At 38.7% G+C, this 72,089-nt stretch overlaps 2 long non-coding RNA genes across 2 annotated transcripts; both read left to right on the forward strand.

Annotated features, from left to right (window-relative positions):
- Positions 1–803: 803 nt before the first annotated feature.
- On the forward strand, positions 804–5,976 carry LOC107512683. Its single transcript, XR_001597367.2, has 3 exons — positions 804–896; positions 1,233–1,411; positions 5,845–5,976. It is a non-coding gene; the product is annotated as an uncharacterized LOC107512683 (long non-coding RNA).
- Positions 5,977–8,300: 2,324 nt separating this feature from the next.
- Positions 8,301–21,726, forward strand: LOC118613700. The gene is made up of 3 exons (XR_004955720.1): positions 8,301–8,387; positions 19,768–19,866; positions 20,471–21,726. It is a non-coding gene; the product is annotated as an uncharacterized LOC118613700 (long non-coding RNA).
- The last annotated feature ends 50,363 nt before the right edge of the window (positions 21,727–72,089 follow it).

A 72,089-nucleotide genomic window follows, 5' to 3' on the forward strand; every position in this document is an offset into this window, starting at 1 on the left:
CACCTAATAATGGAAGCTGAGAAGACTCACAACCTGCTATTTGCAAGCTGACTGTCCAGAAAGGCCAGTCCAAGTATAATTCCATTCTGAACCTGCATGCTTGAGGACCAGGGGAGCCGATGGTATAAATCCCTGTCCAAGGGCAGGAGAACATCAATATCCCAGCTCAAGCAGACAGGCAGGAAGCCAAATGGGGTGAATTTCTCCTTCCTCTGCCTTTTTGTTCTATTCACATCCTCAAGGAATGAATGATACCCTCTCATACTAGGGAGATGATCTGCTTTACTGAGTCCACTGATTCAATTGTTAATCTCATTTGAAATACCCTCACAGACACATTCAGAAATAGTGTTTAATATGGGCATCTATTGACCCAGTCAAGCTTGCACATAAAATCAACTATCACATATCATTAGGATGAGACTGGTTGATAAGAGAACTTTGAATAGGAGCGCTTTCTTGGACCAGAGTCTGAAGATAGAGGCACCAACTCGTTAAAAATAGCTGTTGGTTCCAATATCTGCCACGAGGTGTCACTAAGTAATCTAATTAAATTCCCAATTTATGACTCCCCTAAATGAATAGACATTGAACCGAGTGAGGCAGAAATAAAAATTGTCATGTGGCCTGAATGAAATCCTATAGATTATCTGTAACAGTTTTTTCAAAGCAGCAGGATCAATTCTGGAACATAAATTGAAAAGTTCATGAACTAACAAGAGCACATGAAGGGGCTTAGTCTTTATTGGGGGAAAATAAATAAATCCTTTATAGTTTGTGTGTCCTTCATTTTTTCTCTCTTACTACTTAGGGCATCCTCCTGCCTGCATTTTCATGAGCATAACTGGATTTTATGTGGTCTAAACGTATCGACTGGGCTGTTAGCATCTCCTGAGGTAACTCTACTCCCTCTGATCCTTCGTCAGTTCGTATATTTTCTTGTTAAACTTTTTAAAAGACTATTTTTGAGGGTGATGACCTGAAATACCTAAAACGTAAACTTGGTAAACACAATACCTGTCTTTCGGATTATCTTTGGGCGAAGTTCTATTCATCCTTCAAGACTCAGATCAAATATTTTCATCTAGCAAGATCTCCAAACTTAAAAAAAAAAAAAATTCCCCAGGCAGCTCTTCCTTTCCCTTCATTCTCATAGAACAGCTGTATATTCTTTCATGAGGCATTTTTCACCTACCACCAATTGATTGTTCAAATATCTGTCTTCTCCATAGATAGTGAATTCCTTAAGGACAGGGACAAGTTTATGGAAGCCACTGCTCCACAGAACTCAGTGCTGCTGCTGGCACCTTGCTTTTGGCTCTTCTACTAATATGTGTAGCAAGTCAGTAGGCAATTCCTGATTGCCCTAAGCACGTCACTGGAATCTTCTTCTGTGTCTTTTCAGCAAGAGGTAAGCTGGCTGTGTGTGTTCTGTGTTTTACAATATTGTGTACTTAGAATACTTAGGGGCTCACTAAATTGACATGGAAAGTGTTTTGGTTTGTTTTGGTTTGGTTTTTGTTTTGGATGGTATCTTTAAATATTTGTAAAAGGAGTTGCTTATTATTCATCCATTGCCAATCCATTTAAAGAGTTACACAGCAGAGGACAGGGAATTGTATTTATAAGAGATGCTAAATCAATATTTAACTTGGGGGGGAAGTTTTTAACCAAATTGCTTCACATTTCCTTCCTAAGAGAAATAACTTGAGATTAAGAAACATATCCTCTTGAAAAAGTTAGTGGATTTCAAATAACAAATATTTCAAAATGTTACCCATAGTTAGTTATGTCTAAATTTTCTATATATTCCTAATTTTATAAAATAAGTATAAATTACTTTAAGAAACATATAGTGAAATGCAGCATACATTTATTTATTTTTGCTTACTGTGTTCCTGGTACTATGTCAAAGCAGGGAGGAAATCTCAGCCTGCAAAGTGTCTCCCCCTCCAGAAGCTCACAGTTGGTGGGGCCACACATACAATGAATGCAAATACAATTTGCTAAGAGCCAGGAGCCAAAAGAATTGATTAATTCCACAAGGGAGGATGAGGTTGTCAGGGAGGTTTCACAAGGAGACGTGACATTTGAACTAGAATTTTACCATCTGTGAAGTCAGGAAGCTTTGCAGTTTCCACTCCATGGCTTAGCTAAATTGAAGCATTAAAGGATTTAGGCAATATTTACATAGAGTTTTTTTAAAGCTAGATTTGTAAAATTTTATTAACTGATCAGATGTATCTTTTAATCTACTTAAAAGATAAAGAACTTAGAGTAGAGCAACATGACTGTTTTCTGTCATTGTATTGACATTGCCCTAACCTATTGGGTTTCAAGATTTGGCTTACTTTGAAATCATCAGCAAGATCATTAAAATACAGACTTCTCCCCAAAGTTACTGAATTCAAACCTCTTCATATGGAGAGGCAATGTGCGTTTAACAAGGTTTCCAGGTGATTCTAGTTTAAGTACCGTTACATAAGCAATTTGATAAGAGGTAAAATTTGGACTTGTGGAGCTCTTGAGGAAAAAGAAGGAAACTTACCAGTTATTAGGCACTCTGTGCTTTGTCCTACGGCTGCATATAGATTTTTTTTTCCCCAAAAATTGCAATACCACCAAGATTACCATTTTACAGATGAGAACACTTTAAGGTTTAGAGAGCTTAGGAAAGTTAATCAGGGTCACACATCCAGTAAGTTGTGAAACCACTGATAAATTTGTTGACCCTTACCCCTTGCCCCCTGAGTGTATCAGTTTATCAAATTTTAAAACACATTCCTGCAAGATAACTATTTAAGTCACTTCCACTAAAAAGAAAAGATGATGGTGATTTTCTCACTTACATGCACTGACTCAGCTGCTTACAATTCAATTTCTGAGAAGAGGGACAACTTCTGTAACTGACAAACTCTTTCACCTCCATCCAACCCCCAATATCAGAAAGCAAATATGGACACAGCTAAATCAGTTTCAGAAAATCTAAACCTTAGCACTCACAATGTGGTGTTGTTGAGTTCCCTTGAGCATGCATTTTAGAGGAGGGACAGCTCTTAAAAGTAGTCAATTTACTGATATAATGCATCCATTACATTTGCACAAAGTACTCCTTTTGCAAATGGACAATTGGGATTTAGCCAAATGCAAAGAAGAAAACTTCTGACACACTAGATCCTTTACTTTGGCTAGTTAAATTAGCCTGAGAACAATCCTGGGTGTAGCCCAGGGTGTAAGCTCTGGAGCACCAATTGTTGCTAACAGGGAGTTAAGAGAACATCAGGGCTTTAGATGGTCAGCCTAGTTTAACCCCTGAGATGACCTCAGGAGTTAAAGGCGCAGAATTTCTGATCCTTGAGCTACACATGCATGCCGGTGTTGTCAGAATTGGATGGCAGTATAAGCTTTGTTTTATTTTATTTATTTTGGTTTGTATTGGCAACTGTAGTCTTGGAGGACCCTGAAGCACCTGAAAACAGGATTTTCACTATTATTCCTTTAATAATGAAAACCCTGAGTTCAAAAACCGATACTCTTAAATTAAAACACTCACATTATAGTTACAGAAAACCAATTGGAGTAATAAATACAACTTTAAACTCAGCAACTGAATTCTCTTAAAATGAAATCATTGTTAAGCAGATTTAAGTTTTTACGTCATTTTGAAAAAATAGATAAACATCATCCATTATGGATCTATAATCAAACTTTTTTTGCTCTTGCACTTGCCCATTTTGAAACAGATCGGTTTTTGTACATGCATAAGTGTGTGTGTACACCGCACTTAGAGTAACAACAATTTAATGTGTCTATATTAATAGTTACAGAGCAATGGTCCCTCAATTCTGGGACAAAGGTCATGAGGGGGTCCCACTGCCTCCTCCAAAAGGTACCATGATGACTTCTCTGTTATATTTCTTCCCGGAAAACTTTGTTATCCCTATTTATAATTTCATTTATCGTTTTCCTGAAAAGATAACCAGTACCTAAGCTTTAACATTGAACATTTCTCAACTTTATATTCATAAAAGCTGCTATTTCAGTAGCCAGAGAAGCTGATTTAGCTGGTATCTAAAGAGCCTCTTCTCAACATGCCATGCCGGCAAGAAAATCCAGCTGATCGTGTAAAATGCAGAAATCCCCTACATGAGCTGGCAAAAGTGGTGGGAATTTTTCTGAGCAATATTCTGGACGGCCTGTTCCGCCTGGTCTGTCTCTATCCCATTGTTCCCTAAAGCTTGCCTTCACACTAAAGCCTCGTACTGTGATGGGCTGCTCACTCTACACCCAGAGGAAATGCTGCACCCCACTTGTTCTTTGGAATGTCCCTGTATAGGAACAAACTTGGGTCAATTATTATAATGGGGTTCAGTAGGTTCAGACAGCTTGGAGACACACACACACACACACACACACACATACACACACACAAAAAAACAATATTTTTACAGCTGTAAAGGGGAACATCTCCTCTATCCATGTTTCTTTCTTTGCATTTGCCCATGAAAAATGGGCTTATTTTTGCCCATGTGTGTGTAATTGGATGATGGTCCTACTTTATTCAGAGAAATTCCTTCAATTTTTTACTTAATTTTAGATCATGAAATAAGAAAAGTTTGCCAATTCATTTGTTTTCTCATGGATACACTGGGGAGTGAGTCTTACCTTCTCTTTCCATCTCCTACTTTCTCCTCCCCATAATATGAAATGTGGCCAGTCTGATCGGTCCATGGGACTAATCAGTCACACTCCACTTGTTCCTGCCTAATATACGGTGATCTGTGTGATTTTATAAAGGTCAATACCATGTTAAGATAATAGACTACACATCCCAACTTCCCTTGCAGCTAGAGATAACCAGTGAATGTAAGCAGAAGTTGTCGGGTGGGGTTCCCAGAGAACCTCTGATTAAGCTGTGAAGTATATCCTTTGCTCTGGCCTCTTCTTCTTTACTATTGGCTAGAACATGGATGAAATGTCTAGAGCTACTACAGCTACAATGGAACTTCAAGGAGACCTTGAAAATAGAAGCTATATAGGCTAAGGATGTGAAATTAAAAATAGATCTTCAATTCCTGATGATTGTAAAACACATTACTAGTCCTGACTTACCTATCTTTAAACTTATTTTGGGGGGAGAAAAATAAACCTGGATCTTTTTAAGCCACTGCGATGTGGATTTTTGTTCAATGCAGCTGAACCTAACCTATTGCAAAATATAGAAAACTCACACAATCAAGAATAGCTTCACCCTGCCTCTTTCTCCCTTCTCTCTCCTATCTCACACCCCATCCAAACCCCCAAATTTAACCCTCTTTTGAGCTTCTCTTCTCTATCTGGTAAACCCAGTGCTTGATGTGCTTATCACATAAGAATTGGAAGCACAGAGGATGTCCGCTATCATTAAAAACAGGTATCCAGTATTTGTAAAACCTAGACCTGCATTTGCTTTCAGGCATCCAAGATGGCAGCAGAATCTTGTCTCTTGACTTGAGGCAAATAACCAATCAGATTATTAATCACTTTCCTTTCCACAAGGAAGAACAAATGAAGAAAGGAGTAGATGTTTCTTTGTGATATTTCTTAGAAGGTAGCGTCAGTGGAAATTCCTTCTTCTCTAGGATAAGAGGCTACTGTTGAAAAAAGAGGAAATTTCTCTAAAGACACAAATCTTCAACTTCATCACATATGTTTAGATTTCCACATTAGTCTTAGTCTTAGCCTGCCTGTCATTTCTACGTTTCCAGCTATATTAAAGGGAGGGAAAGACTGGAGAGAAGAGTCGAGTCACTAGATCTAGGGCCTTTCAGCTCAACATGTGATTCTGCTTTGCCTCTCCCTTAGCTGGTGGCACCTAGGATGTAACTAGAGGATTCAAGAAGCAGGCATGTGTTTCCCTACTCCATGAAGGTACCCAGGATCTCACTCATGCCCATCAGCTCAGCAGCAAGGGTCAGGGGAGACACAAAGAAGCTGCATGGGGTAAGCAGACTGTGGTTTGGTCTCCCTACTTTAGGTTTTACACTTTGTGAATTCTAGACCCTTTTGTTTAAATCACGAATAAGGAGCAGGAAGATCCTTTTGTTAAAAATGTCTATTTTACAATGAATTAAGGATAGGCAGCCACAATTTGCCATGGTCGTTTAAACCTCAGGATTCAAGAGATGGCCCTTCCCAGACTGCTCATCCCTTTAGTAGAAGGGTAAACTAACAACATTTACTATCTAGACAATGGGGTGAGGTACCTTTCCTTATTCTGGTCTCTTATTCTTCCTGTCTACTGTCTTAAAAGAAATCTGAAGGAGGACGCTTGAGATCCTTTTGATTGCACCAAAAGTGATTTGAACAGCATCTCACAAGTACCATTTTTCTTCCCAGCAGGATGAAGAATGTTCCACGTTATTTTCTAAAAGAGTCGTCAGAGCTGACAATTTTGTCATGATTATCTATTTCGAAACAGAATTTAATATTTGGGACATCATGATGATTGAAGTAATAACCTAGAGCTAGAATCTCAAAGCAGTAGGTGTGCAAGCACCTGCATGCGTGTGTGCATGCGTGCGTGTGTGTGCGTGTGTGTGTGTGTGTCCCAGGCTTTGTCCCTATGAGTGATCCATTTAGAGCCCAGTGTATCAAATGAGCCACCCCCTGGCTGTGAGAAATGAATACCTGCCCATATGTTTAAGATTTAATTTCCATATTGTGACTCTATTTAAAGCATTCAATGTTGCCTATATTTGTTGCCTTGTATTTGTATATCACCTTTTGCTGGAAAACACAGGCTTTTCAAAAATACACTCAGGTCTTATCATAAATGTGGGTGGCAGGTGTTGTTTCTTCCTTCCTTCAGGTGAGGAAAATGGAAAACAGAATTACGTGACTCATATAGGTTCACTAAAGCCTTTGTAAAATTTAAGCCCCCATCTGCCTTCAACTTAATGAAGTATAACGTGTTACATCAGCAATTGATTTTTTCTCAATTTTTTATTGAGATCTAATTCACATGTTATAAATTCACCCTTTTAAAGTATACAATTCAGTGATTTTTAATATATTCGCAAAGTCGTACGACTATAACCAATACCTAATTCCAGAACATTTTTATTAGCTCAAAAAAAATCTCGTACACATTACAATTCCCACTCCCCTCATCTCTCTTAGCTACTAGCTACCTCTAAACTACTTTATGTCTCTATGGATTTGCCTATCTGGCTAATTTATATAAATGGGACCAGACAATATGTGGCATTTTGTGTCTGTTTCTTTCACTCAGCATAATGTTTTTGAGATGAGTACTTTATTTCTTTTTAAGGCTGAATAATGTTCCATTGTATGAATGAACACACCACATTCTGTTTATCTGTTCATTTGTTGATGGACATTTTTGTTGTTTCCATTCTTTGGCTATTATAAACAACGCATCTATGAACATTTGTGTACGAGTTTTTATGTGTACATAGTTTTCAATTCTCCCAGAAGTAGAATTGTTGAGTCATACAGTAACTTTATGTCTAACTTTCTGAGGAATGACCAAACTGTTTTACAAAGAGGCTGCACTATTTTACATTCCCAAAGCAGTGTACAAGGGAGGCTTCCAGTTTCTCTGTGTCCTTGACAACACTTGTTATTTTCTGTCATTGTGATTCTAGCCACTCTAATCAGTGTGGTAGCTATTAATTTTTTATACAATAACAAAATGATATAGAGATCTCGGGTTATTTTCTAAGCTGGGAGAGTGGATTATATGGCTCATGGAATAGGAAATCCTTTCTTCATTGGGCTTCTCTCATTTTCATTATTTTATTCCTTATCTGTGACAGGCTTTCTGGAGTCTGTACTTAATAGGAGAGAGAAGCTGCTTGAGGCCTCACCTTTTCTCTCCTTTCCCCAAGTCCCATTCTCAGTGTACATGGAGGCTTTTCAATTTTAACTTTTAAGTCGACACTTTTCTACTATTAACACCCAAGTCATTATTTACTATCATCTTCTTCAGCTGTTCTGTAATACTCTTTATATCCCCCATTTAATATGAATAGTGATGCTAAATACCAAATATAACCATAGCACTTATTAAACAAGATATCATTTAATCTTCATATCAATTCTGTGAAGCATGTTGTTATTGTCCCAGAAATTTTGGAGATGAGGAAACTGCAGATGAAGAGTATAAGGTCAATTTCCTTGGCCACATAGCTAGCGATGGTGAAGCAGAACTGACCAGGGAGGGGTACAAAGTCAGCCTCACCTGCCCTGGTATTTATTTCTTCTTGGTCTTTTCTCAGGCTCTGAAAGTCCAGAGGGCTCCTTTACACTGGAAAATCCTGAAAAATGATTTTGCCATCCCTCTGCCCTCAAATGCCAGAATAATTCTGGAGGGAATTATTGAGGTAAGCAGGCTTGGGATCGCTTGTTTAATTTAATTATAATTTTAATTACTCCATTAGGCCATTTATGTCTCTGGAGTCAATTCTCCTTCTCAGATATCTTCTGGCGATTAGAAAATAAATTTATAACTTTTTCCTTCATTATTTTGAGCAGGGTCCTACCAGTTGGGTCAATATAAGTTTGGGATAATTTCTTGGCTTGGCAGAGAGGAATAATCAAGGCTTGCTTTGTACACACAGCCCAACAATCATAGTTTTTATTGCCTATGAAACAGCACTGTAGTTTCTTACCAGGTGAAGGATGGCTCCCACTGAAACAAAATATTCTCCCATCACACATTCTATGCTTTTGCTGGTTTGAAAATGCATTGTCAGAATAGATGGCAACAATGCTAGAGTGGACTCTAAATTTTTGGCACTAGACTGCTATTAAATGAGAAAAGAGAATGCAAATCTCAACATTGCATAAGGAATGGGAATAAAGGAAACTCTGTTTTTAAGGCTATATTTAAATTGAAATAATACCTCTCTTTTGATAATGAGCACTGAGTCATGTATGTTCTTGTAGTTTAAAACACTGGAATGAAAAACTCAGGGCCCCAAATGTTTATTTGTTTGTCTATTTGTTTTTAAACTATCCCAATGCTCGACATTCTAAAGAGCAAAAGAGAGGGACTGAATATCTGGAAAATGTAGACATTATCTTTTTGCATGCACCTTGACCATACATTTTGCACAGCATGAAAAGTAAGGTCTGCTTTACTTCTCATCTCTTGATCCTTTCTACCTGAAAAACTAGAAGTTGGTCCTCTTCTCAGTGATAGAATATGATGAGGGTAAAATATTTTCTGCATTACTTCTTTAGAAAGGAAGTGTGTGTGTGTGTGTGTGTGTGTGTGTGTGTGTTGTGTGTGGGGGGGTGTGTTTGAAAATCATCAGGGAAAGACTAAAGTATAATTGTAGGAAATAATAGCAAATTTATTTTAATTAATATACTGTAATAAAACCAATCCCTGAGAATTGGATGTTGTCATAAATAACTCTATTCATTACATAGGCAAATATGAGCTCAGAATAAACACATCCATTGAATTTCATTAAAAAGTCATTTAACTCAGGGGTTTACTAATGTTTATTATATTTCCTTTTTTTACATGCTCCTTTTAAATTCTAGTCCATAGTAACATTCAGCGGAAATGTATTTCTGAGTGGTAAGGATCTTTCGCTGGAGAATTTTTCCTAATGCTCATCTTCTTACACAAATTGTATGTGACTGATATTTAGATGATTCTTACAACTGGTAAAGTTTTTAAATAAAATGGACACAAATTGTTTTCATTTAAAAATTTTAAATCGGCATATGTATCAACAATTGAGACATTTGGGGATGTATTCAACCTTGTTGTATTTGTTATTAAAATACACAAAAAATACCCCATCAACCAGGGTCTCCATTCTTCCTGGTGCCTCTCTACTTGAACATTGATTGCTTCATACTCTCCGTTTTCGACTCTTCCAGTTTCCATTCATTAATCTCTGAGGCAAATTCAGTGGAGAAAAAGTCGTGAGATCTTAATTGAATACACGCTCTATCGTTTGCTTATTTTGTGACTCTGGGTAAATTATTTGACTTCTCTGTGGTAATTTCTTCACCTATTAAGTGGGAAAATGCTTAATATTATTATTTCTCTTAGATGTTAATTTCTATACAAAACCCTTTTCTAATTCATTCAGAATCAATGGTAGCTTGAAAAATTAAATATACCAATAATTTCCCTCTGGTCATTCTCCTTCTGCCTAATCTCTACATTCACCATTGATATCAATATATATCAATGTTTAAACAAATTATAATGATCTTTCCCTACCAAGAGATTTTACTATTTTTATTGCTCAATATTGACATTTTTTCTGCTTCACATGTTTTTGCAGGTAGGTGAGTAATGAACAAAATGAGTATTGATACATCCTTGCAAAACAAATTGACCACTTTGTTTCAGAGAGCTGGGCTGGGACACTCAATGGAGTTTCTCAAAGGATTACTAGGGAAGACTTTATAGGCAAGATCGTTTCAGGAGATCACAGAGAGGCAGAAGAAGGGTGGAAGAGGGTCAAATAACCAACCACCTACTGCCCCAGTGAAAATGAGCCATGAACGGGGGCTAATGTACATGAGAAAGCACAATGTCCTTGGATCTGTGGGACCCACAGAATTGATCAGGAGGGTCCCTGATGCTACTCGACTGGAGGTGAGAGTGCCTATTAGGAAGGATGGCTACTCTAGGGGCTAGAAGAGCTCCTGAAAGGAGAAGACACCTTGGGCAGCAAGACCAAATGTGGACAGTGTGTGTGGCACAGCCCATCCTGGCAGTGGGATACTGTAGTGAGGATTGGAAGCTCATTGCCTCAGAGAAAGCAATGCTGCCACTCAGCTCAACCCTGGTATGGCATTGTTTCAGCCACCTAAATAAAGTAACAATATTCCTTGTGGGCCACTAAGACCCTGTGAGACACTTTTTTTCCTAGTAAATGGTATTAACTTAGTAAATGTTTGATGAATTTATTTATTCAAGAAGATTTATCAAACTCTTATTGTAGGCCCAAAATTGCTTTAGGTCGTATGAAGATATAGTGATGAAATAGATAGGGGAGTCCCTGCTGTCATAGTACTTACATTCCAGGTGGGAGAGCCAGATAATAAACAGGTAAAGAACTATTAAGGGATGACATCTTAGATATTGATAAGTTCTGTGAAGACTTATCTAGAATGATATTTTCAGCGTGGTCAGGAGAGTGGTCTTTGAGGCCTGAATCATGGAAAGTAGCCATTCATTCTGAGATACATGCAAAGGAAACCTTAAGCGGATTCGATAACATGTGATGGCTGCTGATTTTCTGTCTCTTAAGTAAATCTCATTCTCATGAACTGTAATCAGGAAGCATTATTCAAAATAGGTATTAAACATGCTCTGTATCGCAAGCAATGTGTTAGGTGCTGGGGATATAAAAGTAAAAGCTATGGCCCCTGCCTTAAAGGAATGGACATCCTAGTGTGGAGAACCAGAGGTGTAAAGAATTACAATAAAAAGTGAGAACTGCCATGATGGAGGCATGGTAGGGTACTATGGGAGACTTGTTGAAGAAGTGCCTCCATCGTCAGGGAAATAGCAAGACTACTTGCGTGTTGGGAGAAATTTCTCCGTGGGTCTCTCATTTCTGTGTGACTTGTCAACAGAGAGACTGACAACTTTTTACTGAACTATCTTTTAAGAATGCTGTATAGTAAGCAAACAATTTTGAGATTAGAGATAATTTCTACCTCCAGGGTAGAGAGATTTTTTTAAACTAGGAAACTAAAGAAAATTTTTTTTCTACAAAGCAAAGATTGGGCAGGTTTCCTTGCAACCTCTTTAACAGATTGGCTTTTCCTAAGTTTGAGGTTCCTCAATTGTGATGCAAACCCACTGTGTGTGTAGCATCTACCCAGACTAGTTCATATCACCTCCATAGAATTTGGAGAGCAAGAAGAACCAATGAAACATAAGGTTTATGGTGCCTGCTGTGCTATGAGTAATAATGTTCTTTGTCTCTGACTCAAGAGTCTTGTGTCTTCTGCAAGAATTTATGCAACTGTGGCAGCTATCTTGTTAGCTGGAAATAGATAAATGTCCAGACACTTAATAGTTCTTGACGTGGTGACAATATAAAAATCATTTAGGCTTTCTGAGCCTTAATTTGCTCATTCGTAAACTTGGAATAAAAATCCTCACCTCAAATAATCATTGTAAGGATCAAATAAGATGTCACATGAGTGGCAGAGACTGTTAGCTGTTTCCCAAAATTCATTCTTTCTTTCTCCTATAACATAAGAACTCTGTAGCTTGGCAATGGCTAGTAGATTAAGGAAAATTAATATTTGACCTCCCTTACAGCTAGATGTGATAAAGCAACAAAATTATGGTCAATGGGATGTGAGCAGAAATTATAAGTGCAACTTTCAGATGATGTTCTTGAAAGGAAGGAGAATTTCTTCCTCTTGCTTTTTTCTCTTTCTCATTGTCTGGAACACAGACAGATGTGGAGCATCTTGGGCCATGTAGATAGTAGGACACCCTACATATAGTAGAGAAATAGATAAAAGGAGTCTGGATCTCTACCTTATTAGAGAAACAATTCAAATCTGGGACTGCTAATGTACAGATGAGGGAAAAATAAATTTCTGTTTTGTTTGAACCACTGTTATTTGGTAACTCTATGGAAGCAATGAACTTACATCTTAATTGATGCATCAGGATGACGCATTAGAAAGATCCTGTTGGTGATATTGGAGAGAAGCGAATAGAGGTAGGAAAATTAGGAGGGAGACCGCTTAGCTACCCGGTTATCTGTTGTTGTTGTTGTTGTTGTGTTGTTGTCATTTTTCAAAAATTTTGAATGCTGAAAAGTCGTACCTAGCCTATAGATTCTTATTAAAATTTTAAATTCTATAGCCAAATGAATTAGAGACACACTGAGTTAAACATATATTCTTTATGATAGATATGACAGGTGTTTTCAGAATTAAAGAATTTTATGTCTCTTAAAAGAGAGGGCTGAAAATAAAGTGTTCCTCAATTTTTTTTTGAAAATAGGCCATTTTATTATAAAATTCATGGCCACTAATGTTTTGGGACAGTTAGGGAAACATGATCCAATGTCTATGAGATTTAAAGATACCTATCCAGCCCTGTAAAATGTTAATGTTTAATCTGGGATAACATCCAAGGAGAAATAGTCCATAATGCATTTCACAAGAAGGATGTTTGTCAGATATAAATACTAAATAAACAAGCACACATGCACACACATTGCTTTTCATAAACTAGAACCAAAAAGTTATAAGTGCACCAAATACTATTAGCATCAGTTTTTCTCTATACAGAATTAAGCTTTCAGTTTCATTTTAAGGTGTGAATGATAGGACAAGGATGGTGAAAAATACAAAGTACTACCTTGGTTCCACTTGGGAAGATCTTTATATGGAAAGTACTTGCAGGAACCTAGATGCCATGACTACTAATTCTCATAGCAAGAGGTTAAGTTGCATGGCGAACAGCCTCCTTGCTCTGGGGGTTCACACATTCCAAGAAACAAAATGAATGGAGGCAGAACAGAACACGTAAAGTCAAAATCCTATGACTTTGGCCCTGAGAGTGTTTGATCTGGCAAGAGCTGTTTTTCCATGAGTAACCGAGTCCTGTAGAGCACTTATGTGATCCAAAGGCAGTATAAATTGGATCAACAGTTAACATCCTAATTCCCTCCATGACCAATGTGAGGAAAAGTAACTCTATTCAAACACTTCATAGAAAAATACCTCGTGCAGAATCCTTGGGGGAAAAATTTTTAAATCACCATCCCATGCCATATATCCCAACAGTTTTCTCAACAGTACAACTAATCCTCTGTTCTGGGAAAAGCTAGTTGTTGTTATTATTATTATTATTTGGTTCATATTGGCAAAGTTGTTCTTAGGTGCAAGAGAAACACACACAGAGGCGTACGCCACACTTGACACTGTGACTGTGCTCACAAGATTTTCTCCAACTTGTCAGTTTCGGAAGCATTTCATTGCTTTTGATGCTGCTCAGCTCTGTGGTGAGAAGTGTCAGCCAAACCCTCTTATTCTTTGTAATGTTTTCATCAGTAGCAGCAGTGATAAATTGCCTTGGAGAAAAGGGGTGCAGAATAAATGATGAACGTTATAAGCTAGGGTCTTTATGTGGACCCTCTGTATTATTTCCTCCAACTGAACTTGAATTCTCGAGATGTGAGTGTTTTAAATGCTGGAAAGGTAGGGAGCAACTTTTGTTTCTTCTCTACATGTTGGTGACATAAGACATCCCAGGCTTCCTGCACAGTTTCCTCTTCCTCTTCTATGGGCTGGGACATTACTGGCTAACAACCCAAAACACAAATATAAATTGCGCCTCCAAGTCTATACCATGAGAAAGTGATGTTTTTTAAGGGCCCTGGAGAAATTCTCGAGATAAAAGAGAGCCTTTAGAAATTAACAGCAAGATTTCACAGCACTCAATGGGACACTAGTTCTGTGGTATGATAATTTGCATAGTGAAAAATTTAAGGGTTTCTTGATCAAATCTTAATTTTGAGAACATCAGTTTATGTAAAATCAATCAGTTTCTTGTTGTTGTTGTTGTTGTTGTTGTTGTTGTTGTTGTTGTTGTTGTTAGAGTTTCTGGACCCTTTAATAAGAAAATGCATATTGTGAAACTTCAAAGAAAAAAGAAAATATATAGTTTCCTGAGTTTATCTCATCCCAGAAACCTTTGTTATGGGCTTAGCTAGTTCCATAAAACATCAGTTTTTGGAAAAAGTTAAAGGAATCAGGTAATCATCAGCTTTTATGTCTAAGGAGCACATATCTGCCAAAAACTAGACATTTTCAGGAAAAGCCCAATAATCTGGCAATCTGACCACAGTCCACATTCTTGGTGAGAAGGTTAGGCCTAACAGTGTAGCAGAGGAAATAATTTAATCCTTGAGACTATTAAGAATATAGCAGTAAAGTTTGCTCGCTCTAAGCCGTGGCAGAGAAGGGCTGCAGGATTTGTGCAGTTCTCATCTCATTGGTTGGAATCCTCCCTTCTGTCCTTTTGAAGAGAGAAAATGCAAGTGTGCAAAGGTAATTTTACAGCTAGAACTCACAATCGTCTCTAAAATGTGAAATAGTGATACAAAAGGTTGGTACTTTTCTATTTGAGTAACATCTCACAATTGAGAGTCATACTCCAAAAAAGCCTTATCAGTGATAATCGGTGGCCCAGAGGATCCTGAAATGGGTTTGCAAGATTTCAGTGGGCTTTTGCTGTCAGTGAATGTGTATGTGTATGTGTATGCATGAATGCCTGCTCAAGTTCACATACATATATGCAAAAGTGCTAGATTGGAAGGCTGGAAGGAAAATCTGGAGAAAGGGAAATAAACCCTGCTTTCCAAAGCCTTCAAGGCTAGTGAGAGTCTCAGGGACTACGGATCTTTTAAAGCTCCCTATATCATGTTTTATGGTTTTCGGTTTTCAAATGACCATAGACCATGGACACTAGGACTTAGTCCTGTGGATTTTTGCCCTGGGCTATAAAGAAGTCTTCATGCAGCATCTTGGATTTACTGCATCTGCATCTGGGAAAGTGTGACAGGCAATTACATATCTTTTTAGTTATAAGCTCAATTAGGAGTAGCATTTTGGAGATATAAAATGAATGTAGCAGGCAGCTTAGCAGAGTGATTAAAAATATGGATTTCAGAGCTACCCTGAGTTTGAACCTAAGGTCTGTGCTCTTGGACCGAGTTGTTTATCTGCTCTGTGCCTCAGCTTCCTGGTCAGTAAGATGGGAATGATGATAGTACCGACCTCAGGTTGTCATAGGATTAAATGATTTCATATTGGAAAAGCTATTAGAATAGTGCCTGATACTCAACAAATGTATTGTTTATCACATTTAAAAATATTTTTAAATGTGTCATTCTACTGCACACCCCAGAGAAGGCTGGCAAGCTGATGGCCCCTGGGGAAAGCAGTAGAAAGGGCACAGGGGACCAGGGAAGCAGCAGACCCCTGGTGGCCTTCAGTGGGAGTAAGGGGAAGCAGGCACAGAGCTGGGTGTTATGGGCTGCCCCTCTTCTCATAGGAGAATTCCTGGAAGTGGGTAGGGGGCGGCAGATTAAAGGCAAAACAGAGAGAAAAGTAGATTTTTTTCTCATTTCCTGTTGGGGACTGTGGGAGGATTCATTTTCATAGATAACCCCTCCTCCTCCACATCGACAGTGACGGCCCTAGTCTGAGAAAACTTTGAAGCTGGAGTTTTTGTTAGGCCTACACTTAGTTCTCTCTCTGCTCACCTCAGGCGCCCTGAGTTCTGGGACCCTGTGGAGACACATGTAAAAGTCAACTAACAGCACTAGGGGATAAGTTTACTTGGGATGTTGCTGTGGAGGGCATACCCATTCACCCTATAGCTGAGGGCTACAAGCCACAGCACCAGAACCAGAATTCTGTAGGTCACAGCCTTTGACACAGATGCTTCTTGCAGGGAGCAGAGAGGGTGAGAGCATCTGAAGACTTAATATCCCATACAAGATGCTAGACTCAGTCACCTAAAGAGATTTTTCAATTATTTTGCACAACTGAGTTCACAACTAGATTGTGAGGAAAATCAAATAAGCTCTAGAAAAAATATAGAAACTATATATTTTTGTACATCTTAGTGCAGGTGGTTTAAATACATGTCTCTACAATAAAAAAAATTCAGTAAAATAAAAAAAGATGTCTCTTGATAGTCAGCAGCATGCAAGTGGTTGTGCTAAACGTTTGTAGGAATAGAAAGTTGAGTCAAACAAATTCCTTGGGCCAAAAAAAAAAAAAAAAAGGAGAGTCTGGGAGTCTGGGATTGAAAAGGTGGCTGAGGTCAGGTGTGGTGTGTTGAACTGAAGGGGTGATTGAACCTCGTGTGAAGGTGTCCAACAAAGAACTGCAAATGTAAGCAAGGTTGGAGCTCAGGAGAGTGATGAGAGATGAAGGTGCTGGGAGCCCATCCATCCACATAGAAGAGATTGCCAAGAGAATCGGAGAGGGAAAAGGGCCAAGGTTATGTTCTCATTTGTTCAGCGAGCGTGCACCAGCCCCTTCTCGGTGCTGATGTAGCAATCAGTGTAAACAGGGGGAATCTAGAAGTGGTCATGGTATTAGTGCTCAAAGAAAGGTTTAGGGTCGTGCTTTGTTGTGACCCTGTGTGGCAGAGACTACTCGAGCTGCCCAGTTGCCCACTTCTCTGCTTCCTAAGCATCTGAGTAGACTGCATTTTTCAGTCTCCTTCACACTGGATTGGCCATGTGGCTGAATTCTGGTTGGTGGCACAAGAGTGTTTGCAATGTAGGTCACTTTCAGTCTAGACCGTATACATCTATGTCTCTCAGGTTCCTTTTATCTTCTGCAAAAAAAAAAAAAAAATCATAACTGCTTCCTCTCCCCCCTCCGCAATTGCCCCTTAATAAATAGGAAACACTGAGGAGCTAGGACTGTGTGGCAGAGTCCTCGCCCATCCAAACCTGGAATGGACATGAGGCCACATAAGTGAAATAAACTTGAATTGTTAAACCACTAATATTTAGGGTGTTTCTGTTCCAGCAGCTAGTGTTGCTACTTACCTAATATATACAAACAAAAGTTAATTCACCAGTCTAGCACACTGGCTACCGGAATGCTAGTTTATTTATTCAAATTGACAAGACTATTTGTCAAACAGACTAGGAAGTCTCATGTTGGCATGTTCCAAGCCTCTCGCCCTGTCATCAGACCGACTGGGGGCCAAACATAATCCAAAATTACTTAATCTGCTTGCCATGAAAGATCACTGCTCAAGGACCAGAAACACACAGAGTTCATACAATACATATTCTCGGTCTGTATGGAGATCTAGAAAGAAATGAGAACACTGTTTGGTCAGTATGGAAGCACAACAAAGGCCTTTAGATGAAGCAAGAGTTTATTGGCAAAGAGCTAAGAGACTCTAAAGCATCTCTCTCTTGAGATCACTTTCCTAGTTTTACTAAAAAGATTTGAAACCTGATGACTAAGATATTCCCATCAGACAATTCTCAGGTAGGTCCTGCCACTTTGATTTTCTCCTTTTTATGCTTTTATAGATGCTTCTTTTCCACTTTCATTCACATGGGAAGGACGCATTCTCTCATCAGCAGTGTTCATGCATTTGACGAGGGGACCATTCTGTTCCTTTCACTGTGCATTCACATTTTACTCTCCCCTAGACTGTGGTTGAGGAGGGGCAGTTGGAGAAATCTTTCTAAGGTTTCCAAGGAGGACCATCTTAGTACCAGGATACAGAGAGGAATGAGATGGGCACCTGTCCTCCTGGGGCTGACAGCCCAGTAGAGGATGCAGACAGGTAAGTATATGAACACCCAGTTACAACATGGTGGTTGTGATCAGCGCAACCACAGACGCAGCTACAAGGAACAGATATAGTACAGAAGGTGTCATTAACTATTCTTGGTCTATGGGAGTAAAAGGAAATGAGAAAAGGCTTCCTGCAGGAGGTGATAATTGAGCCGGAACAGTGATGGAGGTGTTCCAGAAAGGAGAAATATCATAATAAAAGAAAAAAGCATAAAATGGCTTGGGGTGTCTGGGAAACCAAAACAAGTTAATTATTTGGTGGGTGGAGGGACTGCTGTAACAAAGTACCACAACTTAGGTAGCTTAAACAGAAACTTATTATCTTGCACTCTGGAGGTCAGAGGTCTAAGATTAAGGTATTGGAAGAGTTGGTTCCTTCTAAGGGCAGTGAGGGAGAATCTGTCCATGCCTCTCAATTCTAGTGGTTTGCTGACAATCTTTGGGGTTTCTTGGCTTGTAGAAGCATCGCTCTGATCTCTGCTTTCATCCTCACATCATATTCTCTCGGTGTGCACCTGTGTCCAAAATTCCCCTTTTTCTTGAGGATGTCTGTCATATTGACTTAGGGCCTGCACTAGTGACCTTATTTAAATTTCATTATCTCTGTAAAGATCCTATCTCCAAATAAGACCCTATTCTGAAGTACTGGAGTGTAGAAATTCAACATATGAATTTGGTGGGGAAGGAACACAATTCGACCTCTTGCGACCTACATTTGACAAAGCTAAAGAGGAAAAGCAAAAGAAGAATTAACCAGGAAAATAGGAAGAGAATGTAGTGTCAGACAAGAACAGGAGGAGAGGGCGCTCAGCAAAGCTCCTTAAGGGTAAAGTGAGGGGAGGCCCCACACCCCAGCTCTGTCTCCTGCACTTCACTCCTCTGCACCGTCTCCTTTGGAAGATGGGGTGATGCGTCTTCTCTGTATGGTTGTCATGATGATTAAATATGGTTATGCCCATGTACATTGTATGATTGTGTACTGGAAACAGCGCCAACTCAACGTCAGATAACACACACATACATAAACTATTAGTGCCTAGTAGGTACTCGGTAAATAGTAAATAAATAAATAGTATCATAAAAAACTGGATTTCACCCCACAATGGTGATATCTTTAATGTGCACACACTGCATAGTGTCTAAGAGGTTCTAGACTATCATTCATTTACTTCCTAAATGTACAAAGTCATTCAGAATCTGACACCTTGGGAGGCTGCTCTTAGGGCCCGCCATATGTAGAGCTCATTAAATTTCATATTTGCTTCATGTGACCGAAAACCTATGGGACTATACAAGTACAAAGAGTGTGGATTATGGCTGTGAAACAGGATTTCAAAATATTCTCCTCTTGTACTTTTTGTGGAAATTAAGCATCCTATTTGACACTGTATGACTCTTTCTCTCCAGGTTGTTAGGTTTGGATTTAATGTGGTAACTGATCTGCCCAGGAGATCAAAACAAAAACCTGCCTGGCTCTGGGCATTGAGCTGACAGCATAGCCAAAAGGTAAATTCCCTCTGCTTCAATCATTCCTACCATTGAAGAGATTCCAAAATCCTTCATGTAGCAGAGTGACTATTTATTTAGTTATTTATTTTTTCCTTGGATGCAGGTGGGTACGAGTTTAGATGCCATGAAAGGTCTCCTGAAAATGTATTTTCTGGTATTCGTGGTGCATTCAAATGATGCTTAAAAGGAACATCTACATTTGGGCCTTGGTGTTAAACCAACCCAGTCCTACAGGTCTTTTAAACTTTCCCAGCCTCCTGGTCCTGGCACTGCTGATATTTTATAAAAGTCCTTGACAAGCCGCTTTATTCCCTCTGCTGAAATCCATTTAAGCAACGTTTCTGAAAGACAGATGTTCTGAAACATGCCCATTGTCTAAACATTTGTGAGATATGGCACCACACATACATTGCTTGCTAAACAACTTTATTTTCTATCAATTTGAATTCTTTTTGTTGTGAAAGTAGACCCACCCTTTTGCTTTGCTCATCCTCTACCCCAAGCATATTGACAAGCAGCCTATTTGGAACAAAAGGAAAATTCCATGCACTGTCAATCACCCCCAGTTACTCACATCGCTGCTTATGGTCTTCCTGTGCAGGACGGGACCAGGATGCAGGAAGAAAACTTTCCATGCTGGCTTCTTCAGCTGTGGGCTTCTGAGTCATGGAACATCAGGCCAAAGGAGTGCATCAATCAATGTTTGTTTCTCCTACCCCTTGCCCTCATCCTCTAGCCCTGCTCCTCCTGAGGTAGGCCCTCACACTTCTCATTTGGATTCTTACAATAGCCTCACAATGGTCTCTTCTTTCCAGTAATATCTTTATTAAATTGAACTCTTAAGGCCTGGCTTTAACCTTAGGCCTCTGGACCCTCATCAGTCTCCATTGCCTTCAGAATAAGGTCCAAAAATCCTCACACATTCTTCAAAGCCCTTCCAATCTGACCCAAAACCACATCCCCACACTCTTGTTCCTTAAGAGCTTCCCATACCCCCATTTGCTCTTGCCAGATGAAGCTGCATTTCCGTGGACGCATGTCCCATGGTGTGTGCTCTGCTCCTTCGCCTCCCTCTGAATGGAACACAGGACCCCATCTTCCTCAGGGCTCAATCTATCTCCTCCATGAGGCCTTTCTAGAGAGCTCTACTTAGAATGGCCCTACCCTGTGAATTCCCATCTGTCTCTCCTAGGGCTTGTGTGGCTTTCTACTTGATACCATATATATTTGTGTATTTGCTCAACTCCCTCCTGGACTATGAACTCCTCGAGTACAGAGTTGTGTCTGATTCATGCCTCCAAAATACCTGGCACAGCCTCTTACACACGTAACAAGCGCCAAATCAATGTCTGAGAGTGACTGGCAATGGGGTATTCATGGGGACAAGGAAGCCTTACGAGAGATTTTTCTGGTGTCTCTGCAAGTTTTTACATATTCTGTCAGCTGAGTTTTCTCAGCTGAAATTAATCTGGAAACAGGCGTTTACAGAGCAAATTACTTTCATATGAATTCAGACTTGCACCTCGTGGGTGAAGTGAAAACCTCAAAAATGTTCACTGCGCGTTGTCTAGCCGGGTACAACCTTCGACCACACTTTAATAAGCAACACTTCCATGCAGATCTTCTAGATAACTTAGCTCCTTGTGGCAATTCTCTATTGCTTTCTTTCATATATTATTACCACAGTCCCCATGGTAATAGAACCTTACTCTGAAAGCAACACCAGTGTGTGGGGGAGGAAAGGAGGTGAGTGGTGTTTTTGCATCTGACCTGTCTGGCTGTTGCTTTGAGTTCACCACCTGCATTTTCTCTTGGTTTTTATAAACTAAATTGCTTATTAACTATCTTGTTTCTGGGAAGCGCTGCCGAAATGCATTTGAAAGTAGGTCATAGCTCTTGGTGGTCTAGGCCCCAGAAATCTACCCTTATTTGGGATGCCATGGTATTCCCCATGGCAGGCAGAAGGGACCTCATTTAGTTTGTATTTCTACTGTGAGCAACTAGGTTTCCAGGGACATAGCAGGAGACTGAAGCAAGCACCCTGGATTCTGTGTTATGCATCTATGTGTATGTGTGCATATGGTGTGCATGTGCACATACGTGTGTGTGCATATTTATATGCATGTGTGCATAGATGTGGGTGAGTGGAGGAAGTATTAGGCAAGGATTAGGTACTGGGTGGCGACTTAACAGCTGTGGGTAGAGGAAGGAAGAGGCACTGTCAACTGATACTAAAAAATGATCTGGGCTCTAGATAGCTCCAGTCAACCCCAAACTTTACAAATGAAGTCAAAGTGAATGAAGCATAACCCTAAGCTGTAACATCCCCAGACTGCATATCCGACGTGGTGACTTTTTTCTCTTTAAATATTGATGTTGGCTTCTGATTTTGCTTATTACCTCTTGTCACTTGAATTAATGATCCAGGAGAAAAGAAGAAAGATATACAACATAATTTGTGTGCCCTTCCCTCTCCTTTCCTTATTCTCTTTCTACTCACCTCCCAATGTCTAGGGCTGTTTTGCCTAGAAGAATTTTGAAATTTTCTCTTTGGTTTCATGTCTCCTCTTTGTGTTTCTGAGAATATATTTTAAAAGTATTGAATTAATGAGTCCGTGAATGTTTACTCACAACCTCAGTACAGTATTCACAAGTTTCTTTTATTGAGGAAAAATAAGCTGAGTAAAATCTCACTTACCTGAAGTCTTCTGACATCTCTGATTTTCCCTTTACAATGAGGCTGCTCAGACTCTTGGTTTATCTGTTGCTGGTTGGTACGTGCTCCGAGTTGAACACTCTTTCACTGTCCCTCTCCCACCTCCAGATGCCCAGTGTCCTAGAATCGCCTCAGGACCTGTGACATGGCATGGCTAAGACTCTATCCTGAGGGGTGCCCCATACTTTATACCCTTTTTCTCTCTTATTTTCTCCTAATCTCAGTATTCTTGAATATAATTTTATCTCCTTTAAATTCACTGAGTAAATGGTCTGGTAAACTCATTCAAAATATAATTCTGCTAACTAATAATGGTTTTAAGGAATTCCTTTTCACATTAAATATATATGTAAATCAGGATATTCACTCAGTTAATGCTAAGTGATATATTTCATTTGGACAAATTGTGTGGGTGCATATGAGAGAGAGAGAGAGAGGGAGAGAGAGAGAGAGAGAGAGAGAGAGAGAGAGAGAGAGAGAGAGAGAGAGGAAAAAGAAAGGGAGAAGACAAGGGGCTTTTGGCATTCTTTAAATTGGATCATATCTACCACAATGCCACCTAACTTTAGAATCGGGAATGGGAAGGCACTAGGTAGATGTTATTTTTTTCCTGGTAAAGGTAGTGCCCTGAGTAGCGAACACAGTGAGAGAGTAAGAAAATGGTTGGAGATGCTTGCAGTGGGTTGAGAATCTGAGGTCCTTGTGCCCACTCTCACACCAGGTGCCTCCAGCTACACACCTGTTGATGCTGTGGTCCCTGAAGCTGGGACAGTAGTAGAAAGGGTTTTTGTGAATCTGTTGAACACTAACACATTTGATAGTCTGTAGCATGTGTGTTTTGTGCATCATATGAAAGAATTAACTGTTCTCTGAAATTTAGTAGAGTTGCAAAGAATTTGGTCATGTACCCTCATGTAAATTTTGAATATACCACTCTCGTCTGTGAGAAAGTCATCAGCTCTTTAGTCAAGAAAAATGTTTTATTTTAAATGGTGAGAAGCATTTTTTTTGTTAGTTTTGCATGAAGTTTTATGACTGAAGTCCTGAGACACATCTCTAAGATTAATTAGAGCAGTGATGGAAGTGTGAGTGTGGTATTCTGTCTAGATTATCTACAAAAACAAAATTTGGTGCATTTCAAAAATATGATAGCTAAAACTAAGCAAATGGTATTAGTTTAAAATTAGAAGGCTGGAATCAAAGATTCCTCTGGAAAGAGAGAGATTATCACTCACATATCTTTAATCTAAAGCACCTAAATCTCAACATTTTAAAATATAAAAGTAGAGCAATGCAAAGTAATTCTTTCCTTTGGTGTCATTTTTCACACACACACACACACACACACACACACACACACACACACACAAATGATGAAGATAACCACCATGTTAAAAAAAAGGACTTGAAAGGTAATTTTTAAAACAAATAACAATACCATATATTATACAATTGATTTAGCATTTCAAAATTATTGAACATCGAAAATCTCATTTTGTCCTCACAAAATCATCAAAGACAGATTTTCTTATTCCCATTTGACATCAACGAAACAGTCACCAGATAGTGAAAAAGATAGGGCTAGAATCTAGCTTTTTGATTCCCATTTTGTATTACTTTTACTAGTTCATAGAAGGAGAAAAGAAACTGTAGTAGCTGAAAAGTCCTTGCAGACATCTGTAGATGTGATGCTGCTGGTGCTATTGCCTAACTTAGGGGTTCAAGTACAAATTCTTTCTATACTTTTAGGTAATTTTCTGGTCACAGTTTTGGTAATAGTAATAAATAAATGTATTTATTTTTTTAGTTTAAAATTCATTTACTAAAGCAACGAAATAAATTATTTTAATAAACTTGTACATAAATAAATGCCTATCTACACTTGGGACTTACCAGAAAATACTAATTTATTATTAATCAAAACAATTCAGGCCTCGACTTTCCTCTAGATTTTGTCTATTTTTAATTTTAAAAGAGGGTGGGGGCACAGTCCTTTCTAGGTTAGCCCAGGGTTGTAATACTTGAGATTACCTTAGCTTTAATATTCTTCTTAAGATATATCAATATGTTAGATTATTGGCAGAGTGATAGCTCTGTCGTGGTAACTTTAAGGGTCCTTTTATCTATTCTTTTTAAATCCTTCAGATTTTCTCATTTTACACAATTTGACATATTGTATTTTTATAACAGAATTATTTTTGATACTATTTTAGATAAGGAAAATTATAAAAAGGAAAAAAGAAGGAAGAAAGGTAGAAAAGATGGAATGGATGAAGGGCTGGAAAGAGAGAAGAAGGGAGATAGAGGGGGAAAGGAAGAGAGAAAAAGGAAGGAAGGAAGGAAGGAAGGAAGGAAGGAAGGAAGGAAGGAAGGAAGGAAGGAAAAACAGAGAAGGGAAGAAAAGAAAAGAAAAAGAAACAAGAAAAGACGCTAGCCTGGGCCTTGAGAAGTATATTATTGAACCTCTGTGATTACCTCATTAAGGCCATAGGGTCAGACCACATCCTTCTTTGAAAGTAATATTTCCATAACAGAACATATGTTCCCACTATCAGCCCACCTGGAAAGAAAATAATTCTGAATCTGAAGAACCTCTATTTGGGGGTTAAGTTTGGCCTATACTTTAAGGTGTGGAAATGCCTAGCAAGCTCTGGTGGGTGGGACTTGAATTAGCCAGGACCCCAGGGGGGAAGGGTGCTGGTGGTGAATTGGCTCTGGAGACTGAGTCACTACATCTGGTAGCAACTGAAGGGTAGAACCTGCAGAAGCTCCTCAGCTGGGCTAGAGTGAGGATATATTTGCTGCAGACTGGTGTCCCTGAAGAGCAGGGATGCCATGAGGAAAATGGGCATCCAGGCACAATGAGGAGGCAAGGTGAAAAGCCAGGTAGAGACTCTATGGGGGGTAGGGAGGTGAGTTGGTTTTGTTGTTGTTGTTGTTGTTGTTGTTTTGTTTTGTTTTGTTTTGTTTTTTGATGGGGAAGGGGGTGGTTAGTTTCTGAGACAGCAGAAGACTTGCTTGGAAAACCTGTCAGTAGAACCCCTCAGAGCAGCTAGTTCCTGGGAATTAAGCTGGTGGGGGTGGGGCCTCACATCATGACAAGTTAGACATAAAAAGCAAACGTAACATTTTCTCATGCCTCAGACTTGGGACATTAAGTGGTGGGGAGTAAGCAGAGTAAAAACACTGGAGGAAAGGAAATGCATCAAAATGTGGAACAGAAATACATAGCCTTTGTTGAATTATGGGCAATTTCTTTTTCCTTTGTTTTTTTTTTTTTTCTGTAATTTCCAAGTCATGTACAATTTCTTCCACAATTAAAAATAACAACATGTTAAAAATTATTTGCTGTGTTTGATCTGAGCACCCTAGGCACTCCTCAATCAAGGTGTCCTTGCAGCCTCTCCTAATATTGCACTGTATGGAATTATTCCTAATTATTTATTTCAGTATATGGAATTATTCCTCTGACTGCTCTCTCAGGTGCCAGCTCCTAACCTGATACTCTGTAGGCTCCAGTTCCTTCAGAGTTTTTCTTTCCCCCTACTACACAGAAGAACAAGGAATTGTATCATATCTATATACTTAGAGGAGGCAAGGCTGATTGTTATTTTGTAAAACAATCAGGAAGTAACTGTTGATTCTACCCTTCAAAGGCTCCAGAAACATCCTAACTCGCACAACATAGTTTAAAGATTCGATAAATATTTGTCGAATGGATAGTGTGATCAACCTGTACATTAATTAATTCTCTAAGTAATTGCATACTAGATATTACTTAGAATTTAAATATTGACTCCTTAGGACTAGCTCTACATTCATAATATTTTCAATACTTTAGATGGAGGTTCACCAAAAATAACTTCTAAGAGATATGTCATAAATTATAAAGTTTTGCTGTCCAATATGGCTTTTAATTTTGGTCACATGTTGAAATGATAGCCCTTTGGATATATTGGGTTAAGCAGAATGTATTATTAAAAATAATTTCACTTTTTAAAAAATATGGATACAGAAAATTTTAAACTGCACATATGGCTCATAATATTTTCACAGGATAGTGCTATAATAGCACAAAAATTTTTAAAGGAAGGAGAATTTACCCCATAGTTTTCATGTGATTTTATTGCAGTACTGAAAACCTCCTTTCTCATCCTTCTAATGTAAATCCTCATTTCTTCTCTTGCCGATGTAGTGATTATTTGAGAGGAAGAAGATAAGGTCAGGCAGGCATAGGAAAGCAATGCCATGCACATTGACAGCAGAACGTGAGACATGTGAGAAGTTCAGGGCCTAAAAGTAAAACAATTTTGTTTAGCAAAACTGAACAGAGGGTAGTGAGTCCATGGGAGCACAGAATACCGAGTATATGAACTATTATGAACCTCGGAATACATGCCCGGAAGAGAACCATTGTTAGGAGAGATTATTGTGATGTGGTGCAGTGAGTATTGTATTTTCAGGTGTGACTTAATCATTTGTATCTAAAAATCCTACATCTGTCTTTTCAGACAAGATGGATGATCTGTGCTTGAGGTGCATTTCGGAAATCCTAATCTTAACCTACTGTCAAAACCTTGATAAAAATGAATGATATTTAACTTCCGGTTAACAGAAACACTGTGCTTGCCTCCTCCCACAACCACATCAAAATCACAACTAAAGGGTAAAATAACCACCCTTGAGAACCACCTGAAGTCTAGCTGAACTGAAGTCCTATAAGGATATGTATAAAAAACAAACAAACAAACAAACAAAAACGTGTGGAGAGTAGTAGGAGGGGCAGAGACATGAATCGAACTGGCCCCATATCCACGTGTGATGATTAAGGATTGGGAGAAATATGTTGGCTTCAGAGGTCCCCTCAGAGGAGTAAGGGGTCTCAGCCTCACACTGGGATCCCCATCCTGGAGCACCAGTACCCGGAAGAGGAGTCCCCATGGCATCTGGCTGTGAAAATCAGTGGGGATTCCACACTGGTGAGGCAGAGGCCTGCTGGAGTCCCAGACGTTCCTCCTGAACGGCCCAAGCATGAATTTGCTCACTGATGGACTCATTTGCTTTGGGCTCTGGCACTGGATAAGTAGCTCAAGTAGAGCCAGGGACATATGGGAGGAGCTGAGTTGTTTGGCTTTGAGTCCAGTGCTGGAGGGGTAGCTCTTTCCCAGGCCAGTTCCATTTTCCTTTGTTGAGCCTCACCCTGCCAGACAGTTGGCAGACACAGGTGGGCAGCATATCTGAGTCTCTATCAACTTGGCTAGCACTGCTTGCCCCATCCAACCTGAGCACCAGCTCAAACCTAGTTCAGCTGTTCCACACAGGCTGCCAGCCTCAGCCCACCCTGTGGACTTGCCTAAATTCTCTTAAAGGTTCACACACCGTACATAAATAATGACTGACCTAAACGTGTTTTGTATCTTTTGCTGAGTGGTCCCCAGCACTAGTGGCAGCCAGCCTCAGTTCAAAACATAGCCTCTTCCCAGGCACTTCTGAGTCCAGCACAGTCAGCTACCAATAGAATATAACTTTGTAGCTCCTGCTTGGTGGCCCCAGGCCAGGCACAGGCAGCAGCTGACCTGGGCCTGAACCAGAGCCCCTCCCAAAAGGCCCCAGAGCCAACACACGTGGTGGCCAGCTTCAGATCACACCAGAGAACTACTAATTAGCTCCACAAATGACACACCCAAAGAGTGGACTTGGCAGGCACCAGAGACCCATTAAAGTGAATCCTGCTCCATGGGGTCAGCCCCCCACTCCAATAGCAGCTCATTCTCTATAGCCATGGACAGTCCTCACAGCCAGTCAGTATGAGGGTCAATCCCACCCACTGATGTGCCAACAGTAATCAATGCTCAATTACAACAGGCAGTCACACACAACCCACACAAGGGACACCCCTAGAGCACCCAGCTCAAGTGATCAGGGAGACTGTGCCATTGGGCCCCACAGGACCCCTACTACATAGGGCCACCCTTCCAAGACTGGGAGATGTAGCAGATCTGCCTACTACATAGAAGCAAACACAGGGAAGCAGCCAGGATGAGGAGGCAAAGAAATATGTGTGCCAAGTGAAAGAACAGGACAAAACTCTGGGGGGCGGGGGAAGGGACAAAAGGGAAGCAAGCAATCCACCAGATACAGAGTTCAAAACAACGTTTGTAAGGATGCCCAATGTACTTAGGGGAAGAGTAGATGAACTCAGGGAGAACTTACACAACGAGACAGAAACCGTAAAAAAGAGTCAGTCAGAAATGAGGAATACAGTAACTAAAATGAAGAGTTCATTAGGTGGAATCGACACTAGATTAAATGAAGCAGATAATCAAATCAACAATTTGAAGAACAGAGTTGCAGAGAACATCCAATGAGAACAGCAAAAAGAAAAAAAATTAAATCGTAAAAGAGGATGGTTTAAGGGATCTCTAGGACAACGTCAAGCACATTAACATGAGCATCATAGGGATGCCAAAAGAAAAAGAGAGAGATCAAGGTGTTGAAGAGATAATGACTGAAAACTCTCCTAGTCTGGCTAAGGAAGTGGAAATGCAAGTCCAGGAAGAGCAGAGCGTCCCAGGCAAGATGAGTCCAAAGAGACCCACACAGAGACACATTATAATCAAAATGCCAAAGGGTGAAGACAAAGAGAATCTCGAAAATAGTAAAATAAAGCAGTTAGTTTTATACAAGGGAGTTCCCATTGGACTTTCAGCTGATTTCTCAGCAGAAATTTTGTAGGCCAGAAGGGATTGGCACAAAGTATTCTAAGTGATGAAAAGCAAAGACCTACAATCAAGATTGCTCTGCCCAGCAAAGCTATCATTTAGAATAGAAGGACAGATAAAGAGTTTCCCAGACAAGAAGAAGCTAAAGGAGTTCATCACCACCAAGCCAGTATTAGAAGAAATGTTAAGGGGATTTTTTTAAGAAGAGGAAACATACACACACACACACACACACACACACACACACGTATGTAAAATATAAATAATAGAATGGTAATGGCTACATACCTGTTAATGATTGCTTTAAATGTAAATGGATTAAATGCTCCAAACAAAAGACATGGGGTGGTTGAATGAAAGAGAGAATAAGACCTATACACATACTGCCTAACAGGAAACCCACTTCAGATTGAAAGACACACACAGATTGAAAATAGAGGGATGGAAAAAGATATTTTATGAAAATGGAAATGAAAAAACAGCTGGGTAGCAATACTTATATCAGAGAAAATTATCTTTAAAAGAAAGGCTATAACAAGAGACAAAAAAGGGCATTTCACATGCAATAGCTAAGATATAGGAGCAAACAAAATGCTCATCGATAGAAGATTTGATAAAGAAGTTATAGTACAAATATACAATGGAATACTACTTGGCCATAAAAAAGAAAAAAATCTTACCATTTGTGACAATATGATGGACCTAGAGGGTATTATGCTAAGTGAAATAAGATAGAAAAAAAAGACAAATATCATATGATTTTACTGATGTGGAAGCCAAAAAACAAAGTAAACAAACAATTAAAACAGAAACAAATTCGTAGATACAAAGAGCAAACTGATGGTTGCCAGGAGGGAGAGGGATGGGGGTGTGAAAAAGGTGAAGAGATTAAGAAGTAAACATCGGCAGCTACGCAGTAGTCACAGAAATGTAAAGTACAACATAGGGAATATAATCAATCATAGTATAACATATATTTATTACATATTTATATATATAGTATACACATAACATATATATTTTAGTACCGGGTGGGTACTAGTCTTATCAGGAGGATCACTTCACAAGTTAGATAAATGTCTAACCACTATGCTATACACCTGAAACTAATATAATATTGAATGTCAATAGTAATCGAAAAATTAATTAATTAATTAATTAAAACATTTTTTAAAAGGATGACATTTGGAAACTGCCGAGGAGAACACTAGCCATCCATCTGACAACTTTCTGGTCAACAACTATAATACGTTTGGATCATATAAACCCAGTACCCCATCCAAATGTCCTCACTTAAACATGGTTACATATCCTGCCCTATAACTACTTTTAGTCAAGAGCCGACATAAGAAATGACCATGTGAAATATATGTGAAGTGCTTTTGCAAAACAGTTGTTGTCCATGAGATTTGTTAAAGTATCTGTGATTAGTATACACATGAAGAATTTGTCCTTGATTTTAGAACCCATAAAAAAAAGTTGTTCCCTCCTTAAAAACCCATATCTTTCCTTCTGCTAGACAAAGTCCCATGACACTCCTCTTTTGCCTTGGGTAATCATAAGCTCAGAGTTAATTTAGTACTTAATTGTGGTAATAGTTTAATTTCTGCTTCTTGATAAAATTGTCTTTCTCTAGCTTCTCCTCACGTCCTTATCTTTACTTGAAATACCCTGGGTATATAATTATAGTGGTGGCTCTTCATGGGCTGGGCTCGTGCTCAGCTACTCTGGCAAGAGAGGTAGCTAATCCTCACCCTCTACCCCGATCCAGCCACACGTGATCCCAGGAAAAGCTTTCACTCTGTTCTCAGTTGGGGTTCAGCTGTGTATTGATTTTTCTGACTGAGTATGTTGAAGGCCTCAGAAGCCAGACTAAATAGGGATATGACATGTTAAGAGACACCTGAATATATTCTAGCCTTAATTCAAGGGAAGAAAAATATAGCACAGTATTTTTTTCTGCTGTAATGAACAAAAGCCCCAAAAAGAAAAAATTCCCTCTATCTGGATGAGTGATAGAAACAAGGAAGAATTACAAAGTGAGAAAAGTGAGAATTATAAAACCTTGATGTTAAAAGCCCAGTTGTGTGAAGTTGTGTCCTGATATTTTATACAAAATCTTTACTAGTCTGAAAGGCCCTATGTGACCAATTTCCAACTACATCTCCATCTTTTTCCTGCCACTCTTCTGCTCATTCACATCAGCTCTTTGCATGTCTAACTCTTCCTATTTTTCATATTTCAGCTCAAATAATGCTTAATCTGAGAGGTATTTTCAGACCAACCCACTTGAAAATAGCCTTATACCTTTAATTTATCTCTTTCATACTTTGTTATTCATTGTCCTCATCACTATCTGAAATTATATTTGTTCATGCCCTCCTCTTTAGAATGAAAGCTACCTAGATTAGAGATGTTGTTTGTCTTGTTCATAGCTCTGTCTTCAGTACCCAGGACAGTGAATACAGAAGGTCCTCGATAAATAGTTGTTAATTCATTCATTTACTCATCATTAGTGTCTTAGGTCAGGATTCCCTTGAAACAAACTTTTATATAGTTTATTGACAGGAGGTTTTGAGATCAATACCTGTGGGTAGGGAAGGCTGTAGGACTGGACACAGAGAGGAGTTGCACTGTAATGTAGTCATAACAAAGCTTTAGTCCATTCCACAGGAAACTCTGGAGCTTGGATGGCCTTTCAGAGTTGTCCCCCAAAGAGAACCAGGTCTATATACCCCTGGAAAGGGGATTAAACCTTGGACTACTCAGCTCTCTTCAATCAGACAGTTGTGAGCAGTCAGCTACCAACGTTTGGTCCCAAAGTGGGTAGGGGAATCTGGGCTGCATACTACATCGCCCACTACAATTCAACACCTACTGTGAGCTAAGAATGAATGGAGATGCTGATGACACACCAGTGAACTAAAGAAATAAAAATCCTGAGTCTCTTAGAGTTCACATGCTAGTAGATGAATGAGTCAGTCAGTCTGTCAATCTGTCAGTCTGAATGTACATTGTATCACAGCATTCTCCTCACTGTAACAACACACCTTTTTAACTGTAAACAGCTGAAGGACCTTGATTCTTAAGGGCCATAATAAAGCCAGAAAATCTCTGAGTCTTTTGATAAAAGCTAGCGTGAGCTGGTCAGGCCAAACTCCTCGTTACAGGGGGAGGTTCTATGGCCCCATTGCATCATGCTATCTTATTAAAATAACTTATTAGAAGGGTTGCATGAGATGATTAAAGAATTAATTAATTAATTAATTGTTATCAGGTGACTTCTATGCACTAGGCACTGCTATGAGGTTCGGGAGCAGATTGTGAGTAAAATCAGCCCACTCCCCCCAGCATACCCCCCACCCCAAGCACTCACCCCTCACAGAATTTACCATCCATTGGAGAACAAGGAGGGGCAGAGCAGAAGTTGCCATCACATGCAATGGGAATTCAGGGGCAATGCTAGCACCGAGGAGTGGGGGTCTGACAGACTTTGTGATTTTCTCACAGAGGAGACTTCCTGGAGTTGAAATTTGAATGATCAGGAGTTATCCAGGAAAAGAGGGGTGGGAGGTGTGTTCTAGACAGGGGTGCAGCAACATACCAAAATGTGTTACTCAAATGGCACTGAAATGACAGTTCTTCAAAATCGGAATGTATTTGGGGATGACTGGAATAAAGAGGGTAGGTGGGAAGGTAGCACAGATGGAGCTGAGAGTGGGAGGGGTCAGATTGTCAAGGGCCTCATAAACCTGGTTGTGGTATATGAAGTTCACTAATTTATTTTTGAAAGCAGGGGTGTGACATCTCCAGGAGAGTGTCCTCTTACCTGCTAAAACCCTACAAACTGACAACATTATTTTCTTTAGTTCAAAGTGGAGACAGTCCACATGCATAACTTATCTTTTTAAATCTGTATTTTGTTCTTCTTTTCATTTATCTTTTACTCGACATTTGATATTACATATCTATCTATTTAGATATAATGTGCATATTTTCAGTCATCCTGGACTTTGAAGTTCTTCTCTTTTGTTATTATAATAGGTTTAAGTTCTCCCTTTTTCTGAGAAACTCATTTTCAAACTTGTATGTTATAAAATACTAGTGCTGAGAGATGCTATGAAAAAAAGAAGGGGAATCTTTAGGTCAAACGTGTCTACTTCTTGGAGCATCAGGCTCTGGGAAGTCCTGTAGAAAAGAAGTATATTTTAATGGTTTGGACTACTGTTTCCCAAACTTCTTTTACCACAGAATTTACCCCCATGACTTTTTTGTTGTTTTTGTTGTTGGTGGTGTTCATTTCGAAGAATATCTGTTAATACTCCTAGAACAGTGAGAGCATCACTGAGAGATGCTGTCCTGGGGTCTGCCCCTTCAGCTTCTTTCCCATGGTCCTCTTTTGGTCTGCGACATCATGTATAGTTCCTACAATCTCATCTTCCCTCCTTAATCTCTGCCACTCCAACTCATATTTCATCATGCTACTGTGGTATCTTATACTTAAGATATAGTATATTCATAACTCATGGAAATGGAGTAGACTGGTGGTTACCAGGGTTATAGGGGAAATGGGAAGATGTCGCTCAAAGGTTTCAACCTTTCAGTTTTAAGATGAATACGTTTTGGGGATCTAATATACAACATGGTGAGTATAGTAAACGGTACTGTATTATATACTTGAAAGTTGTTGAGATCAGATCTTAAGTGTTATTACTTTTAAAAAGAAAAGGTAATTATATGAGGAGATAGGGGTGTTTACTGTTTTGGGTAATTTTACAATATATATGTGCATCAAATCATCACATTGTACACTTAAACCTACATATGTCTTATGTCAATAATATTTTGATGAGGCTGGAAAAAAAGATATAGCTCTTTCAATTACTTTTCTTGTTCAAGAGGCTCTGTGTTGCCTGACCCATCACATCTAAATACCGTAGGCTGACATTCCAATTTTTTTTGTTCAAGTCCCCAGGCTTCATCGCTATTATTCATGTCTGTCAATCCAATCTTGTTGTCTCTCACACCACAAGAATGGCTCCTTTCTTCCTTTGTATATATTATATCTTCTACTCTTCTCTGAAAAATTATGTCTTACTCCCTTAAGATTTATTTAAAAACTCACCTTCTACAGAATCTTTTTTATATCAGCGTAATTCTATTTTACCTCTTCAATAATCAACACATGTAATACTGGGGAAGAGAGTTTGAAAATATTGGAAGGGATGGGAATAGTGCTTGGCATAGTAGGTTCTGTTTTTTTAAGCACTTTCTATATAAACAACTAATACTAAATATTATGTGTTGTAGAAATAACGATAAAAAGATAAATGCATTCTTCACCATTAATAAGCCTCATGATGTACTAAAGTTAAAAGGGGAAAAAAAACAGATTTTCTTGTCCCATCATCTCATTTTCAAGATAAGCTAAACTGAAGCATGGTGACATTAAATAGTCACATATGTGGCCAAACTAGAACAAGAGCTCAGGCTACTTGATTCTTAATGCAGTACACTTTTCACTTCCCCAGGCTAAATTTCTCAATAACTAGTTGTTCATGTGAGCAAATGGCCACCCATGTCGTTACATGTGAGGTACCAGATGATAAGAGGTATTTACAAAAGGAAGAGAACATTTCGGATTGTGGTATTCAGAGGTAGCTAGGGACAATGAAGACTCAACCCAAAGAATTGGTATGATTTAGGAAAGGTGAAAGTTATGGGTTGGGGCAAGGAAGGCATTTTATTTGTCAGAAATCAAAAGAAGAAAATGTTTGGAAATGAGAGTGAGTATAAGGTATGTCCAGGAGGAAATACATAGACAATCTAGCCAGAGATAAGAAGCAGAAAGTCAGCCTGTTCTATTCTATGTACTTCAAGCATTTTACAAAGTATCAGGAATAGATGCTTTCATTTCTCCCACCAGAACTTATAACTTGAAGCCTGAAAAGAGTTCTATAATTATGCCACTAAACATTTTCTAAAGAAAGAGAAGGAGTTGTCCGTTCACTGGCATGCTGCTATCACAAAGAAGCCTGCTACATTTGTTTTATTTGCCAGGAACTAGAGGCTGACTTTACAATCATGTTTCCAGCTTAGCTGCCATGCATTCTTTTTTCTTAATATGAATATTCATGTGGGAACATTGCAGCTTTCAGGTACTTGGTAAAGTATCCCTCTTGGATAATGCTGCAACTTCTTTTATTCTCAAAATTAGTTGATGATGACAATTTTCAGGATGAAGTGCCCACTGGCAACTAAATTCTGATGACTAGTCAAAAACAGAAGTAAAGCAAAGCTCTGCAGAGGTTAACTGTGCACTGGGATTGCAAGTGTGGCCTGTCACACATTTCATCTGACAGACGCTTTTAGTCTATATGACTGTCATGGAACACACATGTATTGACATCAAGGTATGCTATCAATGACACTGATGTTGACAACGAAGCGAGAGAGAAGATCCTGGGGCTATCTAAAATCATTTATCAGCCTGTGTGTGCGCGTGCGCGTGCGCGCACCCACACACACACACACACACACACCCCAAAGCCAATGAGAGAAATTCATTTCCAGTGTGGAAAATGTCTATTCCATGTCATGGTTCCCAGACAAAGACTTTTCTTGTATAATACCAGATGACAAATGATGAAGCTGCTCTTCTTCTGTTGGATTCATGTACAAAACAGGCAAGGAGGTGTAGTTTCTACATATGCCATATGTAATTTCTATCCAATTGGCTCAGAGAACTTTCCATGTGTATTAAATTAGATAACAAAGAAAAGTTATTTTAAAAATAGTCCCTGCATGGTAATGAATAAGTTCACTTGTCTCAGGAGGACAAGTATTAATTTCAACTAAAAAAAGTAAAAAAGGAAACTCACCTCCTTATATATGGTGTTAGAAAAAGATGTGGCATTTGAATGGGATTGCTGAGAGATCTGGGATTCCAGAAAAATTGGGCATTTTGAGTAATACATAAACCTATATGTTCTTTACTTAATACTTTTTCACAATACAACAGTAGTCAGAGATTCATGCTCCTTATTTTTCATTTTCTGGATGTCTCTGATAATTCAAATAAGATCCATAGATTGGAAAACCAAACACTAAATAAGTTGTCTCTACTCTCCCTGCATGGCCCTTAAGTTCCAGCTGACATTTTCATGACTTTCTTATTGTAAATGAACACTTCTTGGTTGCCATTATTCCTAGCTCTTCTAGATCAAGGACACATTCATAATAAACTTCTGCTCTATAACTCATGTAACATGTTTATATTAAATCAGTTGCATTAAGTGATAGTTCTAACTGGTTCTTATCTTGTGCCTCTGTGCTTGGGCTCTGTGTTGGTTTGCTGGCTGTTAATGACTTCTTTGCAGACTGACTCAGTTTTGCCTTTCCATCCATTTTAAAGATAGAGAAACTTCCCTTGAACTCAGGTTGCCAAACCAAGCCCCAAAAACTCCTGTTAGATCTTTTGAAGACCTCTGTCTGTGGTTTAATCTTTCAGTCTCCTCTGACTACCTCTCCCAACCCTGTAGGGCTTCCTGGAGGCTCTGTCCCACCCATTCTTCCCATTTACCAAGCCTCAGTTTCAATGGTCGATTGTAGGACATGAATACTTCCTTTTTTTTTCATTGTTATTCCTAAACATTCTTCTAGTTTTAGTTATCACCTTGCTACTTCTAATGTTTATTTGTTCATTCGAAAATATTTAAGACTTCTATGTTGTGCCAGGCACTGAAACTAGTACCAAAAAAATTAATAATTATAAGATGTGATTCATTCCTTCAACTGACTCACGGTCTAAGGTAGCATCTTGTGTAATAATATCTGACATTCGTATAACATGTTAATGTTCACAAAGAACTTATATTATTTCTTGACCATTATGTTTTATACTATAGATTAATTGACTTTCCATATTAAGACTACAACTATTCCAAAGGAGTCATGAAACTAACTTTCCCATGATGTAATGCTGATTCATATTGGAGAGAGAAATCTAGCAAAAGAAATGAATGTGGGAAAGCCTTCAGTGAGAATCATCACCTTTTTTTTTAACATGCAAGAATTTGTACAGTAGAGAAATGCTATAAATGTTTCATAGCCTGAGCAAACTGGTTTGTTGACCTATATTAGCTGGCGAATGTTCTACTTAAAGAGGCATCCATGCAGGGCCATTTGGGGTCTTACTACCAGGTTCGTCTCTTTCAAATTAAGAGAACGTGCAGTTTATGCTTTTGAAATATGATTTATATAAGTAGCTTAGTACAATCAATGTTATTTAACCTGCAGAAAGTCTGATGGGATCACACAGTATTACTATTTTGTACATTTTTGTGAATGCTGACAGATGATAAATATTCACTATGATCAGAGAAGGTATAGCTGTGCCATTGACAAGAGTGAAAACACTTAAAAGTGTTCTGTTGTCTGGGTGGTCAACTGAAAAACATACTTTTGAGAATTTTAAGAAAAATTCTCAGTGGCATCCAAATCCAAAAGGGTGTGATGGCAATGTCACTTTATGGAGCTACATTTTTTAACTCAAAGACTCTAGGCTCTTATTTATTTTTAGGTAATTTGCTATAATTATAGGGTAAGTTGCCTGTCAGATGCAGGTTAGCACCATACATATATATAGCCTTGAGCTCAGCAGGTGGATGGCAAAGAGGAAAACAGGGAAAGCAAGATCAAAACAGCTACTGCATCTTGGCAACCTGAGGAAGCTTCAACCCCTCAAGACACCTTTGAAGTTGATTCTTAAAAAGCTAGAAAGATGTCCTTGACTTCTGAATGGATGCATCTATAAGAGCACTATGGGTTATAAATCATAATCACAAATCACCTTATTGTGCTGATATGTATGTTAAAGTTCAAAATTTTGAGATCATCTAATAAATTATTTCAGAATTCCATCTACTCCTCTACAATTCAGTCTTTAAAATGAGATTTAGAAAATGCTCATGAAATAGCCTTTATCTTAACAAATACCTTAAAAGAAGAGACATTTACAAAAGCATAAACTTTGGCAAGAGAATCAAGACTTCAGTTATTAAATGTTATCACTGTATCACTGGAATTTCAATGTAAAAATGTTCTTCCTCCACTCTTCTCCAAATGTAAAGCTGTTTCAAACAAACGGCTAGAGATGTGATAACAGCACCAGAATGCTGTGCCTAATTACATATAGCAATTCTGTGTCAGAATATGTTTTGATTGCACACAGCATTTTCCTGGGCACTATTCTATGTTCCATTTTATCTTATGTTATAATCTTAAGAGAAAGGCGTGAGTTAAGGAAACTAACCCCTAATGATTATCGACTACATTCTGACCATTGAAATTCATGTTTTAATACATTGGCATTTTTATCCTTAGAAACTATGCAGGTATCATTAGTCTCATTTTTCATGTTAGCACATCTTGGCTATTGTAAATAGTGCTACAATGAACATAGGAGTGTTAGCCTTTCTTCCCACCAGCAATAACCATTAGAAAATGTAATTTTTAGAAAAAAGTTTCGATTCACAATAGCCACTAAATTCTCAATAGCAACTAAAAAGTACTTAAGAATCAACTTAATAAATATATAGGAACTTTACAGAAAAAAAATATAAAGGCATACTGAAAGAAGTAAAAAAGGATCTGGATAAATGAAAAAAAAAAGGTTATGAATAGAGTTGTGATCATGATGGCTAAGCAGGTAAATACTGTGCTTGCCACCTGTCACGACCACATCAAAATTGCAACAAAACTACAGAACAACCATCACTGAGAATTGCCTGAAATCTAGCTGAACAGAAGTCCTGTAACAAAATATACACAGAAGAAGTTACATTGAGACTGGTCGGAAGGGCCAAGATGCGGAACAGGCTGGTCCCACACCTACATGTACTGGTTGAGAATCGGGAGGAATATCTCAGCTGTGGAGTTTTCTCCTGAGGAGTGAGGAGTCTCAGCTCCACACCAGACTCCCCAGCCAGGAAGAGAAGTCCCCATAACTTCTGGTTATGAAAACCAGTGGAAATTGGGTCTGAATGAGACAGCAGACAGCTGGAGTCCCAGGCATTCCTCTTAAAAAGCCTGCCCCCAGACTCACTTGCTTTGAACTCCAGCATTGGGGAAGTAGCTCAAAAGAGGCCGAAGACATATGAGAGTAACTAAATTGTCTGGCTTTAAGGTAAGGGCTAAAGGGGGCAGCTTTCTTCCTGACAGAAGTCCTGGCAGAGACCATTGTTCCTTTGTTGAGCCCTCCCATTCACCTAGCATGCAGACACAGGTAGACACTGTATCTGAGTTTCCATCAACATGGCTAACACTGTTTGCCCTGCCCTGTTGATTCCTGAGACCTCATCTCACCCAACTTCCAGACCGACCAAGGCTGCATCCAGTGGTCCAGTGCTTTTTTCATACAAATAGCCTCTCTTGGCTCATGCTGTGGTCTCTCCTAAGTCTCTCCAAGGATCACAAACTCCAAACAAGCACCATCTGGCCTCAGTATGTCCCATACCTCTTGCGAAGCAGCTTCAAATTTGGCATTAGCAGGCCTCAATTTGCAGCTTATCCGCTCCCAGGCACCTCCAAGTCCAGGAGGTAACCATCTGCAGAGCACTTTATATGTTATACGAAGTGGCCCCAGACAGAACATAGGCAGCAGCTGACGTTGGCCTGTAAAAGAGCTCCTCCCAAGAGCCCCCAGAACCAGCATACCTGGTGGCCAGCATCAGGCCACACCAGAGCACCACCCAACCACCTCCACAAAAGATGGACACAAAGGGAAAATTGGGTGGGCACCAGAGCCATGCTAATGCAAATCCTGCCCTATAGGATCAGCCTATGTACAACAGCTCCTCCACTGTAGCCATAGCCAGTTCTCACAACAAATCAGCCTGAGGGTCAATACCTCTCACTCATCTGCAAACAGCAACTAAGGTTCAATTACAATAGAAGGACACACACAACCCACCTAGGAGACCACCTAGGAAGACCAGGTGCCACAGGCATAAAAAAGAAAAAAATTAAGATTTGTTAGCTGACAAGGTCCTTACAATCTGTGAGGTCAACCAAGGGTTGCCTCGCCTAAAAAAAAAAAAAAAAAAATGAGGCTAGTTTAAGGGGCCTCTAGAACAACATCGAATGTACCAACAACATTCACATCATAAGGGTACCCATTGGGATACATTATAGAAGGACAAGGGACAGAGCAATGAAAACATATGTGAAGAAATAATGACTGAAAAGTTCCCTAATCTGGCCAAGGAAATACACATATAAGCCCAGGAAGCACATAGAGTTCCAAGCAAGATGAACCCAAAGAGGTTCACACCAAGACACATCATAATTAAAATACCAAAGGTTAAAGACAAAGATAGAATCTTAAAAACAGCAAGAGCAAAGCACTCAGTTACCTACAAGGGAGCATGCATAAGACTGTCAGCTAATTTCTCAACAGAAACTTTGCAGACCAGAAGGGTTTGATACGAACTATTCAAAATGATGAACAACAAGAACCTACAGTTAAGGTTACTCTACTAAGCAAAGCTATCATTTGGAAGATTAAAGAACTTCCCAGGCACGAAAAAAGCTAAAGAAGTTTATCAACACCAAACTAGTATTACGAGAAATGTTAGGGGACCTCCTTTAAGAAGAAAAAAAAGATTAAAAACATAAATAATAAAATGGCAATAACTGCATATCTATCAACAATTACTTTAAATGTAAAACGGGTTAAATGCTCCAATCGAAAGATAGAAAGTAGTTGAAAACAAGACCTTTACATACGCTGCCTATAAGAAACTCGCTTCAGGTTGAAAGACACACATATACTGAAAGTAAAAAAATGGAAAAAAATGTATTTCATGAAAATGGAAACAAAAAATAATCTCGGGTAGCAATACTTACATCAGACAAATAGACTTTAAAATAAATGCTACAACAAGAGACAAAGAAGGGCCCAGTAATCCCATTTCTGGGTATTTATCTGAAGAAAACCAAAATACTAATTTGAAGGGACATACGCATTTATATGTTCATTGCAGTATTATTTACAATAGCCAAGATAAGGAGGCAACCTGGTTGTCTATCAATGGATGGATAAAGAGGATGTGGTACACATGTACAGTGGAATATTACTCAGCCATAATAATGAAATCTTGTCATCTGCAACAACATGGATGGATCAACAACAACATGGCTATTATGCTGAGTGAAGTTAATTCAGACAGAGAAAGACAAATGTAATATGATTTCACCTATACGTGGAATCTAGAGAACAGGATAAATGAACGAACAAAACAGAAACAAGCATATAGATAGAGAGAGCATTTTGATGGTTGCTGGATCGGGGGGGGGGGATGGGTATTCGGAGGAGGAAATTAAGAGGTACAAATTAGTAGTTACAAAATAGTCATGGAGATATAGAGTAGAGCATAGGGAATATAGTCAGTAGTATTGTAATAACTGTGTATAGTGTCAGATGAGTACTGGCTTTATTGGGGTAATTGTTTTGTAAGTTACATAAATGTCTAATCATTGTGTTGTACATCTGAAATCAATATAATATTGCATGAGAACTGTAACTGAAAAATAAAAATGTTTTTAAAAAATTTAAGAAGAGCTATGAATGTAAGGACTTGATATTAAAATGATGAAAGTTCTCAAATTTATCTTCAAATATAGTTCCTTCCCAATCAAAATTCCCACTACATTTCTCATAGAAGAGAATATGTCTAAAAATTGCCAAGTTGATTTTCAAAATATGCTATTATAAAGTCTTATAATGAAAACAATGTGATTTTGGCATTAAATGAGATAAATAGAACCATGGAACAGACTGGAAGGTCCAGATGGATGCACATATGTATAGCTACATATATGATTTTGGTATAAGAATGATAGCATTTCAATTCAGTGGAGAAGGGATGAACAGCTTAGCAACAGTGCTGGGATAACTGATTATCCATTCACAAAAATATATTCTTGATGTATTAAAGAACCACATATGTATATGTATATGTGTCTGTGCACATTTGAGCTACACACATTTACCCTGAGAAGTATTTATACATGTGGACAGGGAAACTTGTATAAGGAGAGTCGTTTCATGATGATGTTAATAATGAAATATCAGACACAATGTTCATTATTGTTAGAATCTTGAAACAAATTATGGCATATTCAAATAGGAAATGCTATGCAGCATATAAAAGAACAAAGTGCACTCATATGTAAGCACATTAAAAAGTCTTACAGTCATATTTTTGAGAGCAAAATACAAGTTTTATTTATAACATAGAAAATTTCCAATGTTATACTATTTATACAAATCAATTTAAAGAAGTCATTTCACACAAAACTCAAATGATTATGTCTACATATGTATATGTATATACTATGTATATTCATCTATCTATCTATCTATCTATCTACCTCTCATCTATCTATATCATCTATCTCCACATATGTACACATAAAGCAAGGGCAAATATTTTAATATATACTATATAAATGTTTTAATATAGTCCAGATAAATAAGCTCCTAGCAGTTAAAAATCACTGAAGTTATACTCTAAATTACTTAAACTACAATTAACTACCCAAATTGAGAAATGAACAAATACTGTAATATACTTAAACCTTCTCAATAAACACCCAGTTTTACCAACCATTTTTGGATCTTGTAGTTAGAAGACTTTAAAAAATTCAAGAGGTGCTTCTTGGTGTTAAATGAAAAAATAATCTTGAAGCCTGCATGCTGGAAATTGTCTAGTTTGTTTTCTTGCAATAAAACAGTTAGGGGGTAGTCGTTTGAACAGATCTCTCTTCATTCTTGTCTTCAAGATATCTGGTGTCTGGTTTATTTCCTCATCAATCTGTCAGGTCATCAGAACCCTTTTTTAATGCACTCCTCCCAAATTCTCACATTAAAAAGATAGGACAAACTAATTTTACCACATATATATATATATATATTTTTTTTTCCTTTACTCATTGTCTAGCTTGTTTTTTGGCAAAAAAGCTTAGAGGTTTTGTAGTTCTTTTGTTATACAGAATTATATGGGTCAGCTCTTAATTCTGATGATTCAGGCTTCTAGGAACATTTTTTGCACTTCTTTAAATTCTCCACTACGAAACTCTTATTTTCCAACATAGTACATATAACAAACTACTCTCATAATTTCCACTTGAACGTTTACTAAGCATCCAAAATAAAAAGGTCAAAAACAAAGCTCTTGCTCCGTGCCCTTCCCACCCCCACCAAGCCTGCTCTGTCAGCATCTCACATCTTAACGAAGGGCCCCACCCAGGCAAGAGTCACTCAGGCCAATACCCTTGGAGTCATCCTTGATCCTTCTTTCTTTCCAACCCACATTCACTTATCAGGAAATCTTGTCATCAAAATGTACTCGTGATCTCATCTCTTCTCACCAGCTGCACTGCTGATCCAAGCCTCTGCCTTCTGTCACATGGGCCACTGCACCGACCACCTCACTGGTCTCTCTGTTTCTACCTTTTACCTCTTGGAGTCTGTTTTCCACACAACTGCTTGAGAGCCTGTTTTAAAATGTAAACCTGATTTTGTCATTTCCTTGCTCAGATCTCTCCAATGGCTTCCCATGTGCCCAGAACGAGTTCATAAGCCTTACTTTGGAAACCAAGGATTTGTGTGACCCGGCTCGTTTCTTCTCCATCTTCATTCCTTCTTCTCTTGTTTCTCCTGCCACTCACTCAGCTTCGGTGATGCTACTCTCTAGAGTTTCCTCAAACAGAAGTTGCTGACAAGCGTGCGTCTGCCCTAGGGCCTTTCCACTTGCTCTACCTTGCACAGAATACTCTCCCCAGATGTTCATATGGCTCAGTTCGTTCAAACGCTACCTCCTCAGAGAGAGGAGGACACTCTCTCTAAAGTGGGACAGCCTGTCACTCTTGTCTCACTCTACTCTATTCTTCCTTCTTCAACCTTATGTGATTTCCTTTGCCTATTATCTCTTTCCAACTAGACTGGAAACTCTTTGAAAGTACAGACCTCATTGACCTCATTCATCACAGTATCCCCAGCCCCTAAGGCAGGGCTTGGGCTTAGCAGTGCTCAGTAATATTAGTTAAAATGAACTGTACACTTAGAGTGGGTAAATTTATAATGTATAAATTATGCCTCAATAAATCTGTTAAAAAAGACACTTGATTTAAAAGTAGAGAAAAATGATTTGATCGAAGTAATGAATTAAAGCAATACTTGACTATGCTTCCTAAAATAAAATAAAATAAAATGTATTGATCTAGAGAAATCAGTGTTTCCAGTTTTATGTCTGATTTCCTCCAGTGAAAGGCTATTTCTTTTACAATGATATGCTTGGAAATTTGAGACATCATAATAGAATACTTAATAAAAATTACTTATACATTTGAGAGTTTTCTGAGTACACAGAGACTATGCCAGTTTGCACATGAATTATTCCATGGACTCCTCTGAGGAAGGTGCTATCATAGTCTCATTATGAGGAAGGCGTGGCTTAGAGAGTTCATTTCTAACCGAAAGTCACAGCTCTTAAATGATAGTACTCGGATTTGAACTCGGAACTAATCCTCATTAGGGACTGAAATAAAAGGGCAGGAAAAAAGTCAGAAATGGATGTCAAACAGCTATTTTTTTATAAGTGCCAGGGGATCCCAGGACATTTTTAAAAACTCATGTTGTTTCATTTGCATTCTTCTTCCTTCCTTCTACCCAGAGGGAGTAGCCATTATGCCAAGCCAAGCCCAAGGTCACTCTTTCCTAATCAAACAAACTTCACAGAGATGGGCTATATTTTATGATACTTATAGGATTGTAGCACCTCTATATCAAACAATGCTTTCTTGGTCTCTACTAGGATATATGCTTTCATTCCAGATTCAATTTAAATATAAAGAAGTTTATGGGCTTACTCCAAATAGTCCAGTGTTTTCAACTCCTTTCTGCACTGAACCATCTACATTACTGTTGTAGTCCCCAACGTTTTTGGCACCAGGGACTGGTGCTCCTATGAGAATCTAATGGCCTGATGATCTGAGGTGGGGCTGAGGCGGTGATGCTAGCACCGGGGAGCGGCTGCAAATACAGATGAAGCTTCACTTGCTCACCCGCCGCTCACCTCATGCAGTGTGGTCTGGTTCCTACCAGGCCTCAGACCAGTACCGGTCCATAGCGCAGGGGTTGGGGACCTCTGTCCTACAGCATAAATTCTCTTGGGCTATCTGGCTGCTGCTCAAATCCTTCGATACCTTTCTCTAAAGCAGGTATACACATGGGGGGAAAAAGCATTTTAATTCAATGGAATGATCTTCTTGTTTACTGCCACTCAGAATTGACCCCTGTCTATGAATAATTCTCAGCCTTGAAATGTCTTCCGCAAAGACAGGTCCACCACCACCGCTTCGCCATTGTTCTTCTACCCCGTGTCCTGACTTTCCATCCCCTTCATTCTCGCGCCTTCCCTTCCACCTTGCCTGCTTCAGCATTTACTTTTTAGTTTTTCCATTTTATTGTCAACTTCTCATATCTGGCATGACCAAACTCTCCTCACTTTTAGCTATGTGTGCTTAGATATCATTGTGTTTTCTATAGAGACAAGATCATCTCTCAACAGTGAACTACTCCCGATGCCTTGCATTTATATAGCATTTTATGGTTCTCAAAAGTGTTTCACATATCTAATTTAACTAAATCTTCTGAGCAGCATTGTGAAATAGATACTACCATCATAATTTAAAAGAAAAGGAAACTGAATCACAAGGCCTTGTCCCCTGCCCCATACTACCCAGAAATGTAGAAATGGAAGCAGAATAAAGTTTTTTGTTTGTTTGTTTGTTTTTGTTTTTGTTTTTGTTTGTCATAACACAGCACTTGTTAGCTTGTTGCATTAGAATGTGGTAGAATTTGTGCTGTCTATTGTGGTCGATACTAGTCACATGTGGCTATTTGAATTTAATTAAAATGAAACAGATTTAAAAATTCAGTGCGTTAGTCATATTAGCTGCAATTTAAATGATCAGGAAACATATGGAAAGTGGCTACTATATTGGACAGTGCAGATATCAAACATTACCATCAGTGCAGAGTGTTCTACTGGACAGTGCTGTCTCAGTCCTAGTCATACCGTTGATGCTAACAGAATTTCCACTATACTGGCTTTCTGCAGTTGCATCGGGGAACAGATGCACATTGTATACTCAGGAGATACAGAACCAGCTCAACTGAGTGGACGTCTATTTTATTGTTTCTCAATCTGGGCAGATCGTCAGCATTACAGATTCTTGACCTCTTAATTTTTTAATGAAACCATAGTGCTTGGAGGTGGATTATTAACCTGTAAACTACTAGTTGGGGGCCTCATTTATCAATAAATCAAAGACTCAGAAAAGATGAACTAACCCCAGGGCACAGTAGACATTATATATTGCCATTCTCTTGTTTTATCATTGCAGAAAATAAAGTCCAAAGCAACAAAGTAACTCTTCCTAAGACACTCAGTTAGTGGCATAGCCAAGAATAAAATGTGACTTTCTGATTCCCTATCCAGTGCTCTCTTCTCTCAACTGAGTGTTTGTAATCTACCAACTTCTATCCTAGATGACAATTAGGAAAGGAAGTTGGAGGGCAGCTTCTTCCTTTCTCGAACTTCTGCCTTTCCTCCTGCAAGTATTAAAAAAAGAGGGGCTGTTTTCCCAAGGCTATGCCAGAAAGGAACAGCCATATGAGGCTCCCAAGACAGCTGGCAGAAAGGATTACACAGCCTCGCCTTGGATAATGAGACTGTGTCTCATACCATACCTCATACAACTTGTTTCAGAATGCATGTCTGCTGAGAACACCTGCCACATCACCCTTCCTCCACCAGCCACTGCACGCAGCCTGATCTCCTTTCCACAGAGTTCTAAATAAGTCAGTGTTGGGTAGCTGGAGAAACCTCCACGAAGCCTTGCCTACTAAGTCGTAAAGCAACAGCTGGGTGTGAAAATATAACCACTGTCACTTTTCCAAACAGCACGGGACCTGGCCTGGAGGGGGGCCTGAGGACGTTCTTGGGCATGTTGTAATTCACAGCTGCCGCCTGGAGTAACATTTTTCCTCCCTGAGGTTTCGGGTGGCAGAGGGTTGTGATCTTTCTCAAGTGCTGCTTTCCTTCGTTAAGACACATCTATCTATCTGTCCGTATACCACTGGGCATTTGCTTCTTCTGGTCTTAAACATTCATATGTGACTGGATGTGAAGTTCAGTGATTTTGGGGGCATACTTTTCTATCACTCCTGGAAGGGAAGCTGAGTTTTCTCAGGCAAAAGGCAAAGCAAGAACCAAGCTCCTGGGCTGACATTCTTTTGTGCTTGAAAACGCCAGTTTGCTAAATTTGGTTGCTGTTTCTTTTTTTAGCGGGGTAATACAAAAGTCTGAATTTACCATGCAGGGAAATAAGCATTAACCAAAGGCAATGCAGATTTGAATTTACTTTCCTAGCGTCTACTTTCCGTTGCCGCTTTCAATTTGATTTTTTACTCATAAAGAATAATTATGGGATAAAATGGATTATGAGTTTCTTAACACAAAGCAGAATTGAATAGTCATAAAACTCAACAGCTGGCCAAGTTTATTTTTATCCTAGGAATATGATGAACAGAAACAGGAATGAATATGTTTTAAGTAAACAGCCCATTTTCAGAAGGGACCTTGATGCAGGGCGTGATATAGAGTCTGGGTCCAACTGAGCTCTATAATCAGCGAACCCGCCACCATCTGTCAGGGCCGTCTCCTCTCCCTGGGGCTCTGGCTCCCGGGGCCCAGCTGACAGACGGGCATCATTAGCTGGCTTGTGCACTAGGTCACCCCACTGAGACAGGTCACCTTGTGTCTTTGGGGTGTTTTATTCCCCCCGTTCCCAATTCTGATCCCGAGAAAGGAAAATTGAATTTTAGTCTTAAGATTCAATGATGACAGTATGCAATCTGTCAGCTCCTTGCTGGCAGCCAAGTAGGTTTGCTAAATTAAAAAAAGAATGGGAAAATATAATTCAGCTCTTCTTCCTTCAGTCCTCTGCGTTAAGAAGCAGGGGAACCCTGCCCATGTACAACCCATTTAAATACAAACACCTCAAAGATGCTTCCGGCCTTTACTGTGCTCTGCAGATTAATAAGTAGGCATGGAGATTTTGTATATTCTGGCTAAACTGCAGAGGAAATGAGAGAAACTGGCATGAATGGAAAATCAAAGAAAGAGACTCAACATGATAGAGAGTAGTGGCAGGGTCCACGCAGGGAGCCACTTAGAAACACAGAGAGCAAATGGAAGCTATAAACGCGCAGTCTAGCCCTGAATCCCTAGTTGTTGTTGTTGTTGTTTTAAATCAGTCATCTATTTGAACACCTCATTCAGTTGCATAGCCTTCCTTTCATAGTTTTCTCACAGATTTTTTTCTCTTAACCTACCCAATATTGTGAGCCCTAAGCATTTTACTCTTTCTTTAGAGACTGCTGTCAACTGCTAAGCTCCCCCACTGAAGAATGCCCTCAACCCTGGTTTCTTGACTCTTGCGCTGAACTCACTTTTTTTTTCTTTCTTATCTTGATTTCTTAGGGTTTTCTCATGAGTTGACAGTGACCTAGTTCTGAACCTCATTTTAGACAAGTTCTGGCAATAAATTTCTATTAGTCAAATCTTAATATGATCAATATTCTCTTCTGAGATGATTGAATTAATTCTCTTAATAAAGGAATGCATGTTACGGACAGGGATATAATTATTATTCTGCAGCATTTTAATTGGGAAATAGAAGGGTGATTGTTAGAGCCTAAAGATACATGATGGAGAATTGTCTGTCTAGATTTCACTTATGTAAAGAATCAGTGCAAATGTTGCCCTTTCCACAGGGAACTGCTCCTTTCTACAACATGAATCATCCTGCAAAATGGGTGGATTTTAGTTTAAGGATCTTAAAGCTTTTTAAATCATGGATATATTTTAGACATATCACAAAATAGAATGAGGACTTGGCCTTCCCTACTGATTTCTCAAATAGGTGCTCAACAACATTGGAAGAAATCATAAACATTGCAGATTGAGGTGTCTACACATTTGGCTTTGAAATTCAGTGTTCACACCCTTATACAAGTTCTGGTTCAACTTCCCCTTTATTGCCTCCCAAGAGTTATTTCAGACCTATAACGATGCACTTAAAATTTTTGCTCTGCTGCTTCTCCTTTCCATTGCACTATTTAACCTCACCTCCAACTTTATAGAGAGATAGAGGTTTTTAGACATTTATTCCCTTCTCCCTTTGAAAAGCCTTGCTATGACATACAAATGTCTGAGAACTTGTCCTCACCTCTTTTCCAGCCCTCAGAAAAGGAGGTGGCCCTTCTCCACTCATGTCACATCCCAGCCTGCTTCCTTCAGGACTGAGGACTTCATTTGTCATCTGTTCTCTCTTTAGTCATACTTGCTGCTAGCTTCCTCATCTCAGTCTATAAATGCATCGTACTCTTTCCTGCCTTAAATTTCCACACCTCATCTGTGTCCACTCCAGTGACTCCTTTTAGTGAAAAAAAAAAACCGAAGACTTACACTTGCTGTTTAGACTTCCTCAACCACTGTGCACTGTTCAAACTCTTCACTGTGTGTAGCACCTTCCTGAGACCATGTGGCAAAGGTCATCATTGTCCTTGGAATTTCCAAATGGAAAGCATCTAGTACAACTTTTCAAAATGCAGTCCACTGAGATCAGTGTGGGCACAGCTCATTCTCCAAACCTTTGTGCTAAATGCGAAGAGGCAGTTCTGAGTTCAAATACCACCTCGGACTTCTCTGGCTACATAGCTTTAGGAAAGTTATTATTATTTTAGTTAAAAATTATTTCTGCTGTATGTCATGAAAGTTACAAATAGCTAACATGGATCGAGGATTTACAATGAGCTAGGCAGAGGGCAGAGCTAGCTTTTTATATAATTATCTAGTTTAATTCTTATAGCAACCCAGTGAGGTAGCTGTTATAATCGTCGTCATCATCATCATCATCATCATCATCATCATCATCATTATCATCATCATTTTATAAAAGAGGAAATGGAAACAGAAAGAAGGTAAGAAACTTTCCCCTTTAGTCACACAGCTAGTGAGTGGTAGAAATAGAATTCTTAAACACTATCTTGCATATTCTGTCTCTGAGCTTCCGTTTACTCACAGAGTTGTATGTAAAATAAAACACAAGCATCTGTACCAGAGAGACATTTCCTTGTGAATGTCCCAAAAGGCAAACATGTAGTATGTCCCAAACCATTAAGTATCACTTTTCCCCATTCTTCATCAAATCCTTATCTTGGTTAATAGGCCAAACCCTCCTCTCCATTAACCTAAAAATCCATCTGTATTACTTTCTCCCCCTGTCACCACCTGCTCTGCTCCGACCTTCTCCACATTCCAGCTCCCCTTCACTTTTTCCATGTCAGACTCCTCATCCCAACTCTCATGGCTCTTTGTACAGCTCAGATCCTCATCACCTCTCCCTACTGTTGTACTGGTTTCCCGACTGCTGCTCTTGCCTTGGGTCTGGCTTTGCTCTAACTGATCTTTTACACTGCTTCCAGAGGAGTTTTCCAAAATAGGATCATGCTCTTATCAATTCTCTCTAAACAAGACACACAGAACTGAGGCACCTGCCCAAGTTCTAAAACATAAAAGTCAGAGCTTGACTTCAAATCCAGGAAATTTGAATTAAAAACCTGGGCTTTTAACCACTTGTCAGCCATGTCTCCCTGAGGATGAAGGGGTCCTTCCACCAGAGCTGCCCTCGCTTCCTACTCTCCTCGCCAAGAACTTCTTCAAACCTTCCACTGTGATGTTTGCCTCAGTCTTATTTTGGCTTACCGTCAGTCAAACAACCACAACATAACTTATCAAATCTATTGACTTTTATTGAGCACTTTCTTGTCCAAGTTTCTATGTAATCCTGAGAATACTCATACCAGACTCAGTGAAGCACATTTCCTACAAACACTAGTTTGTCAAATGCAACAGATTTGATGCCCTTTTCGAAGAGAAAACAAAGGGGAAAACATAAGCTCTCTAATGAGATCAATATCTGATTCTTAATTATTCTCTATTGTAGGTATCACAGACCATTTATTGATCATTTTTTAAAGTAAAATAAGGAAAATGCATGAGTTGATTCGCTATACCGTTTTAAGTTTGGATTGAAGCTGCAGTTCAAAGAGGGTTTGTGAAATCTTTGTACTTGCTGTTACCTTTTGTATGGGTTCATGAGGTTTCATTTGTTCTTTTCAACAATACTGTGAAAGATAGGAATTTTCATCTCTATTTTCTGAGTGTTTATACTAAAGCTGAAAATATTCAACCAAGTCACTTTGCATCACCCTATTGGATGGCAGTGGAAGGTTCCTACATTAAGACCCAAGCTGTTCTCATTGCCCAGCCTCTCGGAGATCTGAGAATACTTTTAAATAAACTTTTTATTTTGGAATAATTTCTATTTATAGAAAAGTTGCTAAGATAATACAGAGTTCCTATATACCCATCATCCATTTTTTTCTGATGCTAACATCTAACATTCCCATAACACAATCATCAAAATTAAGAAGTTAACATTTGCACGTTATTAGTAGTGAAACTCCAGTCCTTATTCAAACTGCACCTACTTTTTATTAATGACCTTTATCTGTTCCAAGATCTAATCTAGGATACTACCTTACATTCAGTCATCATGTTTCCTTTGTCTCCTCTAGTCTGTGACATTTTCTCAGTCTTTGGGTTTTCATTACCTTGACAGTTTTAAAGAGTAACGGTCAGACATTTCGTAGATGTTAAAAATTTTGTCGATACTCAAAACTGTCACTTTTTTGCTTACAGTACTTTATTCTCTACCCATGTGATTTCTGTAGACCTATCTCAAAAGACAGATTTCCTGTGTGTTTGCCTGGAAATGATTGCACATTTCTTCCTGACACTATTAGGGACCCAGAACTTTTTCAATATTGTTTTTACCTTGCAAATAGTTGTCATGCCTATCCTCAGATGAATGTAATGCCTATACTCATATTCCCAGATCATTGGATTGTTGAAGTCTAAAATAGTAACTGAGATGAAATCATTGCAGAAAAGATGATGACTAGACATGCAAAATTAAGATAAGACTCTATTTCACAGAGAAACAAAATAGTAGCTAAACTAAATGGTTGTAAAATTTTTAAACAAAAGTTTGTTGCTGCAGCAGAAATCAGGTTAAATAAATGCTAGATGTAATAGCCCACATTGACTTCTCTCAGAGTTGATAATTCCTATTGCCAAAAACTTTGGGCTTCAGAAATATTTAAGGCTAGATTCTTATGTTTCACATCATGTAGTAGCAGCTCACAAAATAAAATGATAAAGATGACAGATTCTACCCAGTACCTGGTGCACAACAAATACTTGATAAATGTGATTTTTCTTCCCAGAGAATGCTTACCTGGAGCTTGCTGTGTACTAGGTACTCTTTTAATCCTTTACACACATTAACTCCTTACTGCCACTTATTTTACAGAGGAGGAACTGAGATTCAGGGAGGCTGAGTTCCCCAAGGGTGCACAGAGAGTAGGTGGCCTGGCTGGGATTAGAACCCAGGCAGTCTGGCAACGGCATCCACTCTTCTAACTGTGATACTCCATAGCTGCTTTGTTATCTATGCAGACCAATCTGAGAATTTAGCTTTCCACACAAGTGAATTTTCAAGATGACTGAATTTAAGATAATTAAAATTTTTTCCTTTGGAAAAGAAACCTTTCTAAAATGCATAATTTGTCTTCCTTACACACATTTTTCCTGGTATCAAAGGGTTAGTGTGAACACCAAATATCGTGTCTTGCGTGACTGTTTTTATTTTGTCCTGCTCAGAATGGTCCCCGTACTGATAAAGTGTTGGTGAGTTATTTTTCCTGCCATTTTGACTTATCGGGTCCTTTGTCATTGTCAGCTGTCACTTTGTGCTGCTTTCAGTTGTCTGACAACTGACAATTCTAACAAGATCTTTTTTTTCTTTTTTCAATCACCTGCTTCTCGTTTGCTATTAAATTGTATCTAAAATAAAGGTAAATAGATACTGAGGGGTGCCCTGAGGCCCTCTCCCATGCGTTCAGAACAAAGGAGCATATGTAGTTTGTGACCTATATCTCGGTCATTCGTACGCCATTTGGGCTGCTTCTTTGCTTGTTTCTTTGGCCTCACACCATTGAGATCATGTCTGGAGAAGTGAATAAATGTATCACACGTCTTGAGCATAATGTCTTAATAAAATAGATAATTACGATTGGTTACTTTATATCCTCAACAATTACTAAATGCCAAGGCATTCGTGGCAAAAATAAATTGGGGGTTCATCTTCTAAATAATAATACAAAACATGATGAATTACATCGTTTAAAGCTCCATTGCCATCATCATCAGAATTGAACCATGGGGTTTTCCTTTGGCTTAATCAAGCAATTTTCCCCTGGGGCAAATGTTCTAAATGTAGGTGGCATTTGAGGGCACAGGGTGGGGTGTGGATTGTTTCTTAGCAAGCATTTGGTGTCTGCAGTGACACATAGAGGTGGTGATCTCTGACAGATGCCATTTCCCATCCTTACATCTAAATTCTTATTAGTGAAACCATGAGGTTTTTTTCTTTTTATCTTTCTTGACACTGAAATTATTCCAAGCATTTTCAGATGGATGGAGTTTTTGTTCCTGGCTCATCCTAGTGGAAACAGAGGAGTCTTCCGTCTGGGCAGGGCTGGGGCCAAATTGAAAGGAAGCTCTTTCAGCTGCTCTTTCAGACCCAGCCATATTTGGGAGAGAGTGGCTGGATTCAAACCAAGATGTTTGTTTTTAACTCTTAAATCTTCTGTGGTCTTTGGTGCTGGTCACCTCTGTGACATCCCAAAGCATCCATGTAAGGGAGGAAGCCCACCCAGGTGCCACTAGGGAAATTCCACAGGGACAAACTGTTTTCATAGCTTAGAACTTTTTCCACATGGGCACTAGCACAAACCTGAAACAGGCTGCTCCTGCTTCAGAGTGGGATACTGTTCAGTGATGGAGAGTTGCTTGGTTCTCAGATTGTCAATATAACATCCTTTATTGATCTCATGCCTGCTATTTTATCCTCTTATAAATGAAACTGAATAGCTTCCAAGTAGCCTTAGTTTATCAATAATAAATATTCCTTTTAATTATGTGGTTGGTGAACATTTAGTCTGAGATTTCATGAATTTATCAGTTAGTAAATATTATGTAGAATTCAGAAATGAATGCCCATTTCAATTCCTCAAAGCTACATACTTCTGATCCTTTTGCAACACCTAAAGTCTTCCCAAATTTGATAAATACGTTATCAGATTCACCTTCTAACCAAATCGAACTAATTTATTTCCAACCCTGCCACCATTACTTTGTGGTAATCAAAGAGGTGTTTAATTTTGACACTGAGTTACAATCAAGGTAGTTTCCTGATGGACTAATTATTAATATTCAAGATGAATCAGGTTACCAGGAAACTTTCCAGCATGACTTTTTAATGCAGAAACAAATGTAACTGGGCTTCACAGAAATGGCATTGTGGTCCAACTTTTTACCCATCAACTGTCTCGAGTTTTATGTGTGATAGAACACAGCCATGAAATCCGGACTCTGTTTATGAGGTAGTTATCCAAACATCAGTAATCTCTAAAAATAGCAATAACCATATATTAATAACCAATTAAGGGCATTAGTCTGTGCTCACTGCCTGCTTATAACTTATTCAGCAGTCAGCTGGAGAAGGGTTGTAGTTGAATAACAGGAGGGAAATGTCCTGCTATTATTTTTTTTAACAGCTGACTGGGTAACAAAATAAGTTTTTCTCACAAGGCCACAGAATAGATAGCTGTTGAATGTCCCCTTTCACTGTGGTCTCTGAATAAGGTGTGTGGCTGGTCTATTATTCATAATATGGTGACTTTCTAAGAGCATTTGGCTTTTTAAAATTCCCATTCTTTAATAAATAAGTTAACAAATTAATAAATAAGTTAATAAATGAATAAATAGTTGTTTAAAACATTGCCTTACAATTTTTTTTCTTACTTTCTCCTCCCATTTTTGGAGATTTTTCTTCTTTTATTTGCTCACAAACACATTCACTTCTCCGTAGCTTTCTTCAGTTTCCAAAGCAGACTTAACCTCATTATCAAGTATTTTACTCTGCCTAGTCCTGTATCACTTGGGTTATTACCTAAAGGTTTTATCCAGGTTTGACTGTCTCCCTTTTGATAAAAGGGAAGAAACTGTTTTACACAGCAGGTTACAACTGAGTCCTAATAGAGGGTAGGAAGGGAGCTTGAATTCCTTCCTTGGATTTCAGCACTTGTGGGCTATATTGGATCACAGTCTTTCCTGAAAGAAAGACTAAAGAAGTGAAGGAAGAACGGATGGAAGGAAGAAGTAGGAGAAAAAAGAGATTGATTATTGCTATAATATATTGAGGGCCTACTTGTAATCAGGATCTTCATACACGTTAGCTCATCTAATTCCACAACAACCGGGCAAAGGACAATTATTCTAATTTTTAAGATGGATCTTGTGAGGCTCAGAGGGTCTGAGCAACTTGTACCTGGACACATAGCTTAAAAGTTGCAGAATCAGTATTTGACACCATGTCTGTGGGACCCAGCACTCAGCTGCTTTCTGCCATTCATACTGCCACATAGGTGAGAATGAGGGCAAATTAGGCTCCTGGAATGCCCTCGCCTCCTGCTTTCCTCACCACAGAGTCTCAGCAATTGAGATGAAGTCAATATCTCTTTGTGTCCCAAGGAGGAAACTAGGAGCCAGGATATTAGTGGAAACACTGGGCTACCAGCTGCTACTTCTTCTGAGAAGGCAAAGCACTTTCAACAGGGCACTTGCCTCTACCTAGAAGGTGTTGATATTCAGATGTAAATAGGACTTTGTTGCTCACTTCCAACCAGACATTTATATAAGCACTTTGGGGCAAAAATGCGTGTTAATAAATCAGAACTGTTTCAGCCACAATTTTCAAGTTTATATATGAGATGACTAATGATAGTAATAATTACGATAAAAACAAAAACAGCTACTATTCATTAAGCATAATTATGATCCAAGAACATATATAATTTTTAATTATTGACAACACCACTATAAGGTAGATCTTGTATCTCCATTTTACAGATGAGAAAACCAAAGCTCAGAGGAGTTAAGGAAAAGCCCAAAGTCAAATAGCAAGAAAGCAGCTGAGAAGTAACTAGAAGTCAGGTCTGTGTACCCCAAATTATAGACTGTCGCTGCATTATAGCTGTGCCTTCCCTGTGCATGCCAGGTTGGAAGGAAGCCTGGCAAATCTGCCTTGAGTGTCCATGCCTGGGAGCAATCCATTTCCTATCCATGATTAAACTGAATAATTGAAAATCCTTTGTTTCATTCTCACACTAGGTTTGATTGCAAACAATCTTACCTTCACTATTGAATATTAATAAGCTTTTATGGCTTTCGACATCCAAATGTACTTATTGGAAACATAAAGGCCTCCACGATCTGACCTCAGTCCAATTCCATGTCATACCTCTGACCATCTTTTTACAAACTGCTCCAATGGAATCGTTTCACTTTGTCTAGGAAACACCAGTGCTTGCCCACTGCCTGACTTTTGCCTGGTTCTACCAGTCCTAAAAGCTATCGCTTACCTTTCTATTGAACCCAATTCAAAATTCACTTTCTAAGTCATCTGGAAAATTCAGATGGAAGCACTTAACTTTCACCTTCTACTTTAATAATAATTATTGTCAATATACTTCATCTTCAATTAACTTCTATGACTTAGAGGCATGTCTACTTCAGGGCCTTGATACACTATATAAAACTTAGAAATGCAACTTAACGTTTGAATTTAATTCCAATTAGAGAGAAATATTTTTTTATACTTTTTATGTCACCTGTGCAGCACAAAATATATCACCTGACAGGTAGCAGGCACTGAAGATCTTGGGCACCATCTCTTTAAAAATATTGCATTATAGCTCAAGCCACTAAGGTGTATTTCTGTAATAATTTCAGCCTATTAACAGAAATAACCCCCTGCTGACTGTTTGACCTGAATGAAAATCACAGTTATGTCATTGATTTGAGCTTTCATTTAACCTGAAAGGCTGAGAATGGAAAAAAAAAAAAAAAAAAAAAAAAAAAATGAAGAGACAGGATATAACCCTGAAGAATGAAAATGAAATTTGACTCAGAAATGAGTGATTCTTTTGTGTGCTTCATTTATTTACATCCTGTCATTTTCACATTAGTCTATATGTCCTTGTGTGACTAAAAGAATCAGAGAGAAAAAAAATCAAACTCTGAGTTTAAATAATGCCTTTAAACAGTAATTCTGATGAACTGCCTTCCTGAAAAAAATTTCTTACCTACAGGAGCACACACGGCAACAGGGAGCCACACAGGGACACTGTAACCATAAACAAACTGGGCTTGACACTTCCTTTAAGGTTTGTTTGTTCACCTGCTTGTGAGTCAGTGGTGGAAAAAGTGGCTCCAGGCCTGAAGGGTAGTCATCTTATTTGCCTTGACTCTATGACCCCAAAGTTTCTTTCATCTCGGATAAATAACAGCAAACCCACCCAAAGAAAAGAGGAAGAATATGTCATTCCCAAAGACTATTTGTACATATTCCATTCCTTTCAGTCTCCACCTCTAGAAAATAAGAAGATAAGAGCCTTCTTGGATGAGAATGCTAATTATAATTATTATCTAAAGTAACAACTCTTTCATGACAAGGGTCAAAGCTGTCATATATTAAGACTAAATCTCTGTATTCATTTTAGTACAAATTACTTTCCTGTTCCCTTTGACAAGTGCCTGAATTTTCATCTCAAATTCACTCTTAGAAAGGACATGCAATTATCTCATCTTGTTTACAGCAACAAAGGTCAAGTTCTTTAGCAGTTATTAATAGCCACTGTGCTAAGAGCCTTCTTCCACCTCACCCCACATGCTGAGCTTTGCCCTGGTTTCAACCTTGTGAAATTTTCATGGTGTCCATTCCGTACCCTAACAACTTTTTATGTATATCTATAGTGATAACCACTCTCTGCCAGATTTCCTCTTATTAAACCCAATCATTATGCATTAAAAAGGCATCACCTTATTCTATTAGGGTTAACAGAGTATGTTGGAATAATATAGAAAAAAATATATCTGATTTTTTTGACCTCCCAAGGATTGAGAGGCTTAAAGAGCGTGACAAAGAAGTTACAGTGATTTGAGAAGAAGGTCATAATGTCAGAGTCATTTCTGAGGCCAGGTTCAAGCTAGCAAAATGGAAAACTGACATAATTCCAAACGCACGCTACCACACCAAAATAATTTTTCCTCAACTATTTGGCGATTTTAGACCTAAAGTAGGGCCAAGTACTCAATTTTCTATTTACCTCTATATTTACAAACCTTCAACAATAGCTAACATTAAGTCATATTGTAGGCACTGCTCAAAGTATTAACTGTTTAATAATGATAACAATCCTAGGATATAACTACTGCTATTGACCCCATTCAACTGATGAAAAAACTAGGGCACAGAGAATTGAGTCACTGTCCCAGGCCACATAGCTAATAAATGGTGGAAATGGAATTTGAATCCAGGCAGTCTAGACCTGGATCCTAAGGGCTTACTCATTATATATGGTTCTGACTTTCCAACCAAGTTCACGATTGCCAGAGTCTAAGCCAGAGGACTCTAGTAAGGAGAAAATTCTGGACAAATTTTATTTCCTTTCGGATCTAGCATCCCTTTTAGGATCACAGTCTGTGATTGGTCTAGTATTAGGGGTAAGGGTCTGTACTGTAGCAAGTCTGAGAGGTCCGTTCTAATGTCACTTTTGAAGGAACAAGTTAATTCTCTTCTTTTCTTTCTGTTTGAAAGGGAAACAAAAGCTGTTATTTATCTCTCACAAATGATCAACTCAGAAAAGTTAATTAAGTTACCTAAGGCCGCATAGTTAAAATGAAACAGAAGAGGGGGTAAAACTCACTCCATTTTATCACTCTTTGTCTCTACAGTAGCAGGGCCTAAAATGTTTTAATTAGAATTATGTAAATCAACAACGAAAAAATGAAAGGAAGAGAGGAGGAAATAAGGTAGAACAGGGGAAGGGAAGTTTCTATGTTCAAAAAAGTTTGGAAAACCCTTGATCAATCAAATTTAAGCAAGCTTCTTAACCGTGGGGCTTCTTAGAACCTTGAATATCTCAATGAGCATTGAAAAGACAGGGTATGAAAAACTTATTCCATGCTGAAATTCTTTGTGTGTGTGTGTGTGGCGGGGAGGGAGGGAGTAGTAGGGAAACATGTTATAAGAACAATGTGTTACGAACAATGTGTTATCAAGTACATTTTGAGAAGGCTGCTCTAAAGATTTGAAGATATTTTAGACAAAACATGTGGTCGAGGAAATGTTTCTGTTTCATTATCATCTTTAGGGCAAAACCCAGGGCATACGGAATGAGAAATCAAACTTACCTGAGCTTAGATTTTCATTATCAGGACTGGGGTGAGGGTAGCCTGAAGCAAAAGACTGCTTTAAGGCAGTTAAAGTCTATACTTAATTTGTACCTAACATTGTGCACTTAACATTTCTTCCTTTCTGTTGTTAACTGTTTGTGCCTGATGTGTGTGTGTGTGTGTGTGTGTGTGTGTGTGTGTGTGTGTATTTGGTTCTGTCACAAATGCCCAGTGAGGTTTTGAACTACCTTGCGGAATGGATGAGGTCTTATTTTTTTCTGTCATTATTGTTTACTATTGTGTTTCTCTGCTCATAGTAATCATGCAAATGTTTAATTGGTTAATATGAGCCAGACATTTTTAAATTTTTTAAAATAAATGATCCAGTAAAATTTTAAAGCTGGACCAGTTGACAACGTATTGGAGGTTTATAATGATCAGGTAAAATAATGCATGAAAATGCTTATTATTTTTATAAAAATGCTAATGTGGATTCACATCACCTCGAAATTGTGGAAATTTCTAGTACCAATAGTAAATCAGAAGCTGGATTTAAAAATTGCCCCGTTCTTTGACAACTCCCTCAGATCTTCGGGTCCCGTTGGAACTCTCAACAACAACACACAACAGGTCTGATTTAAAAGTGGATTCTCCACACCAGTTTGAAAACCTGAGTCAGTCTTTTTAACCCATTGCTATCCCTTTTAGCCTGCCTCTTCCTTTCGTTTACTCATTTATTCTCCTTATATGCATATCTGGTTTTCTCACCTGGATTTCAAGATCCTTTAAGCTCAAAGGCCATAAACTATCATCCTCGTGCCCCTCTGTTCTAGTTATTTATTGCTGTGTGACAATTTAATCCCCACGGCCAGAAATTTGGGGAGGGTTTGGTGAGGCAGCTCTAGCTTAGGGCCTAGCATGTAGCTGCAGTCAGATGGTGGTGGCAATGGTCAGTGAGATTGGGGACTAGAGCAGTTGGGGGCTGGCTGGGCATCTATCAGAGATCACGTAGTCTCAGGGCTTCTCTTTGTAGTCTCTCCACATGGGCTAGTCTGGGCTTCCTCCCAGCATGACGACCTCGGGGCAATACAACTGCTTTCATGGCAGCTGAAATTTTCTAGAGATAATTTCAGTGAGCAAGGTGGAAGCTGCCTTACCTCTTATGACTTGGCCTTGGAAGTTTGTGTCACTTCCGCCATTCTCTGTTTGTCACAAGTCACAAAAGCCCACCTGATATCAAGGAGGCAGGAATATAGACCACACTTCCCAAGAGAGTTAAAGTTGCATTTTAAGAAGGGAATGTGGGTTGGGAGTTAAATTTGTGGTCAACTTGGAAAAAAATCTCCCACGCCATCAGAATTTTTGACATGGTGCTTTTCCAAATGTAGGTGTTCAGTAAATGTTTGTAAAATTAATGAAATCAAAGCAATCTGCTTAGAAATGTGAATTATATGAAAGACCAACCCAACATACTTAGTTAAAAAGGCTTTACTACATATCCTGCCCATCCTATGAAACAGATGCTGCAATTTCAAAAGCATTAGGAGAAAGATGACACTAACTCTGATCTGCCCTGTTAACAACTGTCTCTGTAGGCTGGCTCTGAGCAGTGTTATCTGTATTATTCGTGGAGGAGTCTATGACCTTTTCTGCTAGATCGGTTTGTGCTATATGTTGAGAATAAGCTGATCTCTATCCTTCATCCTGCCTCATGTCCCCAAATGTTTTACAAAGTCCTACAGACTGTGCTAATGAAGAGCTCACATGTGTTTATTATAGCTTTCATCAGCTCTGAAAATAAGGGAGTCAAATATTTCTGCAGAGATGGAGAGGTGATTTATTATCCCAGTGCATTCCCACTTTGGGAATGACAGAGACAACAGAGGTGCTTGTTCAACTAATTGGAAGATAGCACTTAGAGAGATATAGTTAAATAGACAAAAACCCTCTATTCAAAACAACAGAGTCACAAGATTGTCTGCAATAGAGCCTTGGAGATTCTAAGCAAACAATCTTAATCAAAGAAGAGGAAATTAAGTTATTTTATGTGATGGAATTTGCAAAGCAGGTTAGTGCTGCTCTGTCTAACATTGTCTGTAAATTCTCCTAACAATGAACAAAACAACTTAAAGTTAAAAAAATATCAAGGAAGAAAATTTGAATTCTGAAAATTATGTCATTCTAGATTCCAATGACATTCTAAGCCAGCATTTCATAAATAGTCTGTGGAAGGAATCTATGAGCTATGCTGAGCTAAAAGAAAAAAAATTTAATTAAAAAAATTAACCAGAGTTTTTACCATGAGACTTCTCGATGCTTTTAATAAACTAACACTTACTGTGAATATTTAAAGGATAGTCAAGGAGGTATTACTAAATCGCACCCTTTTGTTCAAAAGAATTTCCCAGATCTGGTATATTACAGAAAAAGCTTTGAGAAACTGAAATCTCTTCTCTAGAAGGCTATCACATATCGAGATTTGGCTGAGGGATGCCACAGCCGAAATACAGCCTGATAGCTGTGTGAGGGATTCCCATGTTTCAGAAGGGTACTTGGGCAGGCCTTGGTCAGCATCCCTTTAAAGTGATATTTTGCCCATTTTTTCCCCTTACAAATATAATGAATGGGATAATTGACTAAATCTGTAAAAGGACATCAAGTATTTTGAATTAGATGACTTATTTGGTGAGCTATAGATATTGTAGAGTTTAGTGTTGTAGGCATTGGAGAATTATTTATAAATAAACCATTTAGAGAAATTCTGACCAAAGAGATAAAATTCCTCTTGTGTTTTCTGAGCAGTAGGACATATTACCTCTATTCAAGTAAAATCCAGGTTCTTCGCATTAGAAGATTTAACATTCAAAAGTGGCCACAAGATTAACTGCATGCAGAAATTTACCATTTTGCTGTAACACAAATTTGAACCTCATGTGCTGTGAGGCTGCAGGTTAGAGCAGATCACCTAACCTGAAGGTGTGCCTTGTCAACCACCAGGGACCAGTGGCTCAACACAGACTTTTTTATTATTATTAATTTTACATATAGTCGATTATATATTTTATAGGGATAGATAAATCAGCTATGACTGCATTCAGCCGTGAGTGACAGAATACCTTTATAATTATGGATTAGTTAAGTAAAATGATTATTTTTTCTCACAAACAAAAAATCTGGAGGTAGCCGCTCAGTGTTAATAGAGTGGCATAAGGATTCCATCAGGGGATCTGGTTTTTTTTCTTGTCCATCTCTGATACCCTTGGTAAGAAGGTTTTTCCTACAGTCACAAGATGACTACTGCATCTGCAGACATTGTAACTGCGTTCCAGGCAGGCACAAAGGGTGAGAGCAAATGATAAAGTCAAAGGCATATGCCATTTAAGCTTATTCCTTTTTGATCAGGGAATCCATATTTTTCTTAAAGGCCCTATCATAAATTTCATCTTTCATCTTACTGGTCAGTATTTTGTCATGCAGCCACTACTGTCTAGAAGATAACCTGAAGAAAATAAATAAATAAAATCGAGTTTGAGTTGTCTGTGAAAGCTGGGGACACTGCTGCCACCCAAAAATATGGGTATAAATAATGGTAGATAGTCCCATCTGGTCTGACAGGAGGCTGTGACTGTTCGGACCTTTCTTCAATAGTCACACTAATAGTCACCAGCATTCTCTCACCTGGTCCTAATGAGCTATTCTCATTTGTTTATACAGGATTTTTGTTGTGTCATTGCTCAGGTCTCTTCTGACAATGTGAGTTCCTGTAAAGGTGAAGGCTGGAACTTACAGAGATGCAATTTTCATTTTGTTTCCTTGGTAATTCTAAAAGTAGGTTCTGAGAGACTCCTTCTATGTGCATCTGTCAGCCCAAATAATTAATTTGCAATCACTTATAAGGTGCCTAGATTGTCGTTGCTGTGCTAAGAACATATTGAGGTTAAAAAAAGAAAAGAAAAGAAAAGAAAGAACAAAGAGTATGGCACTTCTGTCCCATCGTCTTTCTGTTCTCGTTTCACCACTCATGGATGTCTCCTAAGCCTTTCATTTCTGTTTCCATAGAGATGACAACCATAGGGAAAATGTCAGAGGCACAAGACGGGTAAAGATTACGGGGAAGCAGTGGGGAAAAAGTAGTGCTTCCTTCTTCAATCTCTACCGAAAATCTCTAAGGATAGAGCAGTTATTTCTCTAATTTGAAGTCCTAGCAAGATAACATCAATTAGTGGAACCAATGCTTTCTCTTCGATGTGCATCCATTCCTTAGTGTCTCGTCTACCTTTATTGGTTGTTCCCCCCCACCCCATTCCCTTCACAAGAGGAGTTCATTGCATGGGAAATCCTGGAAATGAAAAATGTGAGTTCTAGATACAGCCATTACCTTACTGTGGGTAGGAAGTTGGAAAAATTGTGCGTAAACTCACTAGGTCTCCATATTGGTTATTTATTACTGATGAACAAATTATCCCCAAACTTAGTGGCTTAAAACAATGACTATTCACTATCTCACAGTCTCAGTGGCTCAACAATCAAGGTGAGCTCTAGCTGAGTGTTTCTGGCTCAAGACCTTTAGGGAGGTTACGGTCAGTAACTGGCCAGAGCTGTGGTCTCAGCTGAAGGCTTGACTGGGAATGATCCGCTTCCAAACTCACTCACATGGTTGATGACAGGATTCAGTTACTGGTCGCCTATCAGACCGATGGTTTCAGTTCTTCACTCGTTTTGCTCCCTCACTTCTTTACCTGGTGGCCCTCTCCATAGGGAAGCTCATAACGTGGCAGCTTGCTTCCCTTAAGAGCAAAGGCTCTGAGAGACAGAGAGTGAGAACAAGTGAGCAAGATAGAAGTCACCATCTTTCTGTAATCTAATCTTGGAAGTGGCATCCCATTGCTTTTGTTGTTTTTTATTGTTAGAAGCGAGTCACTAGGACTAGCTTACACATTCCAGGTCAGGGGATTTTACAAACGCATGCATAGCAGGGGCAGGAATATTGAGGGGTTGGGCATCTTAGAAGTTGCTTCCCTCTGATTCAATCCCCTTTGTAGAAAAATTTGACCAGTTCTGGAAGTCTGTAATTTAATGGTTCTAAGAATATGCTTAGAATCAGCCCCTGGACTGTGAGTGTCACAAAGTCAGGGAGTATTCCTTTCACCTCTGCATCCTCGGCACCACCTCAGGGCCTGGCCCACAGTGGGTGTTCATGTATTTCATTTATTCAACACATACTTATCGACCACATACTATGTGTCATGCCTTGTAGTAGGTGCTGGGGATGTAGCAGTGACCATGGTCAATGGAGGTTTTCGCTCTCATGGAACTTACATTCTAGTGGTGGAAGACAGACAATAAACAAGCAAACCGATAAATAAACCAGATGTCATTACACAGATAAAGTAATGTGTCAGACTGGGAAAGGTATTTGCAATGTATACTATACATATCATTTTAATCAGGGGTCTCCAACCCCCAGGCTGAGAATAGTTACCGATCCTGGCCTGTTAGGAACTGGGCTACACAGCAGGAGGTAAGTAGCAGGCAAGTGAGAGAACTTCATCTGTATTTGCAGCCGCTCCCCAGCACTAGCATCACCGCCTCAGCTCTACCTCAGATCATCAGGCATTAGATTCTCATAGGGGCACCTGTCTCTGGTGCCATAAAGGTTGGGGACCGCCTGATTTTAACGACTTTACTCTATGAGGAGCTGTATACAAGTCAATAATAAAAAGCTAAGCATCCCAGAAAAACTAGGTTCGGTGTCACTAATTGTCTAAGATCTGGAAATTAAAATCTGATTATAACACATCTTATTAATTACTTTCTTGAAATTGTCGTGCTGTTATTGTGTTTAATAATAATAGCCAGTGTGGTCTACAGTTTAGGAAACTGGGCCTTCTTGCAAACTCTCAGAGGAAGTAAGTTTGGTTTTACTTTTCTGGACGGCCTGTGGCAAGATGTATCCAAATCCTAAAATGAATTCATAGCTGTTCTGAGTCAGTAAAATTAAAACTAGAGGCTATGAGTGTAAGCTGTGGAACCAGCCTCCTGGGCCAATGGAGGTGTGGGCTGGTGAGCCACAGCTTCCTAATGGGGATGATGTATGAGCTGAGTAGTAGTTAATATGGCCATGTGAAGTGTGAATGGTAAGTGCTACAGGTAAAGGTGAAAAAGTTGTCTCTTCCAGGACAAAGCAGCAGTGTGCATGTTAGGGAATGTGAGGAAGCGTGGGGGTCAGAGGGGGTGGGGTCTGGATGATTCCCAGACTTCTCCCTTGGGCAGCTGGTGGGTGACAAAGTCATTGCCAGGACAGTGAAACAGGAAGAATTCTCGCAGTGTAGGATAATTAGGGGTTTCCAAGCCCTTTTGATTATGGTTCACTTAGGTGCAGTAACCTATCTGGAGGTTAAATTTGCCTATCGTGTTTTAGAATTTTCTATATTTTACTAATTTTGTATGCTCATTATATGTATTACAGAAAAAAATGTATTTTTTAAAAAACTCACTATGTGAATGCGTCTATTTTTTTCTGATACTTGTGTTCATTTTAGGCGTGTTACTAAATGCATACAAACAGGAATGCTCATATCTTCCAGGTGAATTGAACTTTTAATCATTTTAAAGTGACTATCTTGTCTTCAATAATCTGTCCTTTATTAATATGTTTATACTAGCTTCTTTTAGTTAATGCTTTCATGGCAGAGCTTTTTCCTTCTATAACTTTCAGCTCTTCATTACCCAAAAGTTTTAGATATGGCTCTTGTATGCTGCCTATATTTGAATACTATGTTATTTATAATCCATTTTGAAAATCTTTTTCTTTTAACGGGGGTATTTGGTCTATTTACATTTAATGCAATTATTAAATTTTAAATCACACAAAAATTTTTTAACTATTTTATGTTCTGTTTTTTCTCCTTTCTTGTTGTTTTTTGGAATAATTAGTTTTTATGATTCTATTTTTCTCCCTCTATGAGAGTGAGTTTTACATACTCTTTTACCATTTTTAATAATTATTATAGAAATTGCACTGTGCTTTCTTGACCTGGCAAAGTTTGATGTCAAAGTTTAATTAATGTTTGTTTACCCTTCTCTCAACAATGCCAAGACCTTAGAACTCTTTAACTTAATTCACTCCCTCTCCACTTTCTGTGCAAATATGCTATTCTCTCTATACATATGTATTGTTTTATAATCTCCACAAAACATTGCTTTTGCTTTACATGCTCAACTCTCATGTAGATTTACACGCATTATTTACCACTTTCCTTGCTCCTTTATTCCTTCCTTCATCTCTGACCTTCCACCTGGGATCGTTTTCCATCTGTCTCCCAAAATACCTTTAAAATTTCCTTCAGTTTAGATTGGTTTGTGGCACATACTATGATTTTTTGTTTGTCCTAAAATACCTTTATTTCAATATCTTTCTGTAGGATATTTCAAGAGGTCATTATTTTCTTTCAGCATACTAAATTTATTTTACTTTTTTTCCCAGCTACAACATTTGTTGTTGAAACATCAGTTGTTAGCCTAGTTGTTGCTTTTTCACTTTGATTTTCTGCAATTTCACTATCTAGATTTAGATTTCTTTTTATTTATCCTACTTGAGATTCATTAGACTTCTTATTGTGAATTGATATCATGTTAACAGATGAGGAATCTGGACAATTCTAAATCATTATCTCTAAACTGCCCCTGCTGTTTCTGTCTTGTTTCTTCCAGTTAAAAATATGTGAAGCCTTCTCACATGTTCTATGTCTCTCACTTTCTATTCTACATTTTCTGTATTTCTGTCACATCGCGCTTCTTTCTGAATAATTTCTTCTAATCTATCTTCTTTTCAGCTGTTTTGATTTGCTATAAACCTGTCCACTGAGTTTAAATTTTTAGTACTATATTTTTTAAAATTCTAGAATGTCTATTTTGTTTTATTAAAATTTCTATTTTCTTTTCTACCCAAATTCAATGCCCATTTTTTAATAGACCAAATGTGGTTTTATAATGTCTGATAATTCTACTGTCTGAGCTCCTTAAGAGTGTGTTTCTGTTTTCTGTTATTGTTGGTTGGCTATGTCTCATGCTATCTTTTCTACCAATGCTCCTGTCCAGGCATTTGAAAAATTATTTGTAGAAATGATCTGAGACATAAAGTTATCTTCTTCTAGAGAAGGTTTTTATTTGCTTTGGCTAGGCATCGGGGAATGCTGGCAGTTCAATACAACTTTAATCCAATTTCAAAGCTTGAGGTTTCCTTGGATGCTTGGTGATGTAAAGCTGGGATGCAGACACTGTGCGGACTTACTTTCAACTTACTTTGACTCCTAGGACATTGCTTTTAGGTCTCAGTCCAGAGCGCAAGAGTATACTACATGGCTCCCACCTTTGGTGGGTCTTAGAGTTCATTTGTTTTCCCCCTTAGCACTGGGAGACCACCAGTACATTTCAGTTTCTCAGTGGCTATAGTGAATCAGCAAATGTCATCAGGGCAAAAATAGCCCTGAGTGCTGTGCTCATCCCTCTGAGTACCCTGTTCTTCTGGATATCAGCCTGAAAATTCCTCGCTGTTTTATTTGTCTTTTGATGCTTAAACACACACACACACACACACACACACACACACACACACACACAGAGAGAGAGAGAGAGAGAGAGAGAGAGAGCATTCAGCCAGTTATCATGAGAAGAAGGGTATTTTGATTTTTATAATTTGGTATTATCAGAATTTTAAGTATGAAAATTCCTATCTGGGATATTCTTCCCTTGTTCTCTAGAAGATGCTCATCCTTATGACTGAAGAAGTGTCAAAGACTATATTCTCCCACACATTATCTTCTCTTATAGTGGAGATACCACCTCGTGATTACTTTATGTGTAGTTTGTTACCCTTTTGTGGAAAATAATATAGCATGTCATTAGAATTGCTCTTCTTATACCCATAATTCACTATTTATTCAGTCAATATTTATTAAGCATTTACTACATAACCAGATAATTTTCTAGGCATTTAGGGTACAGAGTGAACAAAGCAGACACACTTCCTATCCTTATGATGTTAACTCAGATAAAATAATGATCCTTCCAGAATATGTTTCCAAATAAATTCACTGAAAGTGTTTAGCTTAAAATTTGACATACTAATAGCCTCCCTTATTAGTGAGAGTTCTTAAAGCTAAGTAATGGAAACCAAGCCTTCCTGATTGAAAGAAAGGGAAAAAAAATGTATCGAAATGATAATAAGTAGCTCACAGAAGTACTAGTAAGGCTGAAGAACCAGAATTAGCATGGACAGGAACAAGAGAGGCCAGGCCCAGTGCCCATCTTCCAGAGATATAACTCTGGAAGCTTCTACAGCTCTGCTTCCCCTGTTATCCTCATGGTCTGCATGAGCTGTTACAGCTGCCACTCTCTTCCTCCAGGACACAGTCTCTCATCCTGCCCCTCTGTGACTCACTACTGACACCGAGCCTGTGTGTAAGTGCAGCTTGGCTGATCCTGGGTCATGTGGCCATCCTAGCCACAAGGCAAGCTGGGAAAGGAAGGATCTAGCAAACATAGTAAGGAAGTAAAGTTAATGGACAGCCAAAAATAATGGCAATTGCCTCCTTTACTGCTATTTATTGAAAGTGAATTGTCCACCAAACACTGTGCTTAGTACTTTAGATGCATCGTTTCACATGAGTTTCATAACAAACTTACTTCATGTTAACAGATGAGGAATCTGAGATTTAGAGCAGTTAAATAACTTTCCCATGGTCCCATAGGCAATACATTCCACAGATGAGTTTTTAAACCAGATCAGTCCAATGACAAAGTCCATGCCTAACCATTCTACTTCATTGCCTTCTCCCCTGCCATCTACCCTCCTTTGCGAGATTTAGGTTTAGAGTCCTTTCTTCCTACTAGTAAGATATTCTAAGGTTATCAGTAAAATAAAAAACTCTTATTGTGCATGATATTTTAAATAATCATTCAGATTCAGGAAATATTTCAATTAACATAATCCATTAAGGTTCTAATTCTTGAATAATGCAGACCAATTGTTGTATTGCCAGCAACATAAACACAATATATATTACTTATTAAAAATCTTTTTTTAAAGAAAAAAAGAAAAAAAATCTTTTACGATGCCATCTTCTTGGCTTGTTTAATGCCAGTTAGAAATAAATTTCCAGAACTGACATTTCAATTCATGATATCATTCCTTCACTCTTAGCCAGGAGGATGTAATAGGAAAAGTGTAATCTAGGATAAAAATACATGTGTACAAAGGCACAGATGTGATACATTAAGTTATATTCCATTTCTTTTTCCAGCTAACCCTTTTTCAAGATAGCCATTTACACTCTTGCTGAGCATCAGAATCAAGAAAAGACTGTCTACTATCTAGGCTGCAACTGTGAATAAACCACACTAGGTCTTGAAAATTCTGAAAATGAAGTTGTCTTTATCAGGCTGGGACCCTTCACAACCAAAATGAAAAACTAAGGCAGTTTTGAAAGGTATAGCAAAGAGTGTGATGGTGCAGAAGCAAAGGCAGCAGGGAGAAGGGAGTTCTCTGAGCGAATAAGGTGTTCTAAGGCAGCCAACAGTTGAAGCTATCACCTGGGTATCCTAACATGGAAGACATTTACAGTGACTTTTCAGTTACGTGGCTCTGTGACACAAAGAACTACATATCAAGTAACTCAGATGGATCCAGGGAAAAGATGAGAAGGAAAATGAAGTGAAATGAAGAATATGAAATGTCAAAGGAAACTGATAGATCTGTGAAATGAGAAACAAGTCAAATAAGGTTCTCGCCCACATATCTACCTATTAAAACATTTAAAGCAGCATTAATATGTCACATGGCTTTATTTTATGGCTACGTTAATATATTATATTTTGTAATTTTTCATATGACAAGACAAATAGAAATAAATTCACATTTGCCAAGAGAACTTTGGTTTATATATTTCTCACTTTTGAGAATGTAGTTTCTCTCTAACTGATGCCCGAGGATATTTGTACATCTAATTTCCCCAAGAAGGTGATTTGACTTCTTTGTCTGGGCTTCTATATCACTTCAAGTTTTGCTCTGCAGTGTAGAACTGCCAAGCAGAGTTGCCAGCACATAACCTTGGAAGAAAAGCATGTCTTTGTGTAGCTATTTTTGCCTAAAGAAATCTCTTAATGTGTATTGTGCTAGAACTTTTTTGGGCTCTGCTTCAAACTAAATTAGAGAAGTTTTTCATAAAGGGCACTGAAGAGTGTTTAAGGCTAGACAATAAATCAGAAGCTTGTATTAGTAGAGGGGTTATTCGGCATAGTGGAGACAGTCTCTCTTATCCTACCTGAGAGTGAATGCTTTTCCAAACATGATGCTCACGGTTAAAAAAAAAAAAAAAAAAAAAAAAAAAAGAGGTCACCTATTGAAACTGGAAGTCAATAACAAGAACACTGGCCCATTCCCTTTGGTATTAACTTTTACACCTCCTAATCCATACAACGTTATAAAACATGACTATACTACAACCAAGTGGAATGTTTGTTCCCGTCAGGATTAGTCTACCGTTGCTCTTTACCTCCATAGCACAGAAAACCTTTAGGTTTATTCTTATGACATTGCATTTTATGTAACCCAAAGTCCCCAGGCTCTATCAAAAAAGTGGATACAATTGGAGTCATTTTAATATTCATGAATAGATTTCCTGCTTTTGTCCACAGCTGCTGGAACATGCAAATCAACTCCCCCCTCCTCTAAGCTCCCTCCCACACATCTCCATGGGTTCCTGAGTTCTCATATATGCTGTGAACAAGTTGACACCTCTGGTCCCTACGTGACATGGCTTTTCTTCTTTTTCTTTCTCAGATCCCTCTTGTCCTCTTCTCATAAAGCCACTTAAGAACTCTTTTTTCGCTAATGCTAAAGGTGCCCACCATGACAAGGAACATCCAGGCCAAGGGCATCAATTTGCAGCTCCCAAAGCCAACAATCCAAATGTTCCAAGGTTTTGTTTTTTCATCAGATATTTATTGAGTGCCCACTGTTTTCTAGATGCTGCGTAGACACCATGGCACCCTCCCCATCCCTGTACCATACATTGCCTCTGGGACGCTTAAGTGGCACTACTTGCACTGAGTATTTTGGAAATACCCAGTTCCTTTAATTTTAACTTATAACTTACTGAGCAGACTCAAAACCAGTCTTGTAGTCAAAACAGTGGAGAAAAGCACTCTGCTCCATCCACT

Source organism: Rousettus aegyptiacus, unplaced genomic scaffold (assembly GCF_014176215.1).
Source record: "Rousettus aegyptiacus isolate mRouAeg1 unplaced genomic scaffold, mRouAeg1.p scaffold_m13_p_2, whole genome shotgun sequence".
Lineage (NCBI taxonomy): Eukaryota > Metazoa > Chordata > Mammalia > Chiroptera > Pteropodidae > Rousettus > Rousettus aegyptiacus.